Source organism: Gymnogyps californianus, chromosome 1 (assembly GCF_018139145.2).
Source record: "Gymnogyps californianus isolate 813 chromosome 1, ASM1813914v2, whole genome shotgun sequence".
Lineage (NCBI taxonomy): Eukaryota > Metazoa > Chordata > Aves > Accipitriformes > Cathartidae > Gymnogyps > Gymnogyps californianus.
In genome coordinates, this window is record NC_059471.1 from 143,928,468 (window position 1) to 143,990,842 (window position 62,375).

The window sequence follows — 62,375 nt, forward strand, 5'->3', positions numbered from 1 at the left end:
ATTTCTATAGCCTTCATTTAAGATTTAACTCTGTCATCCTTATTCACACCATGTTGTACCTTACACCAAGACCTTGATAAATTACCAATGTCATGATTTTGATTTCAGCAGATTTTGGACTAAGTTCCTGGAATATTTACGTACTAGCCAGACAGTGCAGAGTTAGGTTCTTATCAAAGGAACAGATTAGCATACTATTCCTGTTTTCCAAATGGGAAGATGCGATGTAATAGTTTGAGAACCAGAGCGGGAAGTAAACAGTAAAGGCAGTCCTTGCCTACAGCACAAATATGTCTAGACTGCCTCTTGCTGAAGTTTCTTAGAGATCATTTGTCTTCATAGTGTGTTATTTTGATTCCTATTGCTGCATAACAGGAATCATAAATTAATAGTTTACCCATACAATGGTCATATGTTTTACTCACCTCAGAATATATCTTAGAAAATCTTCCTGAAAATTCTGCTTGTGACCATAATTATTTGATAGAGGATGAAACTTACTTTGATTATAGACCACACAGAACCTTTGCTCAGAGTGCAGACAATGAAATGTAGACTAAGTTGTTGCTCTGGTGGTTTTAATAGTTGACATTTGTTGGGTAGAACTAAGAGAAACTCTCTGAGTTGGGAGAAAATCCATGGGACCCTCCTGATTAAAGCCCCCCACAGTATATTAGCTGACTTGTAGAAAACATTATGTCACTTTAAACAGTTTATATGCTATTAGAGAGTGATAAACATGTCCCTGTGTTTAACTTAGTATTCCTGGAAGGCCTATCCAAGTTGCAAAATATCCTAACTGTTACTGGGAACTTTAGTACCTTAGTGTCGTGGTTTAACCCCAGCCGGCAACTAAGCACGACACAGCCACTCGCTCACTCCCCACACCCAGTGGGCTGGGGGACAGAATAAAAAAAAAAACCCAAACTCGTGGGTTGAGATAAAGACAGTTTAATAGGACAGAAAGGAAGAAAATAATGATAATTTTAATAATAATAATAAAATGACAATAATAGTACTAAAAGAATTAGAATACACAAAACAAGTGATGCACAATGCAACTGCTCACCACTCACCGACCGATGCCTAGTTAGTTCCCGAGCAGCGATCCGCCCCCCCCCGGCCAACTCCCCCCAGTTTATATACTGGGCATGACATCATATGGTATGGAATATTCCTTTGGCCAGTTTGGGTCAGCTGTCCTGGCTGTGTCCCCTCCCAACTTCTTGTGCCCCTCCAGCCTTCTGGAAGCTAAAAAATCCTTGACTTTTAGTATAAACACTACTTAGCAACAACTAAAAACATCAGTGCGTTATCAACATTATTCTCATACTAAATCCAAAACATAACACTATACCAGCTACTAGGAAGAAAATTAACTCTATCCCAGCTGAAACCAGGACACTTAGTTAAGAGAAAGTGTGTTTAGATGCTGGCTTCCATGTACAAAGACAAGAAAACTGTGAGAAAGGAAATGTCAGTTTAAGGAGCTGGTAAAAAAATTCAGATTCTGGAGTAGGAAAGCAGGCTGTTGGAGAGCACGAGGAGGTAGGCCAGGCTCCAGCGGGACTCCAGCAAGTCACTTCAGAAGCAGGAATGTGGCCCCTTCAACATAAAGACTGATTTTGAGGCTTTTCAAGCCTGGGGCCACAGCGCTGCAAGTTCAATTCAGTGGCAGGGTGGGATAGCCCTGCCCAGAAGTGCTCTCAGCTCCTCAGTCCCTCTGCCAGCCCCTCACTCTCCCCTGCTTGTGGCGGGGTGGGTGTCTCCAGGCAGGAATCTGCCTTATCTCTTGCCCCAGCAATCCCCTCTCCTGTCTGTCCTCAATTAATGGGGAGTGGTGGGAGTGCTGCTTTCTGGGCCAGCATCCTTAACCCTTTCCTTTGCTGCGAGCTGCACACCCCAGTGGAGGCAGGCAGAGGCAATGGCAATGGCCACAAAACCACATAACGTATGAAAATGTTGACTTAGTTTGGAAGGAGAAGAAGCAATAAGAAAGGAGATCAATAAGAACTGTAAGGGTGAAGAATCATCGGAGTCCTTTACTCAGTTGGACAATGTTCTCCATTACTTTTATGTTTTGTTTCTAATTTAGGAAGGGTTTTGTGTGTTAATTATGAACTGGAATTTAAATCATACTTTGTGCACGTGTGAAACAATGTGGATTTTAAAGAAAATAGAGTTCTGTCTCGTATAAGCTGTCTGATGCCACACAAAGCAATTCAATAGTTGGTCATGACTTGTATTAATGCCTGTTAACCCCAGCTCTTTTGTAAAATACTGATGGTGAAGATCCCTTTCCTGCTTTTTGAAGCAAAAAGGGTATTAGCAAAGCAATAGGGAGCACATCAGCGAATGAAGCCTTTACAAAACCAGACTGTGTTTTTCTATCAATGCACCAAACAGAAACCTAGCATCTTTCTGTATGTCCTCCTGCAAAGGTTAGAAGAAAGGGAAACAGACTGTTTATCAAAACCTCTTGTATCTGCTAATGGTAGATTGTTTTGCCCTTCAGAAGCAGATAATTAAAACACTGCTAACCTGGGGGCTGTTTAGTACTCTTGACCACCCAAGAGGTGTGGGAGACATTTTATTAAGCAAGATATACACAAATGCATCCTTCTCACAATCTCAAAATGGCTTTGCAGGTAAGAGAGGCCTTGGAAAGACATACACTTGCTAATGATTCCCTCATCAAATAAAAATCTGTACCAGTCGCATGGCTTTGTTTATTCAATGGTTGAATATTAGCTAAACTACAGATAGAAAAGAGTGACTGTCTAGACCAGCAATCTTTGGTCCCAACTCTTGTCCCCCTTGAACCTTCCCTCTCTCCCCAGGCAGCCAAGGAAAATTCTGGTGACAATTTCACCCCACCATTGCTTTGTCTAACATCAAGGGAATAAACCACGGGAAGGTTTGAAGGTTGTCACCTGGAGCTGCTCCTAGGTGGGGAGACTGCTGGGTGCACGCTGGGAGAGGGGAGACCTAATACATTTAGGGGCCTCTTCTTGCAGAACAAATGTGCACTATATTTGACAGCATATGCTGTAAGACTTCAAATCCCAGGGTTAGCAACATGGCATGGGATGAAGAACAGTTGTCTTTTGCCTGACCACGTTCATTTTCCACTGACTTGAAGGGAGATGCCCTACCTTGCCTCTTCCCTTACTGCCAGTTTCCTAACAGAGAAAATGGCAATATCAGTCAATTTAGTTTTAAATATGTGAAGGATGGATGAAAGGAGAGGACTGAACACTCCAGACCACAGAGAAGATTCATCCTCTTATTACTTACTTGTTGGTAATTACTGACTCTTTACATTTTTAAAGGCTTTCCAGTCACAGGGACACTTTGCATTCATTAAAACAGTATTTTCTGCTGCCATTAGCTTTTTCATTCTCCATGAGTGCTTGCCTTTCTGCTACTTTCTGCACTCATATGAACAGTCTTTGAAGCACTCTGGATGACCTTAAAAAAAAAAAAAAAAAAAAGCCCCTGAAAAGTCCTCCTTTGGTTTCCTTATATGCCTTCTGTTCTCCCTTAAATTGCACTGCTAGTATGTTACTAAGAGCTGAGTTACAAATAAAGGAGTCAGAGGGGCTCACTAACAAAACACAGCTGTTCTCCTTAACCTCAAAGAGACTTGCACCAGCCTTTGGCCTCCTCCTGAGGGAAGGGGAGGAGACGGATACCCCTTTCCCTGTCTCTTGGCTCTGCTTCTTTTATTTACCGCAGATTTACTGCCACTGGTTGGCTTATTTCAGTTGTGCATTCATGACTGCGCATACTAATCACTCTTGACTTTCACTTCACGATACTCAGACACCATAGGTTATGCTGAATGTTTTGGGCTCTGTCGTGGATGGGGTAGTAGCAGGAAATCCTTCATGCAGAGTCCCTCAAGTGCAGGAGCTACACCTCCAGAGCTTCAGGACAACCACATCTCTCCGGAGGCCTGGGCTCTCCTGATGAGTTGCAGTTGTGGCATTCACATTTCAGGCTGCTGTGGAGCTGGAGAAGTGACAGACCAGTTCTCACTGCAGACTGTCATTTCCCCTGCCTGAAATGAGTACCAAATGAGTCATTCATCTAAAATTTCCTTCCTTGCAGATTTTTCTTTCATATTGATGCTGGTCTCAGAATTATGATCAGTTCCTGCCCAGGCTCCTGTTTCACCCACGGTTAAACTTGTCATTTCCTTGTTGTTTTCTGAAAACTTTGTTCCATAACTTCTCCACTTTATATTTCAGTAGTTGTTGTCTTTTAATTGTCGTAATTTTTGCCCACCAGTGTCCTAATGACACTCATAATACAAAGTTATTCAGAACAATTATGGTGTTGGGACAGAAAGGAATGTTGTTGCTATTTCTGCGTTTTCTACTGTCAAGTACGGTGACCTTCTCCTTGGAAGCGTCTCTTTGCGTTTCCTCCTCCGTGACGTGTTGGTCTTGACGGTGTAAGTCACGAGGAAGTAACTCCAGTGGCCTGTCAGAGCCAACCCAGCCTGGGCTTTCTGCCAAGGCGCTGTGCCTTTCCTTATCAGCGCTTTGCAAGCAGATTCAGGAGATGTGTCAGCCGTGGGCCTGCTGCTGCTGCTGGCTACTGTGAGGATGTCTTCATCTCCTCCCAAGAGCCGCTGGAGCGGGGCAGGTGCAAGCTTAGCCTTTCTGGCTCAGTAAGAACCATTTTGGATGTGACCATCCTCAGTTCTGCAGGAGTTTTAAAAGCGCTCAACAAAGCATTTTTCTTTCCATAAACTGCTTTAGCTCCAGCCATGAGCTATGAAATTTGCTCCAGGAAAGACTTGCACCAAGAGTCATTATCAAAATATTGGCTCAGCATTACCCATGCCAGTAAAAGTACAATGGGGCAAGTCGTAAGAATTTAAAAGATCAAAAAGAGGAACACTTTTATTTTAACCAGCCAGTTTACGCTGGGTTTGTCTCCTTATATCATCACCTAATACATCATACATTGCTCTGGCATGATGTCCGTGTAGAAACACATAATTCCATTGGTGCTACTCAAAATGGGAGCGCAGATGTTGTAGTATAAGACTATCTTGTATTAGCTGAGTTTGTAAGATGCAAAGAAGACTGAAGCGTACCACAGCAAGCACCTCTTTACAGGTGTGACTGCAATGACTTTAACTGAGTGGTATCTCTAACTAAAACAGGTTAACTAGGGCCTTATGTGAGATTCACACACTGAGCTGGAGATGCAGACACTAGGAATGTAACCCTTACAAGGATGTTGGCCCCAGCTCATCCCATCTGAGTTATGATTTGTTCCATGGAGGAGCTTCTCTCTCTCCATTGCCTGTGCTCCTAATTGGGCATCTCAGTTGTGGGGGCACAGATCTGTGTCTTTTTGCCCTCAATAACTACCTGTCTTCTAATCTTTGATGTACCTTGATAATCTGCCTCCAACAAGGTACTTTTTGATTCTCCTAAGGGAGCAGTAGCCACTTTTAGCTCTTCTTAATTAAGTGCTTTTCTGGATAACTCTCTCTAGTAGTCTTTTCTTTTTAGCTGTTTTGTGACTCATGTGGGCTATTGCTATTTAGTTTGTTATCAAAGGCTCTATTCTGATGCTCCTAATGGCATTTGTGATGGAAAATGCATGCTTAGCCTTCCTGTTATGCTGCTATCCCAAGGATGATGAGATCTGACAGCAGGTATCCAGATATAACCAGAGCAGAGGTCTTGAATCTTTTCCAGTATTTTCCCCACAGCACAGATTGCATTTAAGCTTTTGGTGAACTGATTTTAAGAGCCAAGATCTCATTTGTGAACTGACTCAGCTCCATTCAATGAAAATAAAGAACATGCTGAGCTCTATGGAGCTATGATTATTCACTTCCGTGACCAACAAAGGAGTAATTGTGTTTGGAGTGAAATCAAAGATGAGGTGCATAAAGCTTTGTCCTCACATGAAGAAGAGTCCAGGTACTCCAAGAGCCAATGATGCTAACTCTTGTGATTTTACCACAAGTTTCAGGGTATAAATAGAAATACATATATATATAATTTTTCTTAAAGTCCATGGCATCTGGGATTGTGTGACTGTATGAGAAAATAATCTAACTTAAAGTTTGAGGAAAACAAATGATCCCACTGTACTCTAAAGAAGCCAAACTGGAAGGCAAATAGCGGCTCAACATTTAAGAGACAAAGACTGACTGATTTTTTTCACGGCAGAGTGAGAATGGAGCAACCCACGCAAACTTTCATCCTGGGTCACAGTGGTGGAAATAGCTGCTATTCCTGTAAGGGAGCTATTGCTTTTGCTATTGCTATTTGCTGTTGCCTCAAGTACCCCCAGGCCGGCAGAGGCACCTTGCACCTTGCAGTGGTTCTTTTCTGCTTGTCAAGCTGGCAGCTGCATCCTCCTCATGTGCAGACAAGATTTAAGAAAAAGGAAATGCTTCATAAGTTTATTCTTGGTCCTCAAGGAGCTCTTATGTGCATGGGAGGGGATTTCCAGCAGTGCCTCCAAGTGCTTTGGCTATCTTCAGTTTGTGGAGTGAATTCAGCTCTGCCTGGATTCGTGGATAAGGTGGGAATTCAGGGGAGGGTGCTCACGCAGGAGCAGAGAAGCAGGCTGCAGGGGCAGTGTGACAAGCCAGACAGCAAGGGCAGGCAAAGAGAGCAGCCTGTGGATAAAGACAAGAGAGTGACATTTTCAAAATGTCATTTGACTGCTAGCAGGCTCAGTGTGACAGTGCCTGTGGATTTTGGACCTGATCTGGTAACAGAATCGACAGCCTTAAGCGCAGCTCTGGGACTGCCTGTAAGACTTGCAGGAAGAGCTAAGTGGATCCTTGAGTGCCAGCAATCAGGATGGGAAGTCGATGGGAGTAACTCTGCCGTGTGCCAAATCCCCCTGCTCCGTGGGACTGCCCGTGTTTGCTCAGGGGACCCCTGCTTTCATCCAGGGCTCTCAGCCTCAATGCAAATTTTGGTCTTCGTGCAAGAGTTCAAATCACTCTGTAAGCTGTGGAATATGAAGATGCCAAACATTTTTTCAGTGAACTTTTAAGATAAAACACTAGCACGTGTTTTGGTGCAGGCAATCTAATCTTGCTTCCTCCTTCCTATTTCCAGTGAGTGCCCTAATCAGCAGTCCAGAGGATCGGTCTTTCTCCCTCTCTCCTTTCTCTCTCTCTCTAAAATACTGGAGACACAGCATGACTCAAATTTCATTCAGACTCTCAGAACACAACTCATGTGCTCACTACTTTAAAAATTTTGATAAATATATAGCTGGCATTTGTAACAAACTCGAAGCAGAGCTACAGTTAATATAGACATTTTCCTGCTGGGGTGTGGGAGGCTTCAATTTAAATCAGAACATTGCTTTTCTTGCATACTGTCCATTGCAGAACAGTACAGACTTTCCAAGTTGCAAAGTTTTCATGGTAATTAGCCAATTTATGAAGCAGAATTATGTTTCTTTGTCTTCTTAATTGGCATGTTCTAACCCACTACAGTTGAACTGGTCTGTTACAAAACCAACCTACTAAACAGTGAATGGCTTTGCACAATTACCCAAAAAGAGTATTTTGTGAAATGTTATGAGTTTACTTCCCGCATCCACCAGTATATATATATCTGTGTGTTTGTATGTATATTTTCCTTTTAAAGTATTAAGTGTTTATACACATACAAAAAATGTAAAGAGCACAGAGAACAGTGTACGCACAGAAACGTGGCACATCATTGACTCATATCTGTTGTGTTTTAGTCTGATGCAGAAACTCATTTCAGTCCTAGTGCATTTTATCATCATTTTATCATACAAAGAAAGGCTAATTCTGATCTTCTGTATGCCAGCTACTTACAATAAAGGTATGCTAAATTAAATAACAAGTTAACCTTCTTCAGTTTCTTGGTCTTAGAATGACATTTCGATATGGGAAGGAGGCTCTGCCTGACCGAGGCACTGCTCGCTGAGCACAGCCTTGCGCTCGGGACCTTTGAGACACAGCCCTGATTTCTGTCTGTTGTCAGTCCGACACAGGGCAGGGGGGAGCCAGTCGGCCGGGCATTCACAACAAGGCCAGTGGCAGTGAGCTTGCTTGCTTGAAGAGTTTTGATGTGGATTTGGGTGGGCTTTGCACCTACTTTAAGATCTCATTTGTGGAGGAGAAAAAAACAGAAGGAGGAGACACTAAGTGCTGGGATAAACTGAAGAGCTCTTTCTAATGAGTCGTTCTGATGCAATGTGTGGTACTTTTTAAAAGGATGCTGCTGTTCTCAGGGGAGTGCTCAACAGGACACAAAGACATGTTTTCATTCAAAACTTAAGCAAACTTAATTTTGCATCTACTTCCAAAAATGCCCAAGCTCAGACCAAGAGTGAGAAAGCAAAAAAATTGTTTGTGGAGTTTTTTTTAGTCCTCCCAGAAAGTGTCAAACATCTAAGGAAAGGTTAGTGATACTAGCTCTACCCAGCTCGTGTTGAAGAGTATCCCCTGTGCACCCTGCCTCTGCCCGAGCATACATTTTTCTGCGGCTGAAGCAGGCAGCCAGTATTCAGCAACTGCAAGCTGTCTCCTTTTGAGGGAAAAACAGATGAGAGAGTCAAATATTTATTTGATACAGTTCAGTTTGTTTATAGAGACCATACAGCAAAGGGCTGTTTGCCTGGGCATGGGAGAAACTGGGGAGAAAGATACCATTTTTTCCCCTCATTATTTTGAACCTTAGTTTAAAAGTCTCCCAGGGTCATCCAGCCAGTGTCCGCCTAGTATTTTTGCTGTCTCCTGTGGCTTTTCTGTTGTTTCCCCTCTGTTGGTCAAAGACTGTCTAGCTGCTTGTAGTTTCATTCACCCTGAACAGCAGCCATGTGTTATGTCCCCCAGCTTCAATGTGAGATGCCCAACTCACTGAGGAGCGTTCAGAGTAACCTATCATTCCCCTCCTTCCCATTCCCCTGTTGTATCTGACCTCAGCAGTACTTTCTTGCAGGGATGCCAGCAAAAGCTTGGAAAATGGTTAAGACCACAGGGTGACATAACTTGTACTGTCTGATGCTGTCTCCTTGTATTTTCCATTCAACCTGCATCCATCTGTTGCCTCCTGTCTGAGATAAGAAGCTGCCTGGGCCACCGCCACCTTTGTTCTGCCTGCAGACGGTTCCTGATGCAACGGGGTCCTGATCCATGTCAGGGCTTATAGGTGCTCTGGGCATACATGGAAATAACAGTGAGGATATTTAAGGTCCACTTTGGGCCAGGTGAGCCATCAGAGTGGTGAATTCTGACATTTTCAGAGTGGAAGGTTATTCTCTCATTCAGGCACCTGCTGCTACGTGCAGCCCATTATGACTGACAAAGCCTCCGTGCGCAAACACGTGTCAGATTGCCACTCTGAAGAGGGCATGTGCCTCATAGAGCTAGCTGCTCTGAGATATAATTAGCAACTATTGGCATGTCATTATACAGAAATTACTGCTTCCAGAGCCAAGCTGTTGTGTAGATCCTAGCTCTGCTGGTAGCCAGGGGTGACACTTTCCTACCTTGGAGTGCTTTGGAGTGCCTTGGAGTGCTTTACAAACAGAGATTACTTGTGCCTCACAGCACCTCCTGAGGCACATAATATTACCTATTGCCAGATAAGCAATGACACAAAGAGAAAAAAAAAATTAGCTGGTGCTATTAGCTGCCCAACCCAGAGTAGGAAAAGTCTGGTTTTCACTGCTGTGCTGAATTTGTTTGGGTTGGGGCTGCTCAGCACAGCTACAGTGTCCCCAAACAGAGGCACCACAAATGAGCAGCTGTTTCTGCAAGAGCTAGAGGTCTCGCCTCGTTCTAACGAAAGCCAACTACTTGCTGAAAAAAGAGCCCAAAGCCCTTGCTCAGCTCCCAGCCTCCACCGAGCTTCTGGACTATGCCTGGATGTGATGTTCTCGTAGCTCCATGTGGGTGCTGAGACATCTGTTACAATTTATTTCTGTAGCAACAAAGCTAGGGCAATTTCCAGCAAACAAGAAAAAGGAAAAAAAAAATCTCTTTTAAACTTTTAGGATGACTGTCAAAAGAGAATAAGATACATATAACTTACATTCTTTTACAGGAAATTTTTGTTTCGATTTCAGGTGACAGCAAGAGATAAGGAAGGGCTCAGATGAGAAAGGTAATGGGCTGAAAGCTTGTCTGGGAACTGGTATGAACAATGAAGTGAGTGAACACAAGGTTATTTCCATAGTTACATGGAGAATTATATGTAAACCAAAGCTGGGCAACCTTCATCTCATGATATTTGCAGCTGGATCTGATGTTTCCATCTACCTGGACTCCAGGAGGGTCATTTTACCTCGATGCCACTTTGTGTCCGGGTTGGTGTCTGAGAGAGTCTTGTTTAGAGCAGGTTTTGTGGGCTTGGATGGAGCAGGACAACTTGTTTCCCCAGGGAGGGCAACCTCACCCATGGTCATGCCAGAGGCTCCTGTCCTTTCAGCATCCTCCTTTGCATACCCTAGTGGGTCATCCCCTTTCTCCTACAGCTATGGATACATTGCAAGAAGGGTTCAGCAAATGTCTTAAGCAATGCTCTCTCCCCAGAGACGGCTGGACCAGTTTTGCCTCACACAGCACCCTAGAGGCTTGCAGCTTACAAGTGCAGTGCCTGGAGATGTCCTGCTGTACCCTGGAGTGTGGAGAAGTATATTGGATAAGCACAAGTCCAACTGTTTGCAGCCCTATCTCTTTTGTAGCGAACACAAGAAAAATCTAGCCCAGAGGCAGCCATTAGTTGAAACTGACTGCTACCAACTCTGTCTTTAAAGGTGGTGATTTTGGAAGACAGCATAAGGCTTTGCAATACAATATTCAGATGAGGATTTGGCAAAGCATCTTTCTTCTCACTGTCACAATCTATCCATCTCCCAGATGGCAAGATATTTACCTACTAAAAAAAGAGATAAACTGCAGATTTTTTTCTCTGTCTGCTCATTCTGCATTTTTCTGGGGGGAGGGGAAACCCAACAAAACACCACAGAAGATAACATAATATTTCCAAACTGCTTTGGATTGGCTTCTGTTCAGTCCCTCAGTCCTTCGCACAACCAGGTAACGGTACCTGTGAACATGGGGCATGGCTCTGCTTGGTCTGAATACCATAATCACAAATGGACTGGGGCATTCACAGCAAATTTAGCTGCTCAGGCCTGAGGAACGCACATGCTTTATAACAATTCAGTCACCCATGTGCAGAAAGAAAACAAAATTCATTACCCACATGGCTGATTGCACAGCATAAATAGCAAAGGGCAAATGTTGTAAAAAAAATTGCTGAAGTATATATACCATTGGTATGGTACTATCAGCATAGAAATGCTTACAAAGTTAGTTAGCTTACAAACAGAGTTAAGGACAAAAGCTTTGGATTAATTGCTGATGCAATTAGCTGCATCAGGCAAATGCAACATTAATCATAAAGGTAAAGCACTGCAGGAGTCAAATAGTTTGGGGGGAAAAAAAAGCTGTGCCTTTCAATTTGATGGGTCTATTTTACTAACAGCAAAGATCCTGATCCCTTATGGATCTTCTATTTAGCAGTATACAATTGATATGGAATATCTGCAAAAAATACTCAACAGAGGCAGAAAATATATAGTAGTAGAATAAGCAGTTTCCAGAAAAGGTTTCTAGTTCTATTTTTGTTTGCTTTCCTGTTTTGTCCTCTTTTCTGCACCCTCAGTTGCATAAGAGTTACTCAGAAACAGTAACAAGAAAATGCTCTCTAAACACTTCAAGTGATCATGTAATATACTGAGGGCGAAGAGCAGCAGTAATTCAATCCCATATTTTAAATAGGCAACATTAAGCAATCCTCTTGTCTTGTGCCCCCCGCCCCCCAACACCTGCGTGGGCTGAGCAAAAATATATGACTGACATGAAAGTCAGGTTACTGTCCTGGAGTTATAAAATGACAGAGAAGGAAGAGAAAGGGGGAGGCCACTTAAGATGAAGCCATTGCCAATCCACACAAGGGGATAAGGATTTTTGTAGAACTTCCTTTTTTTTCTTTCTTTTAAATTATCCAAATACATAAGACAGCCCCAGCTTTCATTTTGAAGAGGCAGTTTCTAGCCTCAGCGTTGCTCCCTCCCTCTGCAAGGGAAAGGAAACAAAACTAACAAACGTCCAGATAAATCTTATCAAGAGTCAAACCAAGGGAGACAACAGAAAACAGCCTTAACAAAAGTGCACTATTTCAAGAACAGCAGACTGCTTAATGACTTCAAACACCAGGAGCTGATCACACTACCAACAAGATTAAAAAAAGAAAGTCCCGCTGGGTTGTTATACCCCAACTTACACCACCTTCCCTGCTCATATACCAGTTGTTCCATAACCCTACTGAAAACACTCCCCATCCTTATTTTCCTTAAAAACAAAACCTCCTTTTATACCAAGCCTGTGTGTCCTTTGGGATAACTCGGCTGCCTGCAGTTCTGCAAGGCTGCTGCTTAAATTTGGGTGCCATGAGAAGAAATACCTTTAAAAAGGAAAAATTCTTATAAAGCAAGTGGTTAGAAAAAAGGCAAGGGTATAAACGTTTGACTCGTAAGTGCTTCACCTTCCTGGTCTGTGCTGCAGTTAGAAAGGTAGGTAAGTTTTAGAGAGGCTAGCTCTTAAAAATAGGCAGGAGAGTAGGCTTGAACATTGTCTGACAGCACAGCTCTGCAGAGAGCTTGCAGCACGAGCGTTGCAAGTGCACTGCCATCTCCCTTATTCCCCATCTCTGTGTATTCCTTTCACAGTTTAACAGATTTATTTTCTTTCTTCTTCTTGGAAAGCATTTCCAAGGTGTTTCCAAGTTAGGTGCACAAATGAAGAAGCAGGCAAACGAAAACTCACAGAAAGGACTACTGTTGGGTCTGCACGCAGTCAGCCTGTGGGGTGCTGCTTTTTGATACTGCAATGTTTAAACAAGGTCGGGATGCAAGAGGAGGTTGAAAAGGACTTGGCATATTTGACTGATATCTGTCTTTACACTATACCAGATAAAGGGCTATGAGAAATATATGTTCTTATTCGTAAGAATGAGTCATTTTCTGACTGCCTCGGATGAGTAAGAAACTTCTTTGACATGTGTCTTCAAAGTCACCTTTTTTATACTTCTGAAATGTTTGGCAATGACTGCCTTCAGAGAAAGCCTTCAGGAAAACTGGTTTTCAAACTGGGATCTGTGGCTCTACGTCTGGATGTGCACATATGTATGTGGGTGTATCAACAACTAAAAAAAGCAAGCACAGGAAGGCTGTTTTGTTGGCTTATTCACAGAAAAGATTCAATACTTTTACTGACTCTTTTTACTGGTTTGCATATTGAAAAAGTTTGGAAGTTGCAAGGGCTCTAAGCCAATCTGATCTTCCTTTAGTGTTCCCAGGTGGGCCAGGATTTGAGAAAAAAAATTGGAAAGACAATTCATTTGTGGAAAGGTCCCCTAGGAATAAAGCCAGAGCAGGAAGAGCTAATGGAGAGGTACACAGACAGCTGGCAGCATAGTGGCTTCGTATTCTGCCCGTCAGATGTTCAGTGCTGAGCTCAAGGGTTTTAAAGTACCTTTTATTCCTAGACAGGCATCTGAGGTCTGCACAGTGCCAATTCATAATCATGTTTTCCCTCTGATGCCAATTTCTCCCATGGTGCCAATCCATAAGCACACATGTTTCCCTTGAGGGGTACTCAGGCTGTTGAGGAACTTCAGGAAGAGAGTGAGTCACGCGTGAAAGGCAAAGATGAAACAAAAAACGAATATTGCACTTACGTAGCAAGTTTACATCAACTTTTTCTTTCCTCTTGATTAGCGTATTCATAGCTTGGAAGTATTCAACACAAAAGTAGTGCAAATGAATTGATAGTAATCCCCTGCATACCATGGGAGGCCTCTTGTATATTTTAATGCTGACACCAGAAATACTCTGTGGAGCACCACCTTGCATACGAGGCTTGCAGTGAGTGCTACTCTCTTTCATTAAATTACCTGGGGAAAAAAAAGAAAAGTTTTCAGGCATCAGGGCTTCACCAACAATTGCTGGGTTAAATGCATGTTAAGAACTCTCTCTTTGGGGTTTGTGTACTTTATATAATTAACAGACGTAGTTACCTGAACACAGGCAGCCAAGGCAGTCATATAGAAAAGATATGAAACAATTCCTGAAAGTGAATGTCAATTTACAGTGGATCATAATAAAATATTCACTTCCACCGCTTGGTACTCATGGCAGATGAGTGGTAGCTGGTGTTACCAGGAGCATTTCCCCTCTTTGACTTACTCTCTTTGCCCAAGGGGGCCATGAATAACAAAAGCAAGTGAGAAATAATGACCAAGCAATACTAGGTTCCCCTGCTTTATACAGCTATAGTCATGTGTGAATGCCAGTGTTTTTAGAAAGAACTGCCATTCCCCAAATGTTTGTGTGAAAAACAGAATCAAAGTGTAATTTGTGTTGGAAGGGACCTCTGGAGCTCCTCTAATCCAGCCTCCTGCCTAGCCCAGGGTGACTTTCACAGTTAAAGCAGGATGCTCATGGCCATGTCCAGTCAAAGTTCTGAACACCTCCAAGGATGGAGATTTCACAGCCTCTCTGGGCACCTGCAAGAGCCTGACTCTGCCTTCTCACCCATGAAGTAGTGGAGGATACAGACAGATCTCCCCAGAGATGTCTACAGGCTGAACAAACCCAGCTCCCTCAGCGTCTCTTCATACACGGCATGCTCCAGGCCCCTAACCATCTTGGTGTCCCCCCACTGGTCTCTAGCCAGTTGGTCAATAGCTTGTCAATCCGTTTATGTCAAACAGGAGGAGTGCAAACCTGGCCACAGGTCTGGATCATTCAGAGCAGGTGTATGAAGCTTTGTAGTCAGGAGAGGATTAACCTTCCTGCAAATGTTTCAAGTGCCCCCATTTGAGGTGTTACAGGTGCTGTACTCAGCTGGCTGCATTCAGACAGCCCTGCTAAACCTGTATGGTCACACCAGGACATTCACAGGATCTAAACTGATTTTAATTTGTGCCTCTGCTATGCATATTGCATGAGGAAGTTCTGGTTAGAGGTGTAGCATTCATGGCCCCATCTAAATTTGAGGTGGGACCTACAATACAGTTTTAGGTCAAAGATAGTTTAAATAGCGATTATCTCACAAACTTCCTTTGCATTGACCGAATTAAAAAAACCAATCTTGTCCTTGTTAAAACCAATGGGCAGATATGCTTATGCCAGGCTCAGCCAAATCACTTTGCAAAGCACAAAGACTGCAAGCAATAAAGACCCATCCCTAGGTACACAGCACAGAAGAGCTAAGTCCTGTTTGCTGTGGGTTTTGTCTGTTGCAGAGGCGCAGAGCTGCTCTGCAGCTTGTGCTGGCACTTGAGGCAAAAGCATGGCATCGGTCAGCCTGAAAGGAGTGCACACAAAAAAAAAGACCTTGGGCCGTGAGCTTCCTGGAATTGAGTACGGGAGGCATTCCCCAACGTAGAATAGAGACTATATGCCTATATACCTATTTTGAAATGAACAAGTTTAGGTCAAAGAATAAATATTTCATGCTACACTGTCAGACTACCCCAGCAAAACCCCAGTAACTCCCATGATACTTTGTCTTTGACTCCTTTTAATGTTTAGAGATAAGATCACCAGACCAAAAACATCTGAAAAGAGGAGGAAAAGGCTTGTGCCATTACGAGGCATCATATTTTCAAAACTATTTCTAGACTCAATCTGTATAAGCAGTACAATTTAGTTCGCATTTTATGACTGTTATTGCACAGTGCTTTGAGGTTGGGTTTGGGGTTTTCTTGGGGAAGAGGGAGAGAGGATTGAACATTTTGAACATGGCTTCCAGAAAGGAGGAAGGAGAGCACCATATTTGGGAAAATGGCTCCAGGCAGGGATGAGAAATCCTCGTGTCAGTGAAGTCCAGATCGATGGTGCCATGCTTCTGTGGATATCACAAAGCAATCTTAAACTCCAGACCTGTGTTTCTCATTTAATTTGCACAATAAAGGCATGGTTTGCATCCTCCATGTCATTCTACCGGTGGGAAAGGGAGAGCTTCTTACACAGTGATGAGTAATCCCAACCCCTGGCCAGCCTGTCTGAGTTGCACAGAAAATCTTCTCCCCCCATTTGAAAGGATTTCAGCCCCATCTGTGCTCACCACCATCAATTTGCGTCCTTGAAGTGTGGCCGTCCGGGGTCCGGGGATGCCCAGGACTTTCCCCTTTAATTTACATTATAGTAGCTGGGAGTAGCTGCTACTTAATGAGGTGTACGCTGACCTCTGGTGGCAAAACCCCCCCCATAAACCTATATATACTTCACTACAGGTTAGAAACCTCAGCTTTTCTCTTACACGGAGGTGACGGCAAATCAGCAGGACAGGGAGCAGAGGGCTGGGCAGAAATTTCTGCTCCAAACAGTCCGTAAGAAGTGGACCTGATGATAAGTTGTTTGTGGAGGGCTGGCCAGTCACTATGAAGAAAAATACAATGAGCAGTTCTGTATGTAGTAATTCCCCTACCAAACCTTTATTTTGGTTGTCCTTATAGTGATAGCGATGGATTATAATAATGTCACCTACAATAAAATACAACTGTGGATGTAATTATTGGAGAATTATAAGAGCTCTTGGTCAATACCCTCATCATCATCGGAAGTGACTGCTGATTCATTGACTTTTTTCCTGCCAACAGCTTGACTGTGAGACATTTTGAGATGAAGGAATAAAGGGGCAACCTAGTGTCTTTCACAGAGGGACTGCTCTCAGCCGTGGCTCTGTCGGTCTCTGGTATGACACAGCGCAACAGCATGTGAATGAACCAGGTGTCGAGGAAGCAAGCATCTGTACCCTGTGAACGCATTCATCTCGTGCTCTGTGCCAGCGCTCATCCCCTGGTGTGGGAATCCCCTGTCCTGCTGGCTGTAGGGTCCTGGTCCTGGTCAGTGTGAACCTCACTTCAGGTCTCCACCTCTGAATTTTTATTTACTTGTACATATGTATATACAGGTTATACTGAAATTATATAATTACATTTTTCATTTATTATAAAATTATTAATTTAATATTTAATATTATAAAGAAATTGGGACATGAGCAGGTTCATGGAACAGGAGAATGTGAGAGTGCTTCCCCTGGGATTTCCTGGTACCAAGTTTCCAGTCAGAGGAGCAGACTCCTCTGCTGTGGGCTGTGCTGGGAGAGGGCATGGTGCAGGGGCAGCACACCCCGCAGCTCCCTTTGTTCCAGGAGCTGCTGTGGCAGACATGGCTGGTCAGGGGCTTCTGGGAGGCACAGTCCAAGCAGGCCAGCACTGAGGACAGGACATCATAGGGAGCAGCACAGCATCCCCTGCCCACTTTCCCAGGTCTCTTGAGAAGCCGAGCCCATAGGGAGAGGTCAGGGTAAATAGACTGTCTAAACCAGAGACTACGTGGGCTGTTTATCCCAACTCTCCTCTGGGTAATGAATGTTACCAGATTTTACCAGGGTGTGACAATTGTCACATACGATATCAAATGCCATTCTTTGGAGTCCTTGCATCGCATTGCATTTGGAGTTCACAGTCCAATGATCATTCCACTGCACAGGGCACTATAGGCCCTCACTTTGTGGCTGTAGGTGCGGGAGCTTGTGCAGCAGCACTCCTGCTAGGTCCAGGTCTGCTTCAGTCAATGATCAGAACCTGCTTTTCCACAGATCTGCACAAATCTGTGCAAAATTGACTGCATTAAAATGGCTAAGTCAGCTCCAGAATGATCTGGGATAACATTTAACAAGGTGCCTCATTGCCTAGTGTGTATAGGCAATATACAGGTATTACCTAGTATATCTTAGCCATATTCTATTAATTTTGTCCACAGATATATCAGCTCATATGAATTTCTTGCTAAGGTCAGAGCACTTCTTGTCAGAAGTAGTCAAGGCCACAGGATTTTCCTGCTTCCAGGCAGCAAAGTGCCCTCACCATTTCCTTGGTTCATAATGGTGGGAAAACATCCTCTGTCCATGGGCACATCTTAAAGCCAGTCTCCACTGGTATTGTTCTTCCTCTGATGGTTCTTCCAGGAGCTTATTCCTGTTGGTTTCAATCACGCTGGTGAGATAAGTGTCAGTGCTGTTCCTCCAGGTCTTAAGGTTCTGGACGCTAAGAAGGCTGGCAGTCTCTGTGCTGCTGAAAGCTGACCATGGTATTATGACCACTGACCATGCTTATTTAATGGACTTCATTATTTGTTATATCTTTTTCTCAAAATTCCCAGTAATCCTCAGTGAAGCTGTTTTCAGGCTTTACCTGCCCATATTCGTTGCCCCATGTTTGAAGCTATGCAAGCTTCTCCTCTAAACAAAGTATAGACTTAACACCTACCTGGAGGGGATCTGAGGAGTCTGCTGGAAAATGGAAAAATAAACACTTCCTACAAACCTATTCTTTGGCTGCATACTGCATGCTCTTTAATCCTAACTCTTTTTCTGGGGTCTCGCTGCATCCCAGCCTGGTGGACAGGCTATGCTGTACTTGCTCTCCTAGAAGTTACCGGGAGTGCTGGAAGGATGCTGATAATAAGTGAGGTCAGGACAGTTCCTAGGAGAGTCAGGACTGTAGCCAGCTTCCTCCACATGGAGAAAATGATTTCTGTTTGCTGGTGTTTACAAATGAGTTGGCTCTCAGTCCTTGAGACTCCATTCATTTTCATCAAGGGTGTGCTGGCTACTGAAAACCGTCATGAAGGGACAGACATTAAAGTATGTGGTAATGACTGTGGAAGTTCGTGCATTATCGGTTGGCTTCTTAACAGCTTCAACTTTAAATTGTTCAACAGATGCTTTTAAGTAATTTACTGAGAACTTGTCAGCATCCTGAATCATTAAGAAGAAGTTAAAAGCTGCGTGAGTGGAAAAATGAGTGAGCCTTTTGTATCCACACCAAAGAGCCCTGAATCTAAAGAAAGATCATATAAATCATGTGCACGTAGCCTTTTTCTGAAGTAGTTTTTAGGCGATAAAAGTGCTTGCTGCAAGTCTGCCAAGGCCACCACTAGGTGGTGGTAACAACGCGGTTTCTTGGTTGGTTGGGTTTTTTTTTTTCTTTGAGGAAAGGATTGACAATTTTATGTGCTCATGACAGCGCGTGAACAGTTTGTTAGATGACGATGAAACAGCCGTCAGCCTTCAGATGTGAAACGGAAACCACAGGCTCATAGTCCAGCAGTGGGAAAGAATGTGGCTCCCCCAGAAACAGCCACAGACAGCTCGGTTACAGAAACTGGAGATAGAGTAGATATAGTGCTAATTACAGAGCGGCTGACTGTAAAGGGAATGGGCTGTTTTCCTTGCTCGCTACAGATTTACTTTTTAAATGCTTTCTGTATTTAAAGGCTGGAAGATTTAGATTCATGGTTAAATTCCCACTTTTGCACTAGTACCCGCTTTCGCATTAGCACCCAGGTGTTGCAAGATGCATGCTGCAGCAGCTTCAGCTAGTGTAAGATTTAAAACCTGAAAGCCCAACCAAATTCCTTTTTGTAGCTTTTTTAAAAGTGAAATTAAATAAAAAATATTATAGAGGATACGATAAGCATCTTACTGTTTGCTAGAGTATTTCTTTGTCTGCAGCTTTGGGCTGTAAGACTGCTGCTAGGCATTGGTTCAGTTCCAGTGGAACAAAATTTAAGGTAATGGATGTTCAAATGTATCTTGACCAATCCCCTGTTCTTGCATTCCCCAACAGTTAAGGTTTTTCAAACAGAAAACTCACCAAATCAAGAAAATGAATCTGTGTTCATTAGACCAATGTCCAAACATTGTACTGCATGAGTATTTTCTTCACCTTTGCAGCCAAGTCCTTGCACAGGCAGCATGCTAACAACCATAGTGCAACCGAGGTTTACATACACAAAAAATCATACTGGGATGTAAAATTTGAATTTTCTCTGTGTCTAAATTAGCATATATATCTGCTGGTGTAAGCACTTCAGCTGGTGTAACTACTTACGTGTTCATTCCACTTAACTGTGAATTTGATGTTGTAGCTAAAAGTATATGAAAATAAAGGGAGTTACTCTGATATATGCTTAATTGTAATCTGCAATGAAGACTTACTTGATTATTGCACTTACAAAACAAATCCTTGTTAAAGACCCACTTCCATATTCTGCAATCTTTACTACTCCAGTTCTTAAATTTATGAAGCCTTCCGAGACTCACTTCGTAAGATGAGTGCATTTCTCCCACAATATAAAAGCTATATTCTATTTTATGGTATGAGATAAAATATCTGACAAAAGAAATAACCTTATATAACAAATACAGCTTTAAAAAGTAGGAGGCTGTTTTTCCAGTTTGAGCCAAATTGTTCCATGCCCCATGCACTTCATATTTTTGTAATCATAGGATATGTTGCATTAGCATTCAATTGTTTTATTATCATGAATCTTGCAATGTGCAATGATTACTGTGTGCAATGATTACTCAATGTTGTGATTTATTGGACCCAGGTGGCCTGCCACCACAGCTAATCACCAACTAGACAAAAGTTATATGCTAGGAAAATAGCAGTCTTCTCAGGTGTTCCCTTCTTGCCCTTTTCCTCCATTTTTTCTCCGGCATGGTTCCAGTGAAACCAAGCTTCAAAAAAAATGAGCGTAAGTGTCTGAGTTTGAGAACCGAAAAATCTGAGCTACTGGTCAGAAACCGAGTTGAAGCAGCAATGAGTCAGGCCCTTATTTTGTGTGCTCGACAGCAAAGCCCAAGCAGCCGTGCTGTTTGGAGACATGACTAAGAACAGCTGTGCAAATCGGTCGATCTGTTGTGTTGAGGCACCAGGATATTCCGTTTAATCCTTCCCATTAGTAAAAAAATCCACCCAGAAGAGGTCAAGAAGCTGTAAAAGACGCAAAGCCTCTCCTCTCTGATGCATTCTTTGTGATCTATTTTTACAGAAATCTCTCTTAGTTCAAACTGTCCTCAGATTAATGGTTCAGGGAGGGTTAGTCAGCGTTCCCTGCCATGGAAAAGTAATCAGGCCACTCAGTCAGCACAACAAATTGATAAGGTGCTGTGCAAAGTGCTCTTTCATCTTCTGGCAGCCTGGGCCCCAAGCCTGTGTCAAATGTGCTTGGAGGATGCCACAGGAATTCAGCCGAGTGTAAATATCTGTCAGAAAACATCTCCCAGTAACGTCAAAGCAAACTTACTCAAAGGAAATGAGCCCTTCCTGTAAATACCACCGAAAAAGCCATTTTATTAGCTGATGGTGGTATTAAACGTTGTTTTCCTAGAACATTTACACCACAGCTAGTAACAAATAGGCCAGAGTACACTGAAGCTTTATCATTTGTCATTACATTTGCCAGGTAAATTAGGGTTTTGCTCAACAACAGCAGCTCTACAAGCTGACAGAGAGTTTGCAGGTTCAATAACCATGGAGTGCCATCCTAACCATGGAGTGCCATCCCCATGCTGCAAGTCCATGGGAGATAAGAGTTTGTGGGGGCACAGCACATGGGTATGGGTGGGCAGCGTGGGACCCCTTAGCAGGGTCCCTGCACCCCTTTGGGGATGAAGTTGGGCGGCGCATCTGGGCCGGTGCCTGCTTGCTTGTGCCGATCCTGCTCTGTTGCGCCCATCCTGGAGCTGCTCAGGCAGATAAACTGGGCAGAAAAGTCCCCCTCTCTCCTGCTCTTTTACAGAAAGTCCCCCTTTCTCTCTTAGCTCACCGCAGTCGGACGAGCTGATGCAGAAAGCGATTCATTCAGTTCAAACCACCCTGTGTCACTTTGCCCTGACTCCGACTATCATGGGAAGTAGAAAGCATGGGTTTAATTTCCTTGTCTCTGTAGATTGTATTCAAAACCATCAAATCCAGGCTTTAACTCTTTGAGCACCTAATGATGTTGGTAGGCAAGTAGTGAGGGTTTGAAAACCCCAAATCTGTCTCGCTGCTTTATGAGGGAATCTGAACCTGAAGTCAGGTTTTCAAAGATAAAAGAGAGAGAGTTTGAATTTTCTGTTAATCAGTTCACACAGCTGCCACTCAAACTCTTGATGGAAAAGGATAGTTATTACTTGCAAAATCCTCACTCCTTGTTTCTGGCATTTCAGGAACACAGATTGCAGCATCCTTCCTGGAGACCTCTGGCACCTGGATGTTGGGAATCATTAGGAAAGGAAAACTAAAGAAAACAGAGAGCATCATGATGTCCCTGTATGGGTCCATGGTATACCTTGAACAACGTGTACCGTTCTAGTCGTCTCAGTTCAGAAAAGACATGGTAGAACTGAAAGGGTCAGAAACACAACAAGCATGTTCAATAAAGTGGAAGGACTAAATGAGGTAGGACCCCTGAGCCTGGAAAAGCAGCGCCCAAAGGAGCCTATGACAGACGTTTAGAAGATGTGTGTTGGCTAAGAAACCACTTCTCACTGTCTCTTTAATGCAAGCTAACAGGCATCACCTCAAACTGTCAGAGGAGGTTCAGAACAAACAAACAGATGCAAGAAAGGCTGAGAGAGCTGCTACTGTTCAGTCTAGAGGAGAGAAGGCTCAGGGGGGTTGAACTTATCAGTGTATACAAATACCTGAAGGGAGGGTGCAAAGAGGATGGAGCCAGGCCCTTTTCAGTGGTGCCCAGTGACAGGACCAGGGGCAATGCACTCAAACTGAAACACAGGAGGTTCTGTCTGAACATCAAAACCACTTTTTCACTGTGAGGGTGACCAAGCATTAGAACAGGTTGCCCAGGGAGGTTGTGGAATCTCCATCCTTGGAGACATTCAAAAGCCATCCGGACCTGAGCCTGGGCAACTGGCTCTAGGTGGCCTTGCTTGAGCAGTGGGGTTGGACAAGATGGTTTCCAGAGGTTACTTCCAACCTCAACCATTCTGTGATTATGTGATACTTCACAAAAAATGTACTTAATCTGTTGTTCCTTGCTGCAGCATCTGGTGGATGCTATCAATGTACACATATGCAAAAAGTGATTTGACAAATTCAGAGAACAAAAATCTGTCAAAGGCTGGGGTTGTGAGATCACACCTCTGCCTCAGAAGGCTTTTGGACAGCAAAATGTAGATGCTGGTAGAGCTTCCTGGGGGAGTGTACTATTACCCGCTCCCTACACACCCTTTATTGGCCACTTTGGGGCATTTTTCTGTGGAAAAGGGCCAGTGTAGTGGGTAATAAATAGGCAGAGTGTGGATCCATCTCCGAGCTCAACAAAACCTTTTAATGGCAAGTCCTCACAGCAAGCATCTGTTTTATTAAGCCATTAAGAAGAAATACCACATTTGATCATAACTAAACCTCCTCTAACCCACCGAGTTAGAGGAACATTTGGTCTAGTTAAGTACATATACCCCTTTGTTCTTATATGGTGTCCTTATGTTTTGTTACTCAAAGCTCCTGCCTGCCCAAGCTATGCCCAAACTCACAGCAGGAAAGGATAAATAGAAAAGCAGATTGAGGAGACACTGCTAGCCCTTACCAAATGCTGAGGTCAGTGGGGACAAAACCTGAATGCCATCTGACACCATGGTAAAAGGACAAACAATGATCCACAGAGATAGAAACAGGGGTGCAGTAAGTAGCAGCAAGTAGCTACAGTTGTATGGGTAGGTGACAGTCATGAGCCCGACATGGGAATAAGTCAGAGATTTGTAGTGTTTGCTCTTTAAAAAGAAAGCTGAAAAACTGGGGTGATTGAACCAGTGCCACAAAAACTGACACAATGCTAAAGAAAATGGGGAGCCTAAGGAAAACTTAAATCTGTTCTGTCAATTGAGGTGTGATTTTAAAAGGCATAGAAGTAGTTTCTGAGAGAAAAATAGTCAAAGGTTACATTAAAGTGCTCCTTAATCTGACAAAGTCAGAACAAGACCTGGTAGCTAGCATTAAAGAAACATACATTCAAGTGAGAAATAGAACCAGGATGCCTGATGATGACAGTGATTAACTGCAGAAGCAAACTCCCTCAAGAGCTGTGGTACTCGCGCCTGCAGACTGGAGGTCCCAGCAGGGAGATTTGGCCCAAGCATTCCTCCACTTTATCACTGCAAGGCACCCTGTACTCCTTCCTTGTAGGCTTGGGAAAGCAGGCTAGAGATATCTTCAGCCTTACTATGGTCTGACACATTTGCCTCTTCCCAGGTATATTGTTTCCGTTACTTGTAACTCATACTTTTGTTTGTGTTACCTTAGTCCAAAATCACTGGGTCTTCCCAAAGATGAAGCTAATTGTTATCCTTTCTACCACTTTTCTCCGCAGATCAAAAAAAACCCAAACGTGCAAATCTTACTGCTTTTCATGCCCTGAAACTGTTACAGAGTTTTTGCAGATGAAAACAAGGTGAATGCAACCGCTGTGCCTATGTGTGTGTGTCTCTTTCTTCCCCCTCTCTCCTTAGTAATCTTTGAATCCATTGGCTACCATAAACCACAAAGGGTAGAGGTTTCAAGGATAATTAAGATGCTACAAGTTTTGTGAAAATAAGTATCCCAGCAAAAGAGAGAGACTTTATTAGTATTTTTACTGGGGGAACTGTTGTAGTGTAAGCCTACATCTTTTTAGTCGGTAGAAAACCTGCATAAGAGAGTGCCTTTATAAATAAATGCCCAATTATACCCAATATCACCGGGAAATCTTACATCCTTGGACACCAAAGTCAAGTAACTAAAACCATAAAATCCTTATGAAAGGAGGTGTCATTAGTTCGGCTGCTCAGGGAATTGCTTGTTTCTCTTTGAAATCCTGTCTCTCAAAAATGGCAATAATCTAGATTATTGTCACAATCTCTGATCAGGTCAAGAAGTCTTTTTCTATGTACTCATTCATATTTGATGTGTATATAAAAAGTCATCTTCTACATACTCATTCATATTTGATGTATATATAAAAATAGCTCTTCTGTAAAGTGGTAGAGAGCATGGCTTTCTGATGAAGTGTGAGTTTTTACATACTTTATTCTGAACTCCATGCCTTTATAAGCAGATTTGTTGACGAGAACTTCTGCAATGTTTTCTGCTTCCCAACCAGAAGAACAGATTTTCTAGTCCCCTTTGTGGCAAAGGACTCAAGCAATGCAAAAGTATCCTCAGAGCCCCAGAACCACCTGCACTGCATTTTATTTGGTGCAGGAGACAAGGGGAGCAGACTCTTGCCAGCATGTATGATTTGCCAGTTGAACCAGCTCAGGACCTGGTGTCTCCGAGAAGGTCAGCTACTAAGCCCGTGCATAGCTTAGGCTAAACTGAGGGTCTTTTTCTTAATAAAGGAAATCTGCACTTACAAGATCAAAGAACTGGACAAGGCTGTGCAATCTTAATCCTTTTTTATAGGATCTGAATGGGGCAGTTGAAACATACCACAAAAATTCTCTGTATCAGGTTGAATGATCTTTTTTTTAAACGAGTATCTCTTCTTCCCTGGGCTGCTCCACTGCACACTGCTTACCAATTTCTGTCCAAGAACTGTCACACTGGTTTTGACCTAGTGGTTTACCCCCTCCAATCTCCATTTTCCTGGGATTATAGGACATAGAAGAACTGGTCCCTCAGGACTGGCCAGGACAGGTCCAGAGAGCCCACTCCCTCAGCCCCATCCATCATGCATACTGCAGAGCCCATTTTCAGAGAGACTCCTCTAGCATGGTAGATCCTGGAAGAAAATATTTGTGTGTGTATTATGAATTAGTTCAAGTTGGCACATAAATTGCTTTTGGAACATTAGCTTGTGATTACCATTGCTTTTTAAAATTTTAAAGCTTGCTCGCTTTGTCTGTCTGTCTGTCTGTCTGTCTTTCTTGCTCTCTTGCTCTCTTGCTCTCTTGCTCTCTTGCTCTCTCTCTCTCTCCCTGGATGTGTTTAACAGGCAAGTCAACTTTGAAACTGCACTTAGCAACGTTATCTCTTTGTTGTTTGGAAATAACTGTGCCTCCATCCTGAATAGATGTAAAACGGTGTTTTCTTTTACGTTCTCCCTGTCTCCACTGCTCTTTAAACAAACTGTGGCCAAATGACTGTGCTAGTGCAGTGTTTCATAACAAAGTAGAGCCTTTCACATGGTGTCGGCTATTTCTAGGGCAACACATGTGAGAAATTACTCCTTTCCTTTTATTTCTGTTGGAATCAGATTGAGCCCCTATTACCAAGTGACTTCATACCTCCAGTACCAGGAATATGAGTAGCCATAAAAAATAACACAGATTTGGGTTGATCAGGCTTAGGGCAGGTACTAGGAAGTTGCTTAATTCTCAGCCAAATCTTTTCTTTTTTCCCCCATTTTTAAAAGGTTCACTGGTTTCCATCTAAGACAAATAACTGGTGGACTTGGTTTAGAAAGACAAGTGATCCAAACAACAAACTGTAGATGTGTTGCATTTAATCTGTCCTTGTTAAGGCAAAGTTCTGCATTATTTCTATAAGAAACATAAAAAGAAACAGAAAGTTTATTTAATTGATGTTTGGATGACATATAGAACAAAGACAAATTTATGGCTTGATCACTTCAGCCAGTGGCTTTGGAGTGCAGAGAATCATTTTTGTTCATAGACATTGTACACAGCAAAACCTATTAAAAACTTGAAGATTTAGTGGTGCAACAGAAGGGGAAAGGAAGATGTGGCAAGAAGCTGCGGTTATAAAGTTCAAGTCTAAATAGCCTTAAATATAGGGAGGCTTTATTGCTGTGTTATTTCTGTATGTTGATTTAAGAGCCTCAGTCTGACCATGAGCTACCAGTTCATGAATATGAACTCTGGGACTCAGACCCAACCTTATAACTGGCTTGTTTATGGTCAATGGCTCCAGCTTTAATTTGCTGAAAGAAGGACTATTGGCTAGGGCCTTTTATCTCTTTTTTCTTCCCCTTCCACTTCCCTTTTCCTTTTCCTTTCCTTTCCTTTTCCTTTTCCTTTCCCTTTCCCTTTCCCTTTCCCTTTCCCTTTCCCTTTCCCTTTCCCTTTCCTTCTTCTTCTCCCTCTCCTTCTCCTTCTCCCTCTCCTCCTTTTTCCTTCTCCTTCTCCATCTCCTTTGCCTTCTCCTTTTCCTTTCCCTTCTAGATGTAACAACTTTTTAACAAGGTCAGCACACATTGTGTTGTCATTTGCGTGCTTTGTGAAATCTTCCCATATGCATTTACCTCACCACTTCCTTGACTACATGGAGCCGCTAGGACAAAAACAAGCTTCAGCATCTGTCAGGTTACAATTTTTCTTTCTCCCAGTCCTATTTTCTTGTTAATGGGTTAACCTACTCCATGATATGTTTTAAAACTCTCAAGGATCCAGCTGTTGACATGCATGTTAGCTTAATCAAAAAACAAATAAACAGCAAAGATGTGTGGGAAAGGAACCAACCGTACTCACTGTGAGCACAGCAGTGTGCAGGATGGACATCTTTTTCCTCTAGTTCCTTTTGTGATTCAAAGTTTTTTTACCCATGAACCAGAGAGTAACATTTGATCTCAGTTTGACTTCTGAAATAGGTCACTGTCTGGTTGGGGAGCAGCGATACGCAGAGATGATGTGTCTGCTTGGAGATCAGCTTCTTGTGGCTAAGAGGGAGAAGATAGGAAAGCATAAATCAAAAGAAATATCTTTGTCCCTACTGTGGCTGAAATGGGCTCCTGTGGTATCCAGGGACAGCAGAGGATTTGGAAAGAAAGGTTGCATTCTGATAGTATTTTTCCCTTTGTGGGTTACTCAGGATCTCGCATGGGAAGATGAGGAACGGCTCTGAGCACAGACTAATTGGGATGAATCAGTGTTTCTAATTCCACACAGAATAGCCTCTGTGAGAACCGGAGAGGTTAGTGTCAAAACAGGGAGCACTGGTGTTAGAAACATTGCTGGTTGTTTCAAGGGGAGCAAGAGTAAATAATGCACACAAACAGACAAGCTCTGGGCTCTCATTACAAGCAAAAGCACAAAGAACAACATTAAAATGGTTTAACCTCCTGTTCTTCATGTTTTAGAAACTGGAATGCCTTGAGGGATGAAGCAGAGAGTGAAGACTGCAGTGTGGAAGAAATGAAGTCTCTAACTTCTGACTCCATAAATGGGATGATGGGTGGACTTAAAAATTTGCAAACTGTGAGATGACAAGTTCAGCACCAGCCTTTCTAGAAGTAAAACAGATAAATGAGTCAAAAATAAATGAGTAAATGTCAGTATTTTCCTCCCCTAAGGAGAAATGCTTGTATTTAAACAAACCGGACATACACAAGTCCATAAGGCCAGATGGATTGCTCCCACAAGAGCTGGCCAATGTCATTGTGAGGCTGATCTCGATTATATTTGAAAAGCTGTGGCAATTAGCAGAGGTTCCTGAGGACTGGAAGAAAGCAAATGTCACCTGTATCTTCAGGAAGGGCAAGAGGGACCATCTGGGGAACTACAGGCCAGCCAGCCTCACCTTGATCCCGGGAAGGTGATGGAGCAACTAATCCTGCAAATAATTTCCAAACATATTAAGGACAGGAAGGTGATTAGGAATGGTCAGCACAGATTTACAAAGGGGAAATCATGCCTGACCAATCTCATAACCTTCTGTGATAAAATGACCAGCTTAGTAGATGAGGGAAGATCAGTGGATATTGTTTATCTTGACTTCAGCAAAGCGTTTGGCACTGTCTCCCATAACATCCTTATAGACAAACTGATAAAGTATGGTTTAGATAGGTGGACAGTGAGGTGAACTGAAAACTGACTGACCTGCCAGGATCAAACAGTTGTGATCAGTGACATGAAGTCCAGTGGAGGCCAGTCACTAGTGGTGTACCTCAAGTATTGATACTGGGGCCAATACTGTTTAAAAATTCTGTTAATGATCTGGATGATGTGGCACAGTGGTGTCACCCTCAGCAAGTTTGCAGACAATGCAGAACTGGTAGGAGTGGTTCATAGACTGGATAGTTGTGCTGCTATTCAGAGGGACCTCAACAGGCTGGAGAATTGGGCTGAGAGGAATCTCATTAAGTTCAACAAAGGGAGAGGCAAAGTCTTCCCCCTGGGGAGGAATAACCCCATGCACCAGTACACTCTGGGGACTGACTGGCTGGAGAGCAGCTCTGTAGAAAAGGAGCTGAGGGTGGTGATGGACAAGTTGACCAGGAGCCCACATCCTGGGCTGCATTAGGCAGATAATTGCCATCAGGTTGAGGGAGGTGACCCTTCCCCTCTACTCAGCCCTGGTGGGACACATCTTGGGTGCTGGGTCCAGGTCTGCACTTCCCCATACAAGAGAGACATGGACATACTGGAGCAAGTCCAGTGAAGGGCCATGAATATAGTTAACAGACTGGAGCATCTTTCATATGAGGAAAGACTGAGACAGCTGGGACTGTTCAGCCTGGAGAAGACAAGGCTTGGGGGATCTTATCCATGTGCATAAATCCCTGATGGGAGGGAATGAAGAAGAGGGAGCCAGACTCTTTTCAGTGATGCCCTGTGACAGGACAAGAGGCAATGGGCACAAACTGAAATACAAGAAATTCCACTTAAGCATAAGAAAAAACTTTTTTTACTGTGATGGTGACTGAACACTGAAACGGGTTGCCCAGAGCGGTTGTGGAGCCTGCATCCTTGGAGATATTCAAAATCCAACTGGACATGGTCCTAGGCAACCTGCTGTAGTTCACCCTGCTTTAAACAAAGGGTTTAGACCAGGTGATCTCCAGAGGTGACTTCCAACCTCAACCCTTCAGTGATTCTGTATATTGTCTTATGTTGTAGGATTTTGAGAGGCCCATGATGTACTGCAAGTGTTTTCAATTGACCAGTGAAAAAATTCCAAATGAGTTTAAGGGGAAGAAGGATGGCAAAGGAGAGTCGAAGAACTGACAAAAGTATCACTTGTCTACAGAAATATTTGCGGTTCCTGTTTGTGATACATTTAGTAATCCTCAGGGGTAATGTCCTATAAAAGTGCTGATAATTTGATTTCTTCCTTATATTTTTATTGGAGATAATAAATGATCATGGATCCTGTTTTACTTTCAATTGCAAAAGTCCCCATGAAGATTCAAAGGATCAAAGCCTGAACCGAACATACCATATCCAACAAAGTCCATATTGCAGATACTGTTACACTCCAGATGAAAATTTTCCCCTTGGCATTGAAAAGGAGTGGGAATTGCTTGAATTCTCATAAGCCAGAGGGTTATACGTACTTCAAATGTTTTGTTTCTTCTTAACTACTCTAAGAAAAAAAAATCCTAGAAAAGTTGAAACAGAGCAAATGTAAGGAAAATGACTCTGCAAAACAGCCCTGTGGGATATTTTTCTCTCAGTGGAAACTGTACCAAGCTCACAGGAAAAGAAAAAAAATTCTTCAGTAATTGCCCTTGCCATAAACCCAGCCTGAGCTGCAGTAACGAGACTGATATTTTATATCTATCCTACCATGGGAAACAATACTAAAAAATGTTGAACTGCAGTGTGGTTTGTTTGTTTTTTTAGCACAACAATTTCAGATCTTTAGTAGGTGTCCACCTGCTCCAATTTTTTTGGGGTGCTCATAGTCCTCTGCTCCTCCATCGCCTCACCAGCCACTGCCCGGGGAGGGGCAGGATAACTGCCCCCATCTCAGCACTTTCCGGCTCTTGCCCAGCAGGAAATCCACCGCGGTGAAACTAGGTAGCTCTGTGCTGCCGGGAAGGTCCGCACCAGTGGGTCCCAGGAAAATGGGAGCACGTCGGCCTGGGCCCATGCCTCTGCAGGCAGCTGGCTGAGGACACACTGCCTTTTCCGTGCCTGGGAGAAAGCTGGATAGCTCTGGACTACAGTGAGCTGAAAGGTGGGGATACCTGTGAGACCAGGTGCTTAGGGAAAAATAGAAAGTGAAGCAAACTGACAGTAGAGGTGCACCCATACTTTTGTACTTGTGTGAATGCTTGCCTGGCATTCTGAAGTCAGGAAGAGCTGGAAACCTCCTGCAGCATCATAAGGGTTTAGGAGAACTTAAGACTTTGGTTGCCTAATGGTGGTCAGTCAGTCACTCACACATCTGTGGTGCTCTCAGCCATGAGACAGATGTAGCATTTTCACTGCAAAACTGTGGTAGGGAAGATGTCTCACCACCCCGAGTGTTCTGTGGCCTCACTCCCCTCCTGTGAATTAATGGGGCTTCTCTCAGTCCTAGCTAGAAAAAACAGGGATTTTTTTTCTAGTTCCTGCTGCATCAGTGAGTGGCCTCGCACACCTGAATATGAGAAGGCCATTTTAATGGTTGGAAAAAACAGTAAGTCTGTGCTGGATGTCTTTCAGAAGGCTCTACTGGAAGGTAACTAGCCAGCACCCTCTGGCAGATGGGGGGACCAAGACTGCCCAAGGAGCTAGTGTGTGACAGAAAAGTCCCTTGCCGTACAGATAGGTGAGGAGATGCTGATCTGATTGCTCCATGTCATGCTGAAGGAAGAAGCAGCTGAGATGCAGAAGGAGGCTGTGAGCCAGACCACAGGTGTACAGTGAGCCTGCAGCTGTGCAAACAACATTGGCCTGTGTTCACTGACTTTCATGAGCACAGTCTGCATAGATACACAAAACCTTTGATTCAAGGCTTCAGGCCAGCCAGGACATGATATGGTTTGCATTTGGTCAGGGCCAGATTCAGAGCTGGTGTAAGCAGACATGATCCATGGGCTAAGACAGACCAGCTTACACAATCTGAAGAACTAGGCCCTGCTAAATAAAAATTGAATCAGGTCTCGTGATGTTTTTGTGTAGCTTTTTCTGGCTTTCCATCTTAAAATAGGCCACAAAGTCTGTGTTAAGAAGCTCCATGATTTAAGTTATGCAGCTGAAACTGAGTCCTTATGAGTTTATCTGACAGGGACAGCGATTTTTCCATACCTGCATCAGAAAGTGGCATGGATTGACTTCAGAAGTACAGTTCTTCCCTGGCCCTTTCCTGGCACCACTTGTGTGAATCCCATTGCCAAGGCAAACCTCTGTGTGTGTGTGTGTGTGTGTTTGTTTGTTTGTTTGTTTGTTTTCACCTGCATGACAGACCAGCCACCACAGAGGCTGCCGTCTGCCCAGCTCTTCACTGGTGCAAATCCCAAATAATTCTGGTAACTTCAGCAGAGTTGCTCAGGAGAGACACATGCAGTTGAGGCCAGGATCTGTTCCACTTATTTAAATAAATAAAGGTTAAATATCCTGGAAGATCCATTTTCCAGTGTCCTTAACCTTGTCTTTGCTGGTGACCTCCTTATTTATTTATTTACTTATTTTCAAACTGAGCTTTTCATGGCCATTGACATAAATTTTCCAGATTTTCTAATACGGAACATCTGTGGTCCCTATGCAGTGTCCTCTATAGGTCATGGGAAAGCTTTATCTTACTAATAAGCTCCATTCCTCTATATATTCAAGCCCAATTGACGGGGCCAAGTGTGTTTATAAATAAATATTGTCTTGTAATGACCATTTCCATATGTCCCAGAGGAATAGAGATTTAGTCCTTTTGAGCTGGCCAGCTGCCTCCTTTGTAACAGTGAGAACAGTTTTACCCTGTCTGGTTAACGTTTGATTTATGTGGAAATGAACTCCCCAAGGTGACAGGCCAGTGATACTGAAGAATGCAATGCTCCCAGCTACCCTTAATAGTCAGGGAAGTTTGTTCATTCATCCACCGTTTTTCTCTTCATCAAACAAAATGATGCGTGTGTTTATTGAATACCTCTGTTTGTCCCTGACTAGCTCTGTCTACCTCAGCCAAAACAGGGACAAAAGCATGAGGAAGGCAAGCGAGTTTTATTTGAATGCTATTCCATATCTTTCAGTAAGAGAAATGACCATTGATGTAGGACATTGCTAAGTTATGGAACAATACGTTTGCTGGGAAATTCAGAGAATGGATTGCAGAAATATCTGGTGAATGATTGGCCCTTCTTACTGATGAGTCCAACAAGAAATATGCTGCAATATGCCTTCTCTTCTGAATGAAGCATGATCTAATAGTTCCTTATCACTGAAGGATGACATACTGTCTCAGTGGCTTATTTCTTAATACTGTTCTATCAGAGAGAATATGTTGTATTTCTTACATGAGTCTTGATCTGCTCTGCATCCTCTTCCATCCAGGCAGCGATGCAGCAGAGGTCAGGATCCATCTTTTAAAGGCTTTCAGAAAAAATCCATTGCAGTTTTTAGAAGATCAACATACAGGACTAATGTAACATATCTGTTAATCTTCACTGCTTAAATTGTTCCTTTAGCTACATATATGCATGTGTTTATGTAGATATATACACACAGAGTAAAGAATGTTTATTCTAATTTTCCACTCTCCCAAAGCTTTGTAGTGTGTGGAAAGGAATGAACGTCTGTAGATTTCTATGATTTGGTTTCTTGTAAAGCCAGTCTGATAAACAGCCTCCAGGCTTGATTACTAATAAGAATTGATTCCTATGACTATAATTTCATCCTATCTTATAGTCTGTCAGAAATAGATTGGCTGTTTCGGTTGGTATGATAAATGTATTTCCAGCAAGATTTGGCATGAATCCAATGAAAGATGCCATTAAGAGAAGGACAAAAGTAAAGTATCTCTGTCTCAACTTCTGTGATTCCTTGATTTCAGACCGAAACAAAAGTATGGAAAGTTTCACAGTAGTGTCTTACCATGACACTAAAACCTGGGTTAAGTCTTTACATTAAAAAAAAAGTCTACCATCTTCAGTCAAATTTCAGGCCACAAATATTTAAGAATGAATAGCATTCAGGGAGTGATCAGACATTCCTATCCCAGACAGAAATAAACCCCAAACCCCCTGATCCTGGAAACCTGAACAGTGAAAGAGATGAGACATGGAATTTAAACCTTATCTCCCCTGTCTTCTCACAGCCTATCTCTTTTCAATAATATTTTATTTTTAATATTTCTTGGAATTCAATTACAGCTCTGATTTTTTTTGCCAGGCTGATCACCAGAGAAGACTGCCAGTGCTGGGTCACCGTGTAGCACCATGGTCACCTTGCCTCCAGAAGAAAGGTGACCTGAGCCAGGCTGCGGCTCCAGACCAAGAGCTCCATGCTGACACTGGGTTGCCCACACAGGGACAAGAAGTGCGAGAGGACAGGGCTGACGATAGTCAGAGGAAAAGAGGGGATGTGCATGTGTATGTGGGGGTAACTAAAACTTAGGACTAGACTGAGGAAAGAAAAGTCATTTTCCAGGACTTCATTTTATTATACAGAGAAAACAAAGAGTTATCCTTCTCCTTAGCGTGTTGGGGTTTAGCACTCAGTAAAGAAAGGTTATATCAAAATGGGGCATCTATTTTGGGTGTCTAGGTGTTTCTTCATTTTTGTGACAAATCCAATTTTGGCTGATGCACGAAAGACTAGACAGAGCCTCCCTTTCCTGTACTCTGGGACATGTTCTAGGGGAGAATTCAGCAGTAAACCAACTCCTGTGAATTAAGTTATTACAACCTTATTATGTTTTCCAATTCCTTTCATATAATATAACAATGTATGTTAGAAGGGGATGTGTGCACTGTGGTCTGGTTTTGATACTGATGAGATTTTGCATTGCAGTCCTGGCTCTTCTGTTTTAAATGGCAAAAAAGAAAGCCATATCACCAGGAAAATAATATAAAACATTGTTTGTAGACATTTAATTTCAGGTTTATGAACTAGATAAAAAACAAAACAAAACCCAGAACAATCACACCTCAAAAAGTTCAATTCATCTATTACTGCTGGGATCTGTTCAATTTTTTGTTATGTAAACTGCGTGATGGCCTTGCTTTCTGCTGGTGGGAAAATCTCCTGAGAAGAAATGTGTCTCTTGCTTCCTCTGGGAATGCTCAGTACCCTGGAGATGCTTCTTGCTTGACATTTTGTTTCTCAAGTGATTACTGGGCCTTTGCTCAGATGAGAGAAGTCATTTTTCTTTCCCTGACTTAAGCAGTACATGTAATTATGTAATTGTAAGGGTCGCTCTTTTACGCTTAAGGCTAAACTGGCTTATGACAGTGAATATACAGGGGTTTGTCCTCCCAGTGCTTTTCTGAGCAAGACTGAGCTGGGCTGGGCTACTTTGGCTACATTTTGGTGGCGGGTAGCATGGTGAGCTCAGGAAATCCCAGTTCAGTACTAGGCCATTGTCTATCCCTGCTTTCATACATTCTCCCACAGGGAATTTGGTGGCCAAAGCCAACAGACTTGAGTGCAAACCAGGGCAGCATACATGGCATAAGGGGTCAGTGGTGATTTGTGCCTGCTGTAACTATGGTGTACTTATTACATCACTGAACCAGAAACAAACTCTGCTTTGTTTATAAAATGAAAATACATATTTATTCTATCTTCTGGAAATACAGCGTACTTAGTGTGAATAATGCTTGTAAAATACGTTGAAATTGCATCTGGAAAACCTGAAGTCCTTCACAGAAGACCACATTGTGCCAGTAAGGAGTTAGGATTAGAAAGATTCAGATTATGTTCAGATTATGTCAGAACTAATCACAAATTTTAGCTAATCTGACCCTCTACTTTCTACCTGATACTGTTTTCTGATATGAGCTGCTTGCAATCACAGCATTTGGAAGACACTTTGCAGACTCACAGGAAGGATAGATCTAATAAATGCACAAAGGTGATCCAAACAGTGTACCTAAATTTATTTTCATTGTACAGTTTTCACATCTGTCATTTCAAACAGCACCAGTCTACCCTGCAGTGTCTGGAGTTCTGTCTCTATCGAAAAGGAGACAATTCTTTCAAAAACAGTACTGACCCATGAGGTATAAAATAGGGAAAAACAAATCCTGTTTGCTTACTTGCTTACTGATGGGTTTTTTTTTCATTATTAATTGAGCTCCTGTTGCTACATAATCTTCCTTTTTTTACCAGAAACCTATGAAACAAAAGTACACTGCTGCCATACAGAAAGGACAGCTAGAACCTTACTGCCGATTTCTTTTCCAGCAGAGGCTGCATTGAAATGTCTAAACAAAGATGCTTGTATGTGTATGTAAGTTTAGCATTAAATAACTCCCTGGGGCTGGAAGGCACACACCCACACTGCCTGGGAAGGGCTGCTTCAGGATTAGGAAAACTCCCCTGCTAGACAGATTTATGCTCTGGAGATCCTGCCACTTTTCACTTTGAGTGCTCTTCCTGCCTGGACTCTGGACTCTGGACTCTGGACTCTGGACTCTTAAGCATATATTTAACTTCAGAGGCTTCCTTGAGAATCCTCCTAATTTAAAGCAAGTGTACAGAGATTGCTGAACTGTTTAGGATTTCAGAGGTGCTCAGGTGTTTCTGTCTATCTCAGTGGGTAACAGCATCTTCAGTGTTTTAATTATGTTCACATGTATACGTACTAGCAGATGATACTCTATAGTTCACACTTTATTGGGTATTTATGTCTTATTATGTCCTACCCAGCGCAGCAACTGGAATCCAGTACTTGCAGGTCTTCTTTTCAGAACTCTTTGATCTGAAATAAACCAAAATCATATTTACTTTACCAAAAAGAATAGTACATTTAGTAAGAAATGTTTTTAAAACTGTGAACAGCTGACATTCATTTTTGCTTTCCTTAAAAGCCAGCCATCCTTTGACTTCTTCAGTGCATTCCCACATTAGCCTGGTTCCCTGGAGGAGCTGTCTTCTTCTCCCTTGGATGACGTGTTCCTTCAAGTCTGCTGCAGTAGTTTGGTCTCCGGTATCCCTGGACTCCTTCTTGCCCTGTCATTGTCTCTTTACAATACTCCATGTGTGCTGAAGATGGCTTGTCCTACCACTCTTGGTTTCTCTCTTTCTTTTACCCAGCTGCCCTTTGTTGAGCTGATTCACCATAGTGGCACAGCTGACACCGTAGGAACTGTTTCAGCATTCACTATCTGCTATTTATTACAGAGAATCCAGGTTGTTAATGCTCGGTCAGAGGGCACAAGGGACTATTCCGGTTCAGAGTGTGTGCAAGACCCTTACATGCAATAAACAATTGTTTAGCAAGAGGAAAAACAAAAGCCGTGAAAAGGAATCAGGAATCTGGTTTGTCTTTCACAGTCTTTTGAACTGTGGCAGCTCCGAGTGAGCCTTCCCTGGGGGGACATGAGGCACATGTGCTTTTCAGAGCAAGAAGATCCGGGGCTGATCCTCGCTGTTGCTGTGAAGTTTGCATGGCCACGGAATGCAACCCAGCTGGAAGTGAGTCCCTGCCTGATGTGAACGGGGAGGCACGTAGCTGTGTGGTCGCTACCGCTTTTCATGACTGAAAGTGCCTGTCCTGTATGGTGTGTGCAGCTCCCCATATGGCATCATCTGTGGCTGTGAGCGCTTGTGGAGCTCCCTGGGGCCATGAGTGGGTACTGAGAGTAAGTGTTAGCCTTTGAAAACTCAGATCTCTGAATGAAACCTTTTGGTAAGCCTGCCGTGTCTTTGCTAATAAATATTCACCCCTTGGGAGGTACATTTGTACCCTCTTTTGTGTGTGTGCCATGACTGATGCTGTTGGGCAGATGGGTCCATATGTATGGCAATTTTACTGAGTCGAACCACCACAGCCTCTTGATGATTTCATGCGCCAAATTACTATGGGCAAGTTTTTCAAAGGGAGGTCTGAAATCTGTTTCTACTAAAAGAACGCTTCCTTTTTCACAAAAAAGTTCAGGAACAAAACATAAATGATCTTTGCATGTGTATTTGCACATGCACACTTGTATATGCACACATTTTTCCATTACAGTTTATTTCCCCTGTGTAATACTCTGAATGACATTTCTGAAGTACCCATATGAAATGCCTGGAAATCCTAATGGGGGGAGAAAAATAAGTTTCATTTCGTAACTATCCTGCCCCTTTTTCTGTCCAGATGGCACACTGGCATGTATGAGCCTTTCTCCACCACTGCATGCATATGTAAGTCAAGTTGAAAACTTCAAAGAGGAAAGTGGTCATGTGAAACTCTCTGAGACACTTGACAGAAATTTAAACCAACACATTGCAAAGAGTTACAAACAAAAATCAATCTCAAAACCAGTGCTTCTCCTGTGACATCATGTCACATTAATCAGGTTAATGTGCCTGTAATCCTGCTAGGTTGCCCTAATAAGGATGAAAATTCCCCTTCACAGCCTGTTCTCCCAAACAAAAAATGCATCTTCTGCTGTGTCGGACCTTCCTTAATGTCTGCCAGAACAGATGGAGCTGGTAGCTTTGCTCAAAGGTCAATGTGGTTAGTCGAGGCCCTGGATGCGAGAGAAGTCCGTCACAGTGATGGTCTTTTCCTCTCTGAAGTACATGAGAGGGTCTCTGAGACATGAGGATTTGTGACATATATATATAATTTGTGTGTGTGTGTGGCCAGAAACTAAGCTTTAAATGGGATCTTTTGGCTGGAAAACCAAAGTAACAATAATGTGGAGAATCCCTACCGTCAAATCTGGCAGTGCAAACACTTACCCCTTTATATAAATTTATATATATATACCTATTATATAAATACCAAAAAAAAAAAAAAAAAAAAAAAAAAAAAAAAAAAAAAAAAAAAAAAAAAAAAAAAAAAAAATATTATTATAATGCAACACTATTCTACTACTAAGATATCTTTCTATTTTTTCTGCAGCTTCTGCTTTTTTTTTTTTTTTTTTTTTTTTTTTTTTTTTTTTTTTTTTCATTTTTCTGCCACCTCTGCTTTGAAGACTATTCCACTGACCATTCAGTGCATGGTTAGGAAATCTTTCTTTTAGTCATCTTAACTTCTCATTTCTCTGGTTTGGTGCCTTTACTCTAGTAATTGATATGACTGAAGTACATAAGCCCTGGACCTTCTCCAACTCCCCCTGAAAGCAACGTACAGCATAGCCCTTTGCATTTTAAACGTAGGATTTTCCATTACTTATAAACATGAGAGGTTTTAAACTATTATGATGAAATGTTTCAGGGGTTTGTGTATGATTTGGGTTGCACTGTTTCCAAGTTTAATTAAACAGGGGTGAAACATTTTTTAGGACTGAAGCAAGGAAAAAGAAAACCCAGAAGATGGCCCATTTTGCCTGGAGCCTTCATTGACAGAAGGGGCACAAGTAAGGGTCATGTGGCTACACTGGCGGCAGCTGCTTTGTGGCCTTAGGTGGTCATCTTACTACTCCTGGTTTAATTCTGTGACTGTCTTATGGTGACGTATGTAGTTTTTCTCTATCATCTTGGCGTTCATAACTTAGGCTGTGACTGAACAAAGCACTTAAGTGTTAACTTGAAGTCCTGTGCCAGTTAACCCTGGCCTACAGACAGCAAGGGTGTAGATACACAACAGGCAGTTGGGTCGATGTTATCACGCCCATGCCCCTAAGGGAAGGATGGCAACCTCTTACTCCACATTAATGCTTTTGCAGGGATTGTCTGACCTCAGTGAAACTGGTGAAACTTTGTTATTCAAGCCAAAAATAAACACAGTTTTAATATTGGACACAGCCTTACATGTTTAGTGATGGGACAGCTGTCCTTCAAAATCGAGCACAAGTTGAACCGTAGTACTGAGCTGGACCTCAGTGGTAAATGTAATCATGCCCAACTATATGTTTTCCTGGAATCATTCCTCAAGACGTACCATAATAAATTGGATTGTGGAAGGCTTTTTTTTTTTAATCCCTGAAAAAGGACACACTGAAAAATTTGGCCTCAGTCACACAGTTTACTACAAACCTTCACAGAAACATGATGCAATATCATAAGCAATTTTGTTGTAGTCGAGCAGTTGATCAAAATGGAAACTTACTCTTTGCTCATTGCCTGTTACTTTTAATTTTTAACCAGAATATCTGAATTGATGTTTGAACAGATTATTGTCCCTGAAGGAAAAAAACCCATGACTGATAATGACATACTTAATACCAATGTCTTTAAAATTAGGTTAAATTAAATATTTCAAGAAGCATATTCAGACTTGTATTCCATTTTTCATGTTAATGTATAGATAGTTCAAAGGGGTTGACTATAAGGAGAGCTTCAGTTCAGAAATCTTATTACTCTCTTAATTTAACACAAAAGATTTAGAGAATATGGTGAGATTTTGTATATGGAAAAAATAGCTCATCACAAATAATTTAATCTGATCGGCCAGGAATAGTATCTGTTTATAACATAATTTAAAACACTAGCTAAGTCTGAGCATAGAACGTCTTTTATTATTTTTGAAATGCTGTGAGATGCAAAGCTGACCACCCAAGGGGCTAATAATTATCACTTGCTCTTGGTCACACTCAGCAGAGTTTCTTCTACTGGGTGTTGCAACCCTTCAGTTTTGCTTTATGTCCTGGCCTTGCTGAATCTGAAAACCGTGACAGTCAGCAGAAGCAACCCCTTTTTGACAGGCCAGTCCAGATCACCCAGAATCAAAGACCTAACATCAAAAAATATACCCTGAAGGATAACAAGGCTGGGCCATGGAAGGATGCAATTAATTTTCATGGCTATTGTGGTTACAAAAATAGCACTTGAAGAGAGCAGTGATGTTCCCTGGGTGAGGAAGACACTGAGCCCCAAACCACGACAGCCCTTTGCAGTCACTCCAGTGCCATTCCTCGATTTAATGATCTTTGCAGTAGACCTCAGACCATAAAACCAAGAAATACAATTTCACTTTGGCCCACACAGAAGCTGGCTTTCTCATCCTTGCTACTAAGCCAGAATGTAACAACAGTAGGAAGCAAAGTAAACTCCTGTAATGATAAGATACCATAATTTTTACAAATTATCCCCAGGGACATTTGTCAGTACTGTTTGAAGGATCCATAATTAGCACTGAAATGCATTTGTCAAAATAAATCAACAATTTGGGGATGCCTAACCCTGGTTTTTTTTTTTCCTTGTTTGTTTGTTTCCTCAGTGGGAGCTTAATTTAAGACTTTTGAATCAGAGGGAGCCTTCCTCTTGACCAAAACTCATTAACCCTCCCTATTCATAAATTTGGAGTGCAGAAGGGACCATTAGATCATCCCGTCTGACCTCAGCAGCAGCACAGGCCATGACATCATGCACAGCTACTCCTGCACTGAGCCCAGAAAAGTGTGTTGAGACTAACACATATCCTCCAGAAAACTACAGCATGTTTGTGGGTACAAGTAATGTCTTCAGGTGGATCAACTCTTTTTTAGAGTAGAAGAAAAAAAAAAAAGTGTTAAAACTTTGTTAAAGGTGAAGAGAGAATCCATCACTTTTTTGTTTGCCTCTTCGAATTTTTAACAACCTAAATGTTAAAATTATTGGTAGCAATAACTAAAGTATGGACAATGTTTTCCTTGAATGCATGGTTTTTGTCTTTCTTACGTTGTAGTATGTCTTGATGGTCCTAGCATATTCCCTTCACTGCTAACCAATAACTCATCAGTGGTCTAAAAGGAGAGTCCTCAGCCAGAAACCTACTGAATACTTAATATTTTTAAATATTTCTTTTAATCCAAGCCCCTTGGTGATGTGTCCTGACTGTGAGTGCCTCAATCTCAGTGGCTGTTTCTCTTGGACAGCACTGATCTCGTCTCTGCAGGCTAAATCTCTCTACACTCTCCAATAAGGGAATGTGGGAACATATTTTATCTGTACTGTCCAGTTATCACATGAGAAATCTTTTTTTTTTTCAAGTTCAAAGAATTCTTAAGGGGAAGTAGGAAACATAATTCAGAGAGATAGGGCCGAGAAGCATTATTAATATGCTAGGGGTATTAGAAATTCTTGCCTACCAGCTTAGATTAGTCTGGATGTGATGTAAACACACATATGGAAAATATATTTTAACATAAGAATTTGGGGGAGAAAAAGTTAACTCTCACCTGGCTATGCAAACAACCCAAACGAAGGAATCAGGTTTAGAGAAGTGGGAATTTACTCCATCATTTTGTATTTCCCTGCCATCCATCACACACAGCAAGAGTGTCCCCCATCAGCTTGACATGAAGAACGATACCTTCCTGTGAAGGACACTGTCCAAAGCACCTGGGGAGCCACGCTGCTTCCCAGTCTGTTCCTGGGGACAAGTCACCAATCCAGGGCACTGACACCAGGGTCCTTGCTGCCTCCAGCTCCAACCCCACGTCCACAAGCCCCAGCATCACTCCCCAATAGAGTCTGGTGCCGGTGACCACAGCTCCTGGAGTCAGCCACCACCCAGCTCACCACGAATCCCAAGTTCGGTGACTGCAAGCATCCGGAGACCAGGCTGACGCACACTTGTAGGATGCCATGCTGGGGCTACAAAACCCTGTTGCTAATAGTAGCACAGCACAAAATCAGAGTCTAGCAGGACATGATTTATTACTTGATGGTGCCTTCCAAACCCCCACCAGTGTTTTGAAAATACCAGGCTCCGCAGAGAATATAATTTGTCAAAAATAATGAAAGCTTTGTTCCTTTCATCATGTAATATCTAATGTTTTTTTCTCCAGTCAAAGTTCCTTTCTGGTCTTGGACTAACTGCTTTTTCAGCTTGCAGCAACAAGCATTTGCTAATAATAATCACTGGAGAGCTTGGAAACTGGTTTCACAAAATGTCCTCAATCTTAGTTTGTGAAGGAAGAAAAGATATGCAGAATTAGCCATGTTTTTTCAATCAGCAAGAATAGTGTGTGCATACCACTTTCCAGATGGAAAAGCAAAAGCATGATTCCTTGCCTGAACTTTATGCAATATAGATAAAGGCACGTGCTTTTGTGAAATACATTCAAGATGGCTGTGAGGTAAGTCGAGTCCTGTGCCTCTGAAATGACCGGATGGACTACAGTAGGACATGGCATTAGGGTAAAGGCCTATTGCATACATGAGGTATTAACTAAATCTGAATGTACTTCTGGCTCTCTTGCTGTACAATGTCTTGAGTATCCCAGAAAGTTTGGGTTAACCCTTCTGTGGATGGAGCCCAGCAGTTGTATTCGCAAGGGCAAACTGCTGTGGTGCAACACGTGCCCGTGTAGCAATACTCAGGAGGGGGATCGTTTTACAAGGCCACAGTCATGCCAAGTGTTATGGAGGGGTTCAAAGCATGGCTTGCCGCAGGCTTTAGGGGGGTTTGGTACACAGAGCAGGATGCAGCTGGGTGCGCTGGAGGGTGCCCAAGAGGGGTGCTTTGAGCAGGCAGGAGTGTCATGGCCCTGACAGGAGACCAGTGGCCATCTGAGCAGCTGTGGGGGCCAGAGAGGGTGCCCCAGGGCACCCAAAATACTCCCAGTTATTGCTCGTTGAGTCGTGATCCCACTTCCATTAGCTTTTAATGCTTAGATGTCTATCCTGCTTGTATCTTCAGCAGCCCTGGTCCAGACTAGGCTTGAAGGGCAACCCCGCTGCCTTGCCTGTGGCACAGACCAGCCTGGCAGCCCCACTCAGCCAGGTTACCCCCTCCAGCAGGCAGCCCCAAACCCCACATCGAGCCCTGTCTGGTTCAGCAGCGCTCTCCTCCATGCCACGGGCACTGAGGGCTCCTCCCTGGAGCCAGACTTTTTGGGCTCTGGGCAGCACTCAATGACCGTACGTTGCACATCCTGGCAAGGCTTGGCTGCAGCTGGAGGTCTCCAGTGGCTGGCTTCACTGCAGGGTTTGATGGCATCACTCTGATGAGGATGAAACACAAGGAAGAGCCCTTGTGTTTGCAGTCTGCCAGCCCTCCTGCAGTGACCTGATCTACCTGCCCTGCTCAGGATGAGCCCGTGCCAGGGTCCTGCCTCTGTCCCTGGCTCGCACCAGATGTTTCAAAAGAGAGCGCAAGAAATCCTGAAGGTGACAGCTACAGAATAACCTGCCAACAGCGAAAGTTTCCTCCAAATCCTATACTCAGAGGTTGGCTTCGACCCTGGAGCATTAAGCTTTATATCTCCTGTAAGCACTCTCTGTTTGTTTGCTCTCTATGTCCCCACTACGGTAACTCTGAATCTTCTGGGTGTCCAAAGAGAGGACAAAGGGTGTCTCTGCCATTTTTCTGTTTAAAATAGAGAAGTTCTTTAATTAAGGCTAGAAAGAAAAAGTAAAGTGCAGTCCCAGATATTACGCCTGTCCTGGAAGGAATTTATAATCACTTTTCTACTCTTAGGAAATAGTTTTGCTCCCCAGCGGCATCTGCCTAGTAGGCTGTTCAAAGAGACAAAGCATATTAAATGCATGGAATAAGCAATGTCAAGTAACGCAGTTCCAGTTACACCATGTTACAAGGGGATGGGAACGGTAGGGACACAAATAAGTGTGAAGGGATGGCAGTCAGACAATGCTTATACATTATTGCTTCTAATCTTCTAAATCACTACCAATGAGAGAGACGGATGGTTAAATGCCAGCATGAACTGTCAGCAATATTTGGTAGAAATCTCAACTGTCATTCTTAACTTGGCAGTGTACTTTAAACACAGAAAACTTCAAATCTAAAATAAAGCCCCTATCATCTGATAAATTTGCCAGGGAGAATAAATAATTAAATATATTGAACCATGGTGCTGCCAGCTCATCCCCTCTCAGCAGGCATGATGCTGCAAAGCTGGGTCTGAAACCTGTCCTTCAGTGAGGAATGCAGCTCCCAGCCCAAAAACCTCCCTGCTGCTCTCCACAGCCAGCTGGGTGGCTTACCCCGACTGCTTCTGCCACCAGCCTCTTCCAGGACCACAAAACTTGCTCAAGAAAGGGGCTTTGCACTAAGGGATTTGCTGCAAGGAGCAGGAGCACAGCACATATGAACATGACATTCATGACACAAGGGTCTGCCTTGTGTATCTGTTCAGCATCCTTGCGTATGACTGAGGTGTCTTAGTGTTATCTCAAAATACCAATATCCCTATAGTAGCCTTATGGGAAAGAGAGTACATTAGGTGTAAAGCAGAGAGAGAGATGAAGGCAAAATAAAAATTGGAAGGAAGAATGTAGTTAAGGAGAAAATGAGAAAATGGTTGTGGGTAAAAAAAATCTCAGCTGAAATACTGAGAGATTATTGAGATAATATAAAATTATTACTCAAAAGGACTGTGGAAAAGGCTGGGATACAAGAAGGACTAAGAGTATAGAAGAATGAATGGAGAATACAAAGGAAAAAAGGGAAAGAAATAGGGAAGAATCAGAGACGGAAGAAATCGTTATTGTCACTTTTTTATTTTGTAGAACATTGACTTCTGTACAGCATCTGACTTAACCATATATCGAACAGACAGCCTCAAAGAAATTCACAGCCCTGGAAATGGAGGCCAGAGACAAATTGTATATGCTTCGCTCTGACTCTTCTTGGAAGCTACAGATGTTCATTGTTTGAACACACAATGGACAGATTAATATCTCCAGATGTTCACCATCCATCCTCCCAGAACATTAACGGGCAGGCCAGGGAATTAATGCTTTTAGCAGAAACTTCAGTTTCCACTACTGCTTCAGATGAAGTATTTTGTCAGTGTTCATGTTCTGGAAAGCACCTGCTCCAAATGCAGGGAGCCTACACTACAGAGCAATGCCCCTCCGTGCCACCACCCAACACTGCACAAAGCCCACAGACCGTCCATACAAGTGCTGATGAACTGACTTCTAAAGAGAATGAGAATCCAACATTGCTTGTGACTATTTTACCTGATAGGAATAAACAAATATTTAAAATTACAAAAGTATTTAAGTGGTTGAGTGGCTTGGAGAGTCAGTACAAGGATAGTACTTCTCTTGAGCCACAGACACAACAAGACAACTTTTGTAAGAAATTTGAACAGGAATTTGTCCATAATTATACTTCTTATTCACAGGGGAAAAAAGCATGCATCAATTCAGCATTACCAAATGTGATACAATTAGTTGTCATACATTTATTTAGTCTTGTAGAAAAATTTGTGATGACATTTTTGGGAAGGCTCTAGATAACAAATGCCCATTTTAATTTGAAGAGAAAAGCTGCTTACCAGCAATTCTCAATGCCATATTATATAAAAACACAGGTGAGACACTGCTGAAAAACAGTAATTCAGCAGCAGCACCAAAGTCCCCCTGAAAATTATTCAGATAGTTTTGAAAATACTATCTTTAATATCACTGGCATGGTTCCCTCTCATTCCCATTCACAAATTCCCACTGGCAAAAAGTAACCTTCTGCTGAAGCAAACAGACTTAATCCTACGAAAAATACTGCAAGTGAAGGAAGTGCACTTGTTGCCTTCAGTGTATGAATCTATAAGAGAAAACAAAACAGGATTTGGTCTTCCACCGATATGAAGAGGATGTTAAAGAGGCGTGTGCTTTTTTCAACTTGAATAATTTCAGTGAAATGGATGCTTAGGTGGCAGCCGGGAGGACTTGAGTTTCTCAGCTTGGGCTACAGCTACATTACAGATGCATGCTGTCCTGCAGCAGAGTATCTCACACTAAGAAGAAGAGCAGTGCTCTGCAAGAGGCCGTGCCGTTTCGCTGGTTTTTCTGCCAGTGCTGCCTGGAGCAGCACCAGTTTTCCTGTGGGATGGTCAGGTCACTTCAGCTGACCTGAATTTGCTCTCAAAATGCCTTTGCTGTACACCAATGGAAAGAAAAGGTCTGGAAAACTGAAGGTAAAATACTGGCTCTTCTCCAGTGAAATCATTGAGGAATTTAGCTACTCCTTTCAAGAGAACATGGAATTCACCCCAAAAAGTTCAATATCCAAATATCCCGCACAAAATCCGTGGGAGCTGTATGCAGCAGTTTTGAAAAAGCACTCACTTCTGCCTGCAGGTGGGTAACCCACTTATATAGGAAAAAACCACATTTTGTGACAGCAGAAGCAGGTAAGAAAGAGATCCTTGATAGGAAAAATACGATTTAAAAAATTAGCATGCCATTAAAACAAGTATAAATACACATTATATTACATGAGTGAACTGTGTTTTCTTTGGTGTACATGCCATTTTTTATTAATTCATACACTAAGTGCTAAAGTGTTTCCTAATGCCATTAGGTGGTGTTTTCAGTAAGTAATAGAATAAATAGTTCTTGCACGGTTCTTTTCTGCATCGTGTTCTCATTTTCTTAAGTAAAAGAAAATTTAAACAAAACACCACAGGTGCCTCCTCCTTCCAAAGCCCACCAACCTCGCACAAAGCTGTGTATCACGTTTCTGAGGCACTCTGGCTCCCCTCGGGCGTGATAAACTGCACTTTGGGCACGATGAGGGAGGGATTGGTTCTCCGCATGGAGTTGCTCCTCCGAATGGAGTTGTTTCTCCTCATGGAGTTGCGTTTCCGCAGGGAGTTTTGGTGGGACAGCTCGCTCTTCTGCAGCGTCTGGATGAGAATGGACGGCTTCTCGTCGAGTTCCCGGGCACTGCAACGTGGCGCTGCCACTTTGACGGTGTTGCCAAACTTGGAGTAGTCGACTGCGTACACGCCTTCCTCTTCGGTGACGATGGGCACAAAGCGGTGACCCCACAGGATCTCCTCTGCTATGTAGGAGGTTCTCGCCTGCGTCGTGATGCCAGTTGTTTCTACGACTCCTTCAAGTATCACGATGAGCTCCAGGTCCTGGAGCGCCAGGTCAGCAGCGGAGATATCGTAAAGAGGACTCCGCTTGTCTATGACGTGACAAATGATTAAGGGAGCCACAAGGAAAATATTGTTACTTTCAATGGGGTTATCCACAGGGATATCTACTTGGTGAATGGGTATGACTTCTCCTTCAGGGGTCGTAGTCTTCCTCACAACCTGGATTCTCACCGAGGCGCTAATGATCATGCTCTTCCTCAGGTCTCCCACTCGAAACATGAAGCAAAGTTTGCCATTTCGAACTGCAATGACCGCCTGCCGGCTGAAAATCAAGGTCTCAGCCCGCCTGTGAGCTTGTGCAGTTTTCATGAATATGCAGCCCAGCATGACAGCGTTGATGATCAGACCCACAATGTTCTGCAGGATCAAGACCGTGATGGCCAAGGGACATTCCTCTGTCATCATCCTGCCCCCAAAACCAATGGTCACCTGAACTTCAATGGAGAAGAGGAAAGCGGAGGTGAAAGACCTGGAGAAGAAGATTGCACAAAGTTAACTCTAAGGACATGGGACACAAACTGAAAAGCTATTTACATACACTGTCTAGAAACAAACTTAAGGACCTGTTTGTACAGTCACGGTACACTTAAGCCTTCTGTTAACACCAGCAAAAGTATTGCATGCTTGATGACTCTGTTTTTGTATGATCAGTGCTGTATCTGATGGTGACAGGGAAGACCTCAGAGCCTGAGCTCCTAAAAGACCATCTGTAACACTAGGTGACCATGAGAAGCTCACTAGATCCTCTGTTCAGGAACACATACTGCCCACTGTGTTAGTCGACAGTGCTGTAACACCTGGGCTTTCCACCTTCTCCATCCCATGAAGCTCTTGGTGGAGAGCGGTGGTTTTGGCAACAGTGAGCAATCGGCTGGCACACCGAGATTCTTCCACCAGCCTGTGCAGGGAAAGGAGACGGGGAAAACTGCAGCATTTCACTCATACTACCTGAGTCATGACCCCCTTTAGCAGGATTTCCTGGAGGGAAAGGGAACACTCCCAGATTCGTGACACTTCCCAAACCCTTGCTCGCCTTGCAACTGAGCCCGCAGGATCAGGCTGCAGAGAGAGGCCAGTGGCCTCCATGGTCCTCTCTCTCTGCACATCCCGGCAGGAGGACAACGCTGTGACCCAGGGTTTGGGTTTAGCCCACTGCCGTGGCAAGACTAGCTGGAAAATTTCAACACAGAAATGGGTTGTAGAAGTGTGGGTTAAGTTAAATGTCCCTAATATGCTATGGTGCTGGACATCAGAGGATGCCGTCCGCAAACTTTCCAAAATACATTATTTATAATCGTCCACAATGTCATATCCTCTGTATATACCAGGGTCTTTAATTTCCTTTTATAACCAGATACATCCTTCACCAAAGTCTCTTATGTCTAAAATCAGTACCTTGGGGTTTATCCAGCAGGCTTGCAGCACATTGGGTCTCATATGAACTAATATCATAGTCACCCTTTTAACACAGTGCAATCCACCAACATTTGAAGCATCGCCATGCTCAACGTGGCTTTACCTATGGAAAATATGTCCTGCCCATGAAGATGGTTCTAAACCATTCATTGGGTTTGGTTTGTTTTTCAATTAATCTGCTTTTAAATAATTTTTTCTTTTTTTTCCTAACCATATTTTCAGTGAACCTGGGGTCATGAGGAGCCATTAAAATAGCATAGGCAATATCAGGGATAATTTTCTGTAGAATGAGAAAGTTCATCTTTCAGAAAACCAGCCAGTCTCTGCAGAGATATCTTTGAAAGAACTTTGTTCTTTTTTTGCCTTTTCTATTTTTTTAATCTTTGGCAGAGTCCCTTGTATTGAGGGGTTTATTTTTGCATTTCACTCTGAAGAAATCAGGGACGAAGGAGTTAATTAATAGAATCCATGGAATGGTTTCTTATGTTCATGAATATTTAGTTACATGCAGAATGAAGCTTCTGGTTTAAACTTAATTCAGCTTAATTCAACTTAAAGCTCTGTGGAGTAAATATTCTGATTTCCCTTAACAGTACTCCTTCTTAAAAAATAAGAAAAGAGAATCCACCTTTTTATAGTGCAAGTAACTGAAGCAGCAAGTTTGTACAGCATTTTGACCATGTGAAGAGGGAGCCAGAAACTCCAAATCACAGTATTCCCAGGTCCTTCCCCTTAGAGTTGTGTAACAGTTTTCCTCTTTGGATAACGTTTGCTTTCTGTTGCAAAGAAAGAGCTGTGAGACTTAGAAATTTCTGCAGCATTTTGAAAAATTAAAGTGCTGTGCAAGTCTAGGCACTGGTTAAAATTTCCAAAACCAGGTTTCCTGTAAATCTGTAATGGCACCTACTCAAGAAAGCTCTCCTGAAATATCTGTGGACCTAAATCTCAGGAAAGTAGGTTAAAAAATATTTGTCATTATTTTGGCATACATATCATTGCAATATTAAGTATATTTTACATCCAACAACTCACCATTCTTAAAAATGTCAGCAATCATATTGCGATTTCACGACTTTGTCCAAAGCTGCAGCCAGATTTACAAGATGAAGTATTTCACTATGAAGGGAAAAGATTTTCCATGGCTTGGACATGGACACTTGAGCAGCTGTTGGCTGAACCACCCCAGGTACTTGCACGAGGGAGCGATGTGTGTTCTTTGCCATGGGCTAAACCAGAAAGTTACACCGATTCATTTGCTCTGCTTTTTCACACCCCTCCAGGCTGTCCTTGCAGCCATCCTGGAAGAGCCGCCGGCGTGTGGCTGCCGCAGCCGGGTCTACAGGGAGGGAGTGAAGGGCAGAGCCTCGGCCATGGGTCCGCCTTGTCCCAGCGGCATGAAGCCCTCGGCAGCCGGCTCAGGCTCTGCGGGGTGGCCCAGGAGCCCCATGGGGAGCCCCATGGGGTGGGCCAAGCCGAGGGGGCCGCCAACCAAGCGGAGGGATGTCCCCCCAGCTGACCCCTGGCTAATTCGCTAATTCGGGTTGGACAAATCCCACAAATCCCAGAAAAGCTGGGGGTGACACCCCAGCGGGTGCAAACTGGGTCATGATGTCTCATTTCAGAGGCAACTGCTTGTGGCCCGTTATTGGAAAAGAAATCAGACAGCAACACCCTCCCCCCCGCCCCAACTCCCCAACCTAATGAAGGTTAGCTTGGAAAAATCCCCATTTCCTTTAGCTTGGAAAATCCCCATTTAGCAAAAAAGTGTCAAAACAAAGGGAGAATGAAATCTCCGCTCCCTCATGAGCCAGATACACTGTCCCTTCAAACTTGGTGAGGTGCCTCAGAACTATGTGCAGGAGAAAGGAGAAAAAGGGAAGCGGATACTCCGATGTCTCAGCGGACCCTGCAGTCATGTCCCCCCCCCCCAGTCCTTCACAGCACTACAACGTGTAAAGGCAGCTGATCTGGGGCAGTCTGGCGGTACCGAATCAGGATTTTTCTGCTTAAAAACCTGGTGCTATAAAAAGAGATCTTACTGATGAGATGACCCCACCTCCAATTAACAAACACTATTCTATTCCATGTACATATGTGTCAGTTTATCAGTGCCTTGAAAATTGTCGTGGCTTTGGGGATGGAGAGTAAAATACTTTAACAGGTGACATTTAATCTAGTAGTCCCTTAAGCTTTCACTGTCTGACACATCATGCGCACTGTGGAAACTGTTCCTCTATCAAACTGCTGGCCTATGGCTTCATCAAGGTATTTTGAAGCGCCCTGTATTTAGCTGTCTCATGAGAGTCATCTTGAAAGACATCTAGTTTTGCCCTAAGTGGCACTCTTCTTGCTAGCCCTGCCTGACACCCATGGCCAGTGCCCTGCCTGACACCCATGGCTGGTACCCTGCCTCTCAGGCACCGCTCTTGGGGTGGCCGCCTTTTGTTTGTGCGGCGAGTGGCTCGCACCACATTGGGGATGCTCCCGCTGCCGTAGACAACGTTACAATACATATAACACATACCCACTGTTGTAGCAGGCTCTTATCTCGACAGGCAAGGTATGTTACCCACAGAGTGTGGAGACACATGAAAATCAGCAGGTCTCCCTCTCTCTCAGATCCTGTAAGGAATCAAAGAAATCTACAGTACAGTATTTTCCAAGCCCAGAAGGCTTGCTGAATTTACGTAATCTAGAGGAAAACACTGCACTTTTCAACTGTCTCAACCAAACACAACAGTTCATGTAAATCAGAAGCTGCATTTTAGGCATTGGCAGGACAGCAGGCAGCTCTGTTTCCCCCTTTCTTCATCCCACTGACCGTACTTTACCTGACACACGTCACACATGGTGTCCACTTCGTGCTGTTCGTAGTGCTTTCTGTGCTTGGGTCCATGTCACCGTGGGCAAAAGCCACCAGCCACCACATCATGGCGAAGAGCAGCCAGCTGCACAGGAAGGACATAGTAAAGATGACCAGCGTGTGACGCCACTTCAGGTCCACCAAGGTGGTGAAAATGTCTTGCAGGAATCGCCCCTGCTCGCGGATGTTCTTGTGTGCCAGGTTGCATGCCCCGTTCTTGGCGATGAAGCGGGCTTTGCGTGGCCGGTCTCGGATGCGGGGCTTGCGCAGGTTCTCGGCAGCAATCCGTGCCAACACATACTCTTCAGGGATGATACTCTTCCGAGCCAACATCTTCCTGCCACCATAGTCCACTCAGTGAGATGCAAAATGGGGGGTGGTCCCTCTAGCGCGTCTCCTCAGGGCTCAGCCTACCCTGCAAAAAGAGAGAACCTGGTCAGATTTGTCACCTATGCACTACAGGAAGAAGCCCCCATTAGGTACCCCCTACCGACAACCATTACATTAAATGTCACTGTATGACTACTTGTTCTACAGTGCCCTCCCTCTTTCAGACCATCATTTTTATATAAGCAATTGGTATCAGCTCGTAACAGAAATGAAAGATGCTATTTTGACACTCCTTGCAGGAAGGGAGGCTGCAGAACAGTCTTGCAAACTTGGTGTAAAGTAACATGACGTACGACAGGTCGGTTCCTGAGGCCGTTTCTCCAGGAGACAGCAGTGCCCAGCTGGGTACCGCAACACGGAGCACTAAGTTATTCGCATCCTCCAGGACCTGAAGAATCAGACTTCTCTGGTTTGAACCAAGGCTAGTCTGCGGAGAGACCGTGGAGACTCATTTCTTACGGCTATAGCCCCGCAGTGCAGCCAGGAGCCCTGCCGAAAGCCCCCGTCCAGTCCCCCGAAAGCATCACAAGAAGGAGCCGAGCTGGCGGTGCGGCAGGCAGGGAGCGGGACTCCACGGAGCAGGCGGTCGCATTTCCCCTTCGCAGCTCTCCCTCCTTTCCGGGATTAGGCGGGGAAACCCTCCCTTTATTCCCAAACTTTGTCCCCAAACGGGTGACAGAACAAACCTACGGAAAGCCCGGCTCCCCGCAGCTCCCCGCCGGCTGGCTCGTCCCACCGGGGGAAAGGCAGGTGCTGCCTGACCCCCCCCCCCCCCCCGCCGCTTTGCATGGGACCCCCCCCCGCCCCGACACGGGGCTCAACCGGCCCCGCGCCCCGCCGCCGCCGCCCCCAGCCCCCGCCCCGCCGCCGCTTAGCGCAGCGCGGCGGGGCGGGACGCGGCCGGGCCGGGCGGGGCGGAGCGGGCCGGGCGGGGCGGAGGGGAGCGGAGCGGAGAGGGCGAGGGACCCGGCCGGTTCGGCTCCGCAGCGCCGGGCCGGGGCGGGCTGGGGGTCGGGCTGAGCGGCGGGCGGCCGCGGGGAGCGGGGAGCGGCGGGCAGGGCAGCCCGGGGTGGCCGGGCGCGGTGCGGGGCACAGAGACACGGGCACACGCGTCCGTGCGCGGAGCGGTGCCTGCGGCGGATCGGGTGGTGGGGCGTTTTCGGCTGGGTCCAGCAAATTTAGCAGAGGAGCAAGGTGCTTACACTGTTTGCTTGTGCCTTTTCTGCAGGGAGCCGGCTCTGTCTGGGTACGCAAAGCCAACCCCCGGCTGCAGCAGGGCAGCGGCACGCTTCCTTGCTTCCTCTGGTAAGCCAAGAGTTGTGCCTTTTTAACTTTGTCATGCCTCGAATCTCGCTGAGACAGCTTGCAGACAGAAAGCGAAGCGTGTGCATAAGTGTTTGGAGGACCGAAGCCAGAATCTCATGGCCTTTGCTGCTTTTGACAAGCTTAATTACCTGTTTCTGCGAGAAAAGAAAAAAGACATTCCTTTTTATGGTTCACAACTCTTGTTGGGCGCAGAGTCAGGCCCCTTACAAAGTTCAGCTGGTGTAATGGGCATTGGCAGATGGGTAGTTGTATAGGGGATGGGTATAGGAGAAATTACGCACAATGGCAAAAAACAAACAGTGAACTCGCAGAAGTTCATTCTTTTTCCCACAGGTCGAGGTTTACAGTTTTGGCTCTTGTGTTTAATGGAAACTTGCATTCTTGGAAATTGCAGCTTTTTTTCCAAAGTCTTAGGGTTTGTAGTAGGAAGAATAAACAGTACATCAACTTTATGAAAAGATCTAAATTTAGATTTTAATGAAGCAAAGTGCAGACATTTCATTGTGTCAGATTAACTCCCCCATGTCCAAGGAATGTGTGTGTGTACAGTAGGGAGGTTTCTAAACTTTTCTGTGTGTCACTCAAGTGAATGACCTATACGGTATAAAATCTATACAGAACAAAATACCTTACTTCTCTCTGTAAACTGGAGAAAGAAAGAAACGCTTGACAGGCCTGCTGCGATCAGGAAGGTTTTAAGCGTATTCAGGCTTGGAAAAATTGAGAAGGCGCATTTGACAGGCAGTGTAATCCTCGGTTTGAAGATATCCACCCTGTTGAACACACGCACGTGCTCAGCTTTAAATAGATGAGTGATTCCTGGAAACTTTTCTAGCACTATCCTTTTCTAATATGAGATATCCAGTAGTCAGAAAAGAGACAGACTTAAAGCCTCAGTCATATTAGGCAATTAGCTAAACATTTGTGTATGAAATTAACTTTAGGCAGATGACCAGCTCCAGTCTGAAAAATCAGGATCTAAACCAGGTACCTTCAGATTCTAACCAGACTCTGAGTATACATACATAAAGTCACTTGGGTGGGTATCTGCAGGATCAGCGTTGCTGGTGCCAGCTATGGCATTTCATGGGCTGGGCTTGGAGAACTCGGGACGTTACCCTGCTACAAATGGGGTGGCAGAGACTGGTCTTGGGGGGCTGACTCATTTGTTTGATGCAGCCTCCAAAAGTGCATCTCACTTGGGTGTAGCTACTGGAAATAACTGATTTAATACACGTGAAAGAAAAAATCCATTCCCTTTTCCTTTTTTCCTTATCCTTTTCCTCCTCCTTTCTCCCTTTTAGCTCCTATGAAGTATTTGTTCCATGCTAGGGTTAGAAACAAGATTGATGTTCCATAGTATGGCTGATAGCTGCATCTCAAAAAATAAAGAACTGTCTGGGAACTGCATGGAAACCCCTCTCCTTTTTCATAAGATTCTTGAATCCTATTATTTTGCTTCTGACACAACTTTACTCATGTCACATGCCCAATTGCACAGTTTACTCTGAAGTTATTGAAATCCACAGCTTTATAAACAGGGACACAGAAACACCAAGAAATGTCACTTTTATTTACTTGCCACCTGAGAGCATAACCCACCACTGCGGCTGCATTCAGCCTCAGCCCCTTTTCACTCTGCCAAGGCCCCTCAGCTGCCGCTGTGCTCCTCACCCCATCTCTGCTGGCAGTGACTGGGACTGCGTGACACACAGTTAGCGGGTGGATTAGCAGCTAGTTTGGCAAAATGGATCAAAATCATCTTTGAGGGCAGGTGGGAGCAAGGAGGGACCTTCCTCAAGCTGGTCAGGTGGAACAGAAACTGCTGCCAGTGCTGGTACTGTCAGAGATCCCTACGACCTCTCAGCCCTACTTGTTCCCCGCAATGGTTTCTTCCCCCTTAATTGGGCACCATGCAGAGGCCGGATTTTTTGTAGCTGAGATAGGTAGGGGTCCCACCAAACACACACAAATAGTCTTGGCACAACCCCAGTGTGACTAAAAAAAAGTTATGGATTGTTTTACCTGTCGTCATACATTGGAAGAAAAGTGCTCATAAAATCCCGTCTTTCCATCTCCGCCTGTTCAATACTGAAAGAGCTTCCCCCTCGCAGGAGGGGATGCCTTCCTCCTCTCTTACACTTGAGATGAGCTTTGAGGAAGCCTGCTGGGCCGTGGCCGCCAGAATGTGAAGAGTAGGAGCACCAGAACTATTCCCTTTTCCTGGTTAAACGTTATGAGACATGATTTTGAGCACAGCATCCAATTCCCCAAGTTACAGTGTATGAATATGCTCTGGAGAGTGACAGCTACTAAAAATGTTCCCCTTTGCCCTTTTAAATACTTGCTTGGTTGCCACATGCACATTCAAGTCTGAGATTTAAGTAAGAGCTGGGAAAATCTCCCAAAATGTCTCCTAACCCATTTTGTAAGGAAAATAGTGTCTGAGTGCTGTGAACACAGCCTTTTCAGGCAAAAAATGATCAGAATTGATGGCAGGTTTGGGTCCAGTTTTGTTACGGCCCATCATGCGTCTCCTTTCTTGCTGTTTCATTTCCCCTCCACTCACAAGAGTTACTGATGTTATGGTAAATATCACTTTACAATTATGCCTATCTAAAAAAGGATTAAATAACGTGCTTAGACATGAATCTGAAATTTCCACATTATAGCTGTGTCCAGCCCTTCCAGAAAATCCTGCTTCGTAATAAGTTGTGTTTGAAATTCTAATCTTAGCTTAGAGATAGGATGACTTTGCAGGCATCCAGAGATGTCATGCACTCAGCACGAGGCTTCCACAAAGACACAAAGCTGATAAGCCATATTCGGATAGCATGGATTCCCCAGCTGAACTGGCAGTAGATCCATCAAACATGAAAGAGCAGAAACTGCAAACTAAGGGCGTCTGTTACCCTGAACCAGCTTTTCTTCTGTTTCATGCAAGAGCAGCAGGACAAAAATAGTCTTTATCATCAAAATACATGTAACTCGTGCCCCTCATCCCATATTACTAAGTTACTTAGTGAAGTTTGTAGATGTTCTATGGGTTTGCTGGCAGAGGGATTGTTTCCCATTAAAACTATCTGGTTTGGAAATGGTACATCAGCCTTGTTTGACGAAATCTGGTACTCTGACTTTTCTGTGCGTGTCAGGCTATGGGGTGCAGGCAATTGGCTCTCTGCAAAGCTAACAATATGTTGGCAGTTCTGTAAATCTCTGTTATGGCACTTCCAGTGCCGACAAACGGGGTCTGGTGCATTTGTCACCGGTACTATTTTCTATCCCGCTGCATGTAGTCACCAGGGAGCAGATGAGGTGATATGTTGTGGTTTAGCTTCTGCAGTTCAGTGAGCTGATGGGCACTGCTGGCCATGGTGAAGGTATCCCCTACCTTTGTATCTGTTCCCTGCGTAGCATGGGGAAGAAAGAGAGACCCACACCATCTTGGGTGAACTGTCTTAACTGGCAGCAGCTATATCTCCTAGAGCATGTCCTTAGCTCTTCAAGCAGGTCTGAGCTTGCTATAGTTTGAACAGCATTAGGCTGACTTCAGACTATCTCTGCTCGCAGCTGGCTCCATGGGCTTGGTGGGCAGTGATACTCCAGCCAAACCTGTCCAGAGCTGGGCCCTTGCTGCTGCTTGCAATGCAACACATGCTCCCCCGCTGGCTCCCGCGGCCTCTCCTGGGAAGCGCTGCTGTCCTTTGAGGGCTCACCGGGTACTGCAGAGGGTCAGCACATGGGCCACCAGCATGCATTGGTGAGAGAGGGCACGGTCCTAGAGAAATGCGTTCAGCCCCATAGCGTGAGAGAGCAGGCAGGGAACCGTTCTGGGCTGGGACTGCAGCCCCTGGCCTCCTGCACACTCAGCAGGAGGGGAGAGAGGAGAGGAAAGATTATCACACCCAAATTACATGGTTCCTACAATCATCTGATTTATGAAATCCAACATCTTTTAGCCTCTGTTTCCCTAACTCCACCTCTACTCCAGGGACGTGCATGAGCCAAGAAAGGGGTAGTTGAAAGAAATGCCTTCTGCTCCAGGGTATACCTTATATTCACTCTCTGCCATAAGCCCTAGCCTCATTTCCCTCTAGAGATGACCACATCATATTAAATCCTTGCGCAAAACCCAGCAAGATTTCTTACAGCCCCACACTACTTATTGATCTCCCTGTCTTTGTCTTTAATTTTAGCTGTGTGTTTATTTCTGCTCAGTTCTCTCGTCTGTAGTGCAGGCTGAAAACCAAAGGCCGCACTTTGCTGAGCCTCGGTGCTACAGAGACTCAGCCTGTCACAACACCTCCGTATCAGGAACGCTGGCACTGCTTTTACCCAGTCCACCTTTTAGGTCATGGTATCCCTCACCAGCAAAGCTAGGTAATCCTCTCGTTTTTCAGTTCACGGCAGATATTAGCTCCCACATACTTCAGTTTAAGCCTTAGCTCAAAGTACAGAAATACTGTACTGTCACATCTGGGACTTACCCAAGTCAGTCGCTGCTACAGGGTGAGATGGCAATAGTCAAAGTGGTACAGCCTTTTTCTGATACCTGATGCTCTGAAGTACATCTGTCACATTACGTGCCCCTTCCTGGAGCAGGAGTTTCTTCTAAGGCTCTGGGAAGAGACCAGTTTGGGATTGTTTCTTTGCCTGCCCATGCCATAATTTATGGAAAGGCTGTAAATCAGTTTCTAGGTAGGTTGAACATGGTTACAATAAGAAGTCTCTAGCTGTGTTGCTAATTCACTGGAGTGTTCTTTCCCTTAGGCACGTCTCTGCTCTGGCTCGCTGGCTATTTCCCTGATGGCTTTTTTTCTGTGGAAAAACTGGCTGTTGATCCATCTCTTTATGATGATTCTCATTTCTGAGTTTACAGGCCAGACCAGCCTCTGAATAGGCTGAGCAGAGATGTGAGCTCTTTGCCTCCTCTAGCTGGTGGAGATGTGGATGCTCCTCTTCCCACTCTTTCCCAAACTCTTATGACCAGTCATCACATGGAGGCATCAAATGGTTTAAGTTCACTGATGGGTGAAACCACAGTGTAGGAGGACTTCCTACAAGCTCCTAACCTGCTGCACAGTGCCAACGTGGATCCCTGCAGCTGGGGCAGGAGAGCTGGTGGGAAGCTTCAATGCTGTACTTCATATCACCAGGGCATTGGGGAAAAGGTAAATGAGAGTTTGGACTCCTTAGCATCTTCCTCTTGCATTCCTCCATTTTTTCCCCATAGGTCTACCCATAGCAGACTACACTCAAAACAGCAGACCTCTCCAAATGTCTGAGCTGTTCCCAAACTCAAGAGAGTCTCAGAGCAAGGTCTGCTAACCTGCTCCTCAGCAACCTGGCACGGCTCTGTACCTTCCTTGGTGTCATTGCCCTCTTCCCTCTGCTCAGTCTCATCTCAGATTTCCATACAACATTTGGATTTTAAGTCTTATGGGGCAGGGATTTGCTCACTAAATGATAGCTCAAAGTGTCTAATACCTGACTTTTTAAAAACATCTTCCACTGCAATGTTGTTTCTCCAATTCTTCCATGGCAGGGTTTTGGCTTGTGTCAGGTGGCACCCTCCCACCCAGTAACCAGGCATGGCTTGGATGTGGGATGCCTCAAGCGTGGTCCAGAGACTGTTCTAAATGCGCAGCATGGACAAGACAACCTTATTTTGGGATAGCTGTGGTTTTAGACACATGGATGCTCTCACAGGCGGGCTGTGCCACTTTTCCCATTTTATTTAGCAGTGTAGGTAGAGCCTAAGAGTTGGCTCTAGGAACAGGTAAATCTGCCCCTGGTGGCAAAGTGCTGGAGGCAGCAAAACCCCAGAAACTAAGAGAGGATATGTACTCCTACTGCTGGGACCAATGATAGTTGCCATTTCTCTTCTCCTTTTCTTCTGGTGGTATCTGGAGCAACAAAGCCAAGTATTGAGGGTATCGAGGGCTTTTCATTCCATCTGCTTGTCTAATCTGCTTATTCCTCTCGTGCAGCAGGAGCCAGAAGGCTTGTGGCTGGCTTCAACCTCAGAGTAGTATAATAGAATTTTGTCTCCTCTTCTGAGAAGCCTGGAGCTGGCTCAGAGGGCTGTACCACCAGCTGAAGGAGATTTTTCTTCTGATTTGTGAAATGGAATTTTTTTTATATCTCCATCTTTGTGCTTCCAGGTCCCCTTGCCTACAAGTGACTGATGTCTCTGCTGGCTGCAGAGTGAGGGTTAAATTAAGATTATGCCATTGATGGAAGATAGATGCCATCTCTTATCCTAAGATCATATCACAGAATAACTGGCAACTCTGAGCCCTCTGATCTCGGATGCTGTGGTGAGACTTGGAGAAGTAGATGGCCCCAAACCCAAATGATTCAGCCAACAAAATCTGCAGTACTCAGAGCCTCTTAGAACCTCACCTTCCTGCCTCTGATGGAGAGGTCTAATGGTCATAGCTGGTATTGCTGAAAGAGTAAGGGCCTAATCTAGCTAGTACGATAAAAACACATATAATCGTCAAATATGAATCTCTAACTTTCTGCTTTTCAAAGAATATGCTGCTTTGGGGCATCTGTAACTGTGATACTGAAGGGTGGTGGTTCTGGACCATGTCATTTACACTAAGCTGCATTAGTTCCTTAGTTACATGGTTAAATATTTTACTGGACTTTTAAGTGATATTTATGGATGTAAGCTGGTACAGCCAGACAACCCTGAGGTAAATTAAAGGGAGAGTTAAGAAATGTCATGGGAATAGCTATGAGACACTCTTATGGGCAGTGCTAACTGGCACTGTTCATTACTTATTTATACCTTTTATCCAAAGGATGTATAACCATGTAATGTATTTATATGTAAAACGGACTAATACACATACATGGGAATGAATGCACTGGGCAGTGAAATGTGCAATATGGTAATGTGAGCTGAATGCTGCATTGTTATGTAGTAATTCATAGGATGAAGATCTCTATGTTCAATGAAAATGAAAGAAGGCGTCTTGCACATGATGAATGTCAATTACACCAAATAGAAACTAATTTTTTTTAATATATATTTTTTTTAAATGACTGCTTGTCTGTATTCTCTTCAGAATGTGGCTTGTTGTATTAGAGAAATAAACAGCTCCTGCCAGGAATGTCTGTCATGTTTGAATGGTAGTCTAGCAGCAGACAGATGCTATCAATAGTGAATAATTAATAATAACCATGTAGTAAATAGATTAAGACTTTTCTAAAAATCTCTCTTCTCTTGAAGGATTACATTTGGAAGCTTCTCTGAACTCCACAGCTTCATACAAGCCAATGCTCTAATCTGTCCTGCCAAAAGAGCATCAGCGCATTGCTAATTTGTAAGACTCAGAGAACTTCTGCCTCACAACAATTTTTTGATAATTTGAAAACCTGATAATCTTTCCCCACAATTCCACACAGAGGTCAGTTCTGGTGGAGAAAAACCAGAGCAGTAAAAAACCAATGTGGAAATGATTGGGATGTTTGCATGGCAATGAAGAATTTGATTTACAGTTTTATTTTCAGACTTTTTTTAGTACTTTTTTAGTTTTGCCTTTGAAAGGATTTATTTCCAGAGAACTAAAGAGCTCTTCACATGCCATCATTGAATTCATATCAGAGAATTTACGTAACATATTTTGATTTTAAATTAGTCTTTTAAAAGATACTGCTTGAGGATATAAAATAGTAAACATGCTGAATTAATTTTTGCTTTTAAACACATTTTATGGGAGAATCATTGCGCCAGAGAGATTTTAACAAGTAGCACTGTGGTTTCACTAGATATTTTAGAACTGATTTCAACTGGCAGTATCACACTGGGAACGTTGGGCCATAGTGCTTGCAAGGGAAACATACTCCAACTTTTGCCACTAGATAATGGAAACATGATAATGAAAACATGGCCCTTGTCCACAGCTTTTTTATAAAGGTAGCTGTTTGCCTCAAATATATTATATTTCCACTTGTGATAAATGCCTACATAGCTTGTGTAAAATGTATGTGTGATGTTTCCTTCAGCTTCTCATGACACATTAGCAGAACGGTATGTGAATGTATCGGCATCTTTTCACAACAAAGCACTAGAGCCCATTGCTTTAGGAAGCAAAAAGAACACAATTAATTAAATCAAACAATTTATTGTATAAGAAGTTTGAAGAGACCTACTTGACCACATTCAAAATTGATGCCATCTGTATTTTAAGAAAAAATAATTCAATACAATTACTTTTTGCTGACAGAGTTTTTACATATAATGAGATGCCAAATCCTTTGGGCCATATTTATGTTGGTACTAATTGAATTCAGTGGAGGTGTATTAATTTATAGCAGAGGTGTTCCGCTAGTTTACACTAACCTAAAAGGTGCTCATCCAAGTGCTTGAGAAGCTTTTGATAATGTATTCTTTCAGCTGAATGATACAGTTGGGAAAAGCAGGCATGCTCTTGCAAATAAAGAGCTTTTTCAGGTCTGCAATGAATCTGGAACTTATAAACACTTGAGATACCTCTTTTCCATATCAATTTGCCTAACAGAGCAATGATCTCTCCTTGCAGACTTTGCCTTGCTTATGGCCCTGGCTTATCAGAGCTATCCCAAACTTCTATAGGGAAGTTTCCTGCCTTGCAGGAAATGCCGGTGGATCAGTGCATCCTCTTTGGTTTATACATGGCTAAAAATCCCACTGATTGTCTATCTCTACCTCTCAGAGGCTCCCTGAGGCTATGAAGTTAGCGATTGAAAAGGCAGACATCTAGTTCAAGCTCATTGCCTGGACTTCTGCAGATGTGGGTGAGACAGGCACTTCCAGTGGGTGAATCATCCCATTGACTGATGTGACATGGATCTTTGCCTGGCATTGAAAAAAGCATACTTTTGTTCTTAGAAACCTTTC

General features: G+C 43.6%; 1 protein-coding gene and 1 long non-coding RNA gene across 3 annotated transcripts; one reads left to right on the plus strand and one right to left on the minus strand.

Annotated features, from left to right (window-relative positions):
- Positions 1–45,089: 45,089 nt before the first annotated feature.
- Positions 45,090–52,788, minus strand: KCNJ8 (potassium inwardly rectifying channel subfamily J member 8). 2 transcript variants are annotated; one of them, XM_050915301.1, is made up of 3 exons: positions 52,450–52,788; positions 51,735–52,176; positions 45,090–47,956 (listed from the first exon to the last, which is right to left on the minus strand). In XM_050915301.1, exons 2-3 carry the CDS (start codon positions 52,097–52,099, stop codon positions 47,056–47,058), a joined length of 1,266 nt encoding a protein of 421 aa, XP_050771258.1. In that variant the 5' UTR covers positions 52,100–52,176; positions 52,450–52,788; the 3' UTR covers positions 45,090–47,055. The 2 variants fall into 2 exon arrangements, with proteins under 2 accessions (XP_050771258.1, XP_050771257.1); XM_050915300.1 differs by having other exon boundaries at positions 51,735–52,181.
- A 529-nt stretch (positions 52,789–53,317) lies between these two features.
- LOC127029594 (uncharacterized) lies at positions 53,318–60,538 on the plus strand. The gene is made up of 2 exons (XR_007768213.1): positions 53,318–53,461; positions 59,647–60,538. It is a non-coding gene; the product is annotated as an uncharacterized LOC127029594 (long non-coding RNA).
- The last annotated feature ends 1,837 nt before the right edge of the window (positions 60,539–62,375 follow it).

Coding starts and splice junctions, on each gene's coding strand:
- KCNJ8 (XM_050915301.1), bottom strand. CDS start 52,099: ATGTTGGCTCGGAAGAGTATCATCCCTGAAGAGTATGTGTTGGCACGG. Junction 47,957..51,734: donor CCATGTGTGACGTGTGTCAG/GTAAAGTACGGT, acceptor CTTCTTCTCCAG/GTCTTTCACCTCCGCTTTCC.